Source organism: Chrysoperla carnea, chromosome 1 (assembly GCF_905475395.1).
Source record: "Chrysoperla carnea chromosome 1, inChrCarn1.1, whole genome shotgun sequence".
Taxonomy (NCBI): domain Eukaryota; kingdom Metazoa; phylum Arthropoda; class Insecta; order Neuroptera; family Chrysopidae; genus Chrysoperla; species Chrysoperla carnea.
Window position 1 is genome coordinate 56,763,760 of NC_058337.1, and position 72,089 is coordinate 56,835,848.

At 29.7% G+C, this 72,089-nt stretch overlaps 3 protein-coding genes across 3 annotated transcripts; all 3 read left to right on the forward strand.

The window, feature by feature from the left end:
- Positions 1–6,464: 6,464 nt before the first annotated feature.
- On the forward strand, positions 6,465–8,711 carry LOC123301956 (juvenile hormone esterase-like). The gene is made up of 6 exons (XM_044884845.1): positions 6,465–6,549; positions 6,610–6,783; positions 6,841–6,966; positions 7,030–7,581; positions 7,639–7,959; positions 8,156–8,711. Exons 1-6 carry the CDS (start codon positions 6,526–6,528, stop codon positions 8,612–8,614), a joined length of 1,656 nt encoding a protein of 551 aa, XP_044740780.1. The 5' UTR covers positions 6,465–6,525; the 3' UTR covers positions 8,615–8,711.
- A 1,308-nt stretch (positions 8,712–10,019) lies between these two features.
- LOC123301973 (juvenile hormone esterase-like) lies at positions 10,020–12,418 on the forward strand. The gene is made up of 6 exons (XM_044884846.1): positions 10,020–10,072; positions 10,257–10,430; positions 10,490–10,615; positions 10,673–11,221; positions 11,278–11,598; positions 11,835–12,418. The coding sequence occupies exons 1-6, from the start codon at positions 10,046–10,048 to the stop codon at positions 12,291–12,293; spliced, it is 1,656 nt and encodes a 551-aa protein (XP_044740781.1). The 5' UTR covers positions 10,020–10,045; the 3' UTR covers positions 12,294–12,418.
- Positions 12,419–13,447: 1,029 nt separating this feature from the next.
- On the forward strand, positions 13,448–17,580 carry LOC123305967 (esterase E4-like). The gene is made up of 7 exons (XM_044887814.1): positions 13,448–13,486; positions 13,548–13,721; positions 13,779–13,904; positions 13,965–14,513; positions 14,624–14,944; positions 15,876–16,310; positions 17,557–17,580. Exons 1-7 carry the CDS (start codon positions 13,460–13,462, stop codon positions 17,578–17,580), a joined length of 1,656 nt encoding a protein of 551 aa, XP_044743749.1. The 5' UTR covers positions 13,448–13,459.
- Positions 17,581–72,089: the final 54,509 nt, after the last annotated feature.

Here is a 72,089-nt window from a genome sequence, read left to right on the forward strand (position 1 = left end):
CAAACCTTATACCAGTGACTATAGGGTTTCTTGATTTTAAATAGACTGCCGTCACTTCTAGCCCAAAGTTAGCCAAGAATCCAGATAAGGGAGACGTTCGAATATAATTTCTAGAATTCTCTAGCCTTAGATAGCCCGCTTTTATATCTCGGATATATAGAATGAATCCCAAAATATATATAACATTTAAAAAAACGAGTGTTTTTTAGACCACACGATTGAAGGAAAACTTTCTTTATTAAAATAGCATATATGCAAATTATTTAATTTTAATTTTTGTATCTAGGCGAACTAAATTTGGTGTAAATACATGTTACAAATAGAAGAAATAATATTTAGAACATTATTGAGTAATCAAAAAATAAAGAAATTTATTTACATGATGTGGTTTCGAACGCTAGTATAGGATATCCAGTGTTCTGCCACTAAGCTACTGAGTCTGTGTGTAATAAATATATAATATTTAATATACTTATAGTATGACATTGATGTTGAAACGTAACTCTCTCTCTCTATTTCTATCTTCACTAACTTAAATCTCCCTCTCAATTTGATCACACTTTTTGTAACCATCCCACATCTTTGTAACAAGCTCACATTTTCGTAACATTCTGATCATACATTATCCAGTTTACTCCCCAAGCCAAGCGTACCTAACGAAGTTTTACTTCAACAGAAGACAACTCCAGTGACAATCATAGTACTAAGATATTTGTGCCGTTGGGCGAAGGGAGCATGAAAAAGTGTGCTTCAACTCGGTGGGCTTTGATAAAGATAGTTAATAAAATTAATTAAAAAATATCTACTTTAATTACAATGAATGAAGAACCCAATACATATGCAGTATATTTGTTTTATATGTAAATGAGATTATAACAGAGTCGACTACTGTATTTAAACTAGGAAAAGAAAAAGACTAACACATCTTTTTAAGTCTACAAGCAGCTACTACAACAGTTCTTTTGAATGCGTTTTAAACTTTCTTATAATATGAACTACTATAGTACCTACTACCTACAACTACTCCTAGTAGAAGCTTCACAGCATCTTCATATTATACTGAAGCGGCGAAGTTCAGTTTTCTTGTAAAACATTCTGTGTAATATATATACCGCGTGTTTCATTTAATAAGCTCATACTGTGGAACGTAAATTTCTCAATATTTGGGTGCAAATTAGAGTCAAAAAAAAGTGTTTAATTTAATTTTTCTACGTTTGTTTTCAAAATTACGAATAAAATTTCTTGATTTAAATAACCCACCAAAACGTTATTTGTAAATATTTTTTAGGCATATTTTACTAAAATTTGTTGATACCATGATCACATTATGTTTTTTATTTACTAAAGTTCTTAATCCTTTGTCACTATTTTAAGCCAAATCTACTTTAGTAAATCTTATACTCATAATTAGGGTGTATGCGGCCGAACCGAAATAATACAGGTAATCCTGCAGTTCGTTACTCTTGTCCATAATGTACTAAATTACAGGCGTTATTTTTTTTATTTAAATAGGCTCAGTTTCACATACTGAATGTAAATGAACAAAATCCTTACAAAAAAGGGCGGAAGTGCCTCCATTTTTAGGAAAACACTTTTGGTCTATAAAAATGGTAATAACCTTAAATGTAAATAATCAAATTTCCTATCTGTTTTGTACAATTTTTGTTTATCATTTACCGTTTATGACTTATGCGAATATTTACTGATTAACTTCATCTCTTCTAATATTTTTTTAAACTGTATAATGCTAAGAACTTAACTTTTAAATTTATAAATTTTTAAAATTTTCTTTTCTAAAATTAATATTAATAAAAATTTAACGCGTTCAATGTTGCAACCACCGCGTTCTTGGTTAATAAAAAGAGGTATGCATAATGTAATGTTGAAAATTCAATAAGTATATAAACAAATAGCAATGTAGTGACATAATTGGCAATGAATCAATTGCCTTCTTACCTGCAAAAATAGGGACTACCCGTTGAAACTTTTTTTAAGGTAAAAAAGATAAGAAATAAATAATCTACAATAGAGAGGTTATTTTTGACGTAAAGTGTACGATTACGGAGATAAAGGCCAAAACGGTTTTTCTCAGAATAATGACACACTTCCGTCCTGTTTTTTGTAAGAATTTTGTGCTCTTACATTTAGTACGAGATACTGAAAAATTTTCTGTAAGCTGTATTAAAAATTAAATTGTATTGGCTTAACCGTCCTTTGACTCTTATATTATTTATTTGTTACTTTGTCACAAAATTCAGCCAATCCAAAAGGTTTTCAATCACATATCAGCTAACTAAATTTGAGTTTTTTTTAAATCATGTACGTACACATCATCGTTATTATAATAATATTATTCATACTGTCTGCCAAACGACGTTTTCTTCAAAAGCCAGTGATTTTATTGGTATAATTGTTAGAAATCCTTCATCGTAGGTCACAAAATTTAAGGTAACAAATACATAAATTGAACTAAATATATTTTATCCCTTTTTAAAGAATTCAAAAATAACTTACCGATTTTTTTTCTTGTTAACGAATTTGTAAGAAAATTGGAAACTTACCTAAAACAAAAATTACAAATTACTTAATATACCTAATATACAATTTTATTCTAACTTTAAAATGTTTCAAGAATGACATTTACAGTTTCCACCAAGGAGATATTAGGCATCGTACATATTGATGCAGATAAAGAAGGTAATTTTAATATCAAATCCTGTAGTTAAATCTAATTTTGATGCATATTTCTTAATATTAAACGCCTGTCACCTGCGTTAGTAAAGTTATAAACTTGTAAACAGCTTTTGTCATGAATTAATGTATGGATATGTAGTTTTATAATTAAATTATATAGTCAATCCATAGTAGAGGTAATATCATTGAAGCTAAATTTTATAAAGCGAAAAAAAAAACTATTTGATTATCCAAAAGTTTTATAAGCATAATATTTTTTTTCAAGTGTGGAAGACTATTCTGCAGCTGTACTAAAATAAAATGACAGAGGCGTACTTTCTAACTTCTAACTACATTTTCAAGCATTATAGAACAGTTTATTTGTATGGAAATTTTTGCTATAATAGTTGAAATTAAACTACGTTCTTCAAAAACGCACTTAGTATTATTGTATCACAAATATTTCTTGTTACTTCACATCTATCAAACACTTCTTTCTCGAATTAGTGAAAGCAATAAAAGCGTTGCATAGAGAACGTGAGGAATATCATAGATCGGATGTTTATTTCCTCATAACAATAACATGTTGGTTATGTGTTATACGAATAAATTTAGCTACTGACGATGATATTGCAGCTGAAATATCGATATTTAGCGAAATGTAAGGCTGTTCTAGGCTGTTAATTGTATTTTTTAAATAGAATTTCTTAATATACAATTTTATTTCAAGTATCTTGGTATTTCATTCAATAATTAACACTAATGTAAAAATGTTGATAATTTTGAGACGTATCTAATATAAAGATTTCACGAGACATATGCGTTAGCACAGGTTCAATCTTGATTTGCTAATAATGGATTTCATAGTCGTAAGTTTACGAAATAATTTTAAAATGAATGATCTAGGAATTAATTGTGCCATTTCAAATGAAGCATCCTGTAAATCTATGTATGCATTAGTAAACTTAAGAAAAAAACACTCACAAGAGGCGCACAACGAAGAAAGTAGCATGTATATAATATTTTATGTTTTAAGATATAGTTGATGTGTTTACGTAGAAAATTCATTTATACACAATGTAAACTTTTGTATTTATAATAAACTCACTCACAATATAGCTACCTGGTGGTATGTCTGTCTATCAGGAAATAGCATAAGAAGGAGGACATGTAAAAACTTAATGATGTTCTCAATACCTGGGTATACCTAAAAAGATGACGTATTATATTACAGGGCTAAAACTTTTTAGTAAACAAAATATAATTTTCTTATCAAACAAATCTCTTGTCTGCCCATAATATATCCTTCGTATGAAAAAGGGTTAGAGATTGTTTTAATGAAGAGAGGATAATTAACTTAGTTATATAGAGTAAACCTAGGTGTTCAATGTTAAATATAAGGTAAAATTGTTTATTTCAACGTGAAACCAACGGCCTTGGACGTATTAAAAGAAAAATTTCTTTCGCTTACATCCATCGAAAAAGTTCCTTGCGTGTCATCCTGAAGTTATCATAGCCTCGAAAAACTTTCATGATTACCGTTCGAATTTCAATCTTTCAAATGAATCAGTTTAAGTATTATTTTCTTTAAAATTCTGTTTTACATGTGTGTATTGTGTATAAACACTAATTTTTTCAAAAGTTTCCACCGTTGTTATATTTCGAAAAACGGAAAAGAAAATAAAAAAACATTTACTGTCTCATTTTTAAAGCGAATGAAAATGTAGTATTTAGTTGTTTTATATGCTTTCATGGTCAAAAAGTGGTCAGTTTTGTTTTTCAAATAACATATATTCTCTCATTTTAAGGCGAATAAAAATGTAGTATTTAGTTGTTTTATACGCTTTCAAGGTCAAACTGTGGTCTGTTTTATTTTTCAAATAGAACTTTATATTTTTTGTAGTGTATTCTACATTCTGCCGCAAAAAAAATTTTTGTTTAGAAATTTTTATTTTCGACACCTGATTTCAGGAATTTTCAAGTAAAAAAGTTTCCATTGAAGAAATTTTTACCTTTTAAATTTCCACGATAGTTTTTTATCTTTATCACAATATGGCGCCTTGTGGTCGCAATATTGACCTTTCATTACAGCCATATCTTCAGTTACTTGAAATCTTCAGTTACTCAAGATTAAGACAAATCGTTCACATAAGGAACGCACATGCATACATACATTGGAACACACATGCATACATATATACATACATATATAGACTGGTAAGCACATTAACACTCTTGTACGTCATGCAGTCGGGTAAAAAAAAGCAACTATGATTATTTGCGTAATGAAAAATTTATACAATAAAGCTCCTTCTCCTAGAATGGGTAAAATAGAGTTACAATAAAAATAGAATATAAATATAAAAGAATCACAATAGAGAACTTTTTTAGAGAGGGTTTTTTTCGCTAAGGGCACACTTTCGACTTATAAACTAATAGCGGTCCGAAAAAATGACAAAACTTACAATCGTGCTAGCTTCGATGCTATTGCATAAAACGTATTTTTATGCGCATAACGTTCCAATATAGACTCATACCTTTAAAATGAGTACCTTCAAGTACAAAAATATTATTTATTGGTTAATCTACGGACGTTTCAAACCATGCGCTGCGCGCCGACCTAATACGGAATCATTTTTGTTTACAATTTTAACCACATCTCCGGTTCTATTGGTCGTATCAAGACGAATAAAAACATTTTCAATAACTTAGGAGCTATGGCCGAATAAATAATTAATTTCTTTATAACAAATTCGCCTCCTCACTACTCTGAGCGATGAGCAAGTTCGGATGAAAGCATGGAAATTCGGATTATAATTCTATTATAATTCTGCACGTTAATCAATCATTTCTCCGTGCGGTGGCTTTGTTAACACGATGAGTTGATGTCACTAAGTTTGAATTTATAATTTAAAAAACCCATTTCCAATTGTAAAATTACATGAAAATCAAATTTAAAAAATTTCTTGAAATTAATATTGACTAAAAAGTAAAAACATAACGATAATATAATATAGTTACATTTATTGTTATTTTAGGAGTCGGTGTCAGTCAAGGAAACAAATGTCACAGGACAGTTTGCTACAATAACTTGGGTGACACTGATTCCAAAAATAACAATAAATGTAACTGCATTATATTATCGATATTTTTTACTTTTAAGTGCATATTAATTCGTTTTGAAAAAGTTTTTTTTTTTTGCAGTCGGTTTTTTTTTTCGGATATTGAGTTATTCGTCCATTTGTCGAGCACATACATAATGCAAATTTAAGTCTTTTATCTTTTTCTCATGGATTCCAAGGTCAGAACTGGACCAAATTGAAATGGAACCACACGGGAAGCATCATCTTTCAAATAAAAAAAGCATCTAACTTGCATGGAAAAGAGTTATGTTAACATTTTTGCATAGTAAAACGGAACAGAATCTATATTGAAAAAAACTAAATGTGAAGAGAGATAATTGAAGTTATTTAACTAAACCTTCTATTCCCAGCTATATTTTTTTGACATCCTTTTTACAACGAGTAGATGAAATGCTAACAATAAGCAAAAGTAATTAATATGAAGACGGTTTGATTCTGATCTACGACTTCCAACAACGGTACACGGTAGGCACTGAACTTTCATTGCTAAGCTATTTAATGGCCAAACATTTTTTTTTTGCAAATTTGCAAAGAAGCAAATGCTTCTTATAACAAGTATTAATGAGCAACTCTATTAGAATTAAATAACAAATTTAATAACCGGTATTAAGAAATTATAACAATTATCAATGAAGGTCAAAAATCGAAAAAATTAAATACTTAAACACAATGAATCGCTTAAGCTGACGTTGTTCATCTCACATCCACAATGATTCTTTTTCTAACAACGATTGTAAGATAAAATAAAGCATTGATTGTTGTCGGTTTAATTTACTTTAAACTTTATTTGTAGTGTTTAATTGTAGGTATCAATGCGTTTCCAAAACTGGACGGTGAAAGTGTAATTGCCGAAACAAAACAAGGGAAATTACGAGGGCGTATTGATTTAAATTATTGGAATGAACCGTTTTTCACATTTGAAGGAGTGCCATATGCCAAACCTCCGGTTGGTGAATTACGATTTAAGGTATGAAGATTAATAATATGTTTTACAAATCAAATTCTAAGTTTTCTATCTTTTAAGGCACCTCAACCTCCGTTGCCATGGAAGGAAGAAATTCGTGATGCCGTAAAACCGGGACCACCGTGCGTTCAATTCATTGGTGAAGGGTCTGAAGATTGTTTGCTTTTGAATATCCATTCGAAAATGGTTTGGTCATTTGTCTTCCATTAAACACAAAATATTTCATTTCATATTTCACTTTGCTTCTAGACAAAAGAAAAACAAATTTCTAAAGAATTACGACCAGTCATGGTTTGGATACATGGTGGTGCCTTTAAAGCTGGATCAATAAGCAACAATTTATATGGACCCGAATTTTTAGTTCATGAAAATATCGTTTTAGTTAAAATTCAATACCGGTTAAATGTTTTAGGATTTTTAAGTTTGACGGATGATGAGGGTGGAGTATCGGGTAATGCTGGCCTAAAAGATCAGGTAATGGCTTTGAAATGGGTGCAAAAAAATATTGAAAATTTTGGTGGAGATCCAAATAGAGTTACAATTTTTGGGCAAAGTGCTGGAGGTGCTTCAACACATTTATTGAATCTTTCCCCAATGACCAAAGGATTATTTCATCGAGTAATATCACAGAGCGGTTGTGGATTAAATGAGTGGTTGTCAAGCAAAATTACCCCAAAACAAAATTATTATGAACTGTTTGGATGTAATAGCACTGACTCTAATCTTATATTGGAATGTCTACAAAGAGTCACTCCAGTAGAGAAATTAATTAAAATGGAAAACGAATTACTAGAAAAAACGGTAAAATGTGGGAAAAAATTTTATTCAGAGCATTTCAAAATAATAATTTCCTTCTAGGATGAAGGATTTTTGGTCGTAATTGAAAATTCTACAAAAGAAGAACAATTTTTGCCTTCGAGTGTTGAAAAACTTATCAAAGATGGAAGTTTTAATCAAATTCCATTCATGGCAGGATATGTTCCACAAGAAGGAGCTACACTCTATTATTTACAATATGAAGTTGAAAATGGTAATAATCCTTTAAAAGAAAATTTTATACCAGAAAATATTGTTACATATTTGAGTCCAGAAGAAGAAAAAAATTTGAATGAAAAAATTAGGCAGTTTTATTTTAAAAATCGAAATAGTACAGATGAAATTTTGTATGGTTACTTAAACGTAAGTACAAGTTTTATTGCCGCTACCAATATAAAGTTAGTATTTATGTTAAAGGTTGAAATTTTCGCTGTCACTTCTTCTTTATTAACATATTCGACTATGTGGATTTTGATCGTAAAAAAGCTTAACGGAAACGATGATTCCAAACAGCTTTTTTCTCCAATGTTTTGAATTGTTTGTTTAATTTTAATTTCAGTACTTAACAGATTCTGCAATAATTGAAAGATTGTATACAGCTACTAAGTGGCATGCATTAAAATCTACGGCACCCGTGTACTATTATAAATTTAACTATGATACAAGTTTAAATTTACGTCTTAAAATGTTTCCACAAAATTATGTCACTCATGATGATGAACTTAAATATTTATTTACCAATATAAAAACACCAAAAAATTTATCTGATACATCAATTGAAATGCAAGGAATAAAACGAATGATTAAAATTTGGGCTAGATTTGCTGAGACCGGTAACCCAAATCCACTAGATTTTGATGATGAAAAATATACCAATGATGCAGTTGAATGGAAGCCAGTGACATCAGATAAATTTAGTTACTTAGCCATTCAACCAACTTTTGAATTGGAAGAAAATCCTGAAGAAGAACGCATGCAATTTTGGGAAAGCGTTTGGGCAGACTTGAAGATGAATTAAAAATTATTTATTTCTATGTATTTTAGTTAGAAAACATGATTATTACAAAGACTGTCGCTAATAATCAATAAATTATATTGTAAATTTTCTAAATAAATACCGAAACACAAAGAACGTATATTTATAATTTAATATATTGAGTGCCCACTGTCCCTGAAAAGTTGGAGTACTACCGCGTATAGTACGCCTTAAATAAGTGTTCAAGTGTTCATGAGGTTCAAATTTTGAAACAAAATTTTTTAATGTTTGATAACAAAGTTCATATGCATATAAATGCCTAGGATTATGTAGGATTACTTTCTAATTAACTGGTTATAATTAATAAATAAGTACACGATTTTGCTAAAATTTGGGACGCAGGCACTGTTTTGGTTAATAGAAATTCATTGGTTTAGATTGTGGGAGATCTATGTATTAAACCGATCGAAACTTTTTCATCAATGATAGTTAAAAAATTCACTAAAATCCGTAAAATGGAAGTTTTATAAATAAAACAATTAATCCATAGCGTTTTGCCAGTTTCAAAGATATTTGCAAAGTTTTTTTGAAAACCCTGAGAACCTCTTTTAAGCGGCAACCGATTTTGTATCGAATTGTAATGAATACCTATAATAAATTTCGTTACGGTATAGGACCTTACAATTAGTAACTGTACTAATTGTAGTTATTAGACACCTTATATTAGGAAAGACTAAAAGTGGGGAAAACCACTAATAACAGACAGCCAGTTAACAAAACAAACAATCAATTTTTTTGGATTATAATTACCAATTATTTTGTATCGCAATTTAAAAAATAAATTTAAAAAAAAAAAAACAAGTGAAAACAAACAATTATCTTAGTTAATTGTTGAAATACCATGTATAGACAGTTTTGATGACGCAATCGTTTGTTTTTTGACGTCACATAAATAAAAACATACTATAAAATTTGCACCGAATTACCGCCCTCGTGGGTAAACAGTGATGTTTACAAAAAAATAAACAAAAGTTGTTTATTTTTTTATAAGGAACCTTTTTTATATTTAAACTTTTGTTCTATCTCTAACGGTTTACAGGATGGGTCCTACGGATCCAAGATCCAATTAACCTATGTTGCTCATTTACGAACTTTTTGAATCCTGAGTACGCTATAAAAATTTCATTTTGATATCTCTTTTCGTTTTTGAGTTATCGTGTTGATAGACAGGCAACCGGGAATTGACTAATTAGGTGATTCTACGTACACCTATGCCAACAATTTTGTCATTGTACCAATATTTTTAAGCGTTACAAACTTGGGACTAAACTTAATATACTGTGTATATTTCATATATACATGGTATAAAAATTATAACATTAATTATCAATGAAGGTTGAAAATCGAAAAAAATTAGATCTTAAATAAACAAAATGAATTGGTAAAACTAACATTGTGTGTCTCTCAGCCAAAATGATTGTGTTGGTAACAATAGCAATTGTATGTGTTGATAGAGTTCTATCAAACCAAAGTGGTACCAAGCAAGAGAGAGTGTATGATGTATATATATGTGCATTCGTATCTACACTCTCTTTTGTTCAGTGCCACTTTGGTTTGATAGAACTCTGACAACAGTTTAGAATGTTATTTAATTGTCTTGATTTAAATCTTTGTTTGTTTGAAGTGTTTATTTGAAAATATTAATGCGATCCCAAAATTGGACGGTAAAACTGTCATTGCTGAAACAGAACAAGGGAAATTACGTGGTCGTATAGATTTTAATTATTGGAATGAACCATTTTTCAGTTTCGAAGGAGTTCAATTTGCTCAACCACCACTTGGTGACCTGCGATTTAAGGTATTACGATTACTAATGACTCTTCCAATTAAATTCCAAGTTATTATTTGTGTTCTAAGGCACCACAATCTCCTTTACCATGGAAGGAAGAAATTCGTGATGCAACAAAGCCGGGACCTCCTTGCGTACAATTTAATGGCGAAGGATCTGAGGATTGCTTAATTTTGAATATTCATTCGAAAATGGTTTGTTTTTAGTTTACCTAGCATTTTCACTATCTAATAAGCTTTAATTCATTATAGACAAACGAACAAGAAGTTTCTAAGGAATTACGCCCAGTAATGGTTTGGATACATGGTGGAGCTTTCAAATGGGGATCTATGTCCAATGATCTATACGGACCTGAATTTTTAGTTCATGAAAACATTGTTTTAGTAAAAATTCAATATCGGTTAAATGTTTTTGGATTTTTAAGTTTAGAGGACGATGATGCCGGAGTATCGGGTAATGCTGGTCTTAAAGATCAAGTTATGGCCTTAAAATGGGTACAAAAAAATATCGAAAATTTTGGTGGTGACCCAAGTAAAGTTACAATTTTTGGAGAAAGTGCTGGAGGAGCCTCAACACATCTATTAAATTTGTCCCCTATGACCAAAGGATTATTTCATCGTGCGATTTCACAAAGTGGCTGTGGATTAAATCCATGGGTATCTAGCAAAGAAATTCCTAGACAAAATTATTTTGAAATGATCGGATGTAATAAAAATGATTCTAAAGGCATATTAGAGTGCTTACAGAAAGTTCCTGCAGCTAAATTAATTAAAATAGAAAACGAATTACTACGAAAAACGGTAAAATGTCCGAAAATTGATTCCCTAAGAATTTTACAAATGTAATTTATTTTTAGAAAGAGAACTTTTTGGTAGTAATTGAAAATTCTACAAAAGAAGAACAATTTTTGCCTGCGAGTGTTGAAAAACTAATCAAAGACGGAAATTTTAATCAAATTCCATTCATGGCGGGATATGTACCACAAGAGGCAGCTTTGTTGTATTATTATGGATTTGGCACTAAGAATGGAAGTGATCTTTTAAAAGAAAATCTTATTCCAGAAAATAGTAATTTAGATTTGAATCTAGACGAAGCAAAAAAATTGAATGACAAGATAAAGCATTTGTATTTTAAAAGTAAAAATATTACAGAAGAAATTTTGGAAGGTTATCTAAACGTAAGTACATAAATTTGTTTGTAGCTATCAAAATCAAAATTAATTAAACCTTCATTTTTAAAATTCGATTATGTTTATCTCATGATTCAAGAAATAATAAAAGTTTACTCAAAAGTATAATATTTTTACAAATTGACAAATAATCCTAAATTTCTGGAATTATAGCCAATAAAGATTATATTTTTTAAATACCAACTTCATTTGTTTGAATTTGTTTGTCTTAATTTTAATTTCAGTATCTAACAGATTATCTAATTACGGAAAGATTGTATACAGCTACTAAGTGGCATGCATTAAAATCTACGGCACCTGTGTACTATTATAAATTTAACTATGATACAAGTTTAAATTTACGTCTTAAAATGTTTCCGCAAAATTATGTCACTCATGAAGATGAACTTAAATATTTATTTACCAATATAAATACACCAAAAAATTTATCTGATACATCAATTGAAATGCAAGGAATAAAAAGAATGATTAAAATTTGGGCTAGATTTGCTCAGACGGGTAATCCAAATCCGCTTGTTTTTGAAAATGAAAAAACTACTGCTGATACAGTGGAATGGAAACCAGTTACAAGAGACAAATTTAACTATCTAATTATTCAACCAAATTTCGAATTGGCAGAAAATCCTGAAAAAGAACGTATGAAGTTTTGGGAAGACTCTTGGACAGATTTGAAGATGAATTGAAAATTATTATGTATTTCTTTAAATAAATATAATTGTAAATGAAGATTGTTTTACTAATTAAGACGAGTTTGCTTTTTATCTGTTTGCTTTGTTTTTTGTAATAAATCACTTAATTGTGTCCCAAATTTTGTTTTTCTGTATGAAAATATCTAGTTTGCGTTTTCAATAACAACAATTACATTTGGGATAATGGCTATTAGGTTATTATTTCAGGCATTTTTCAAGCATCCGATCGGAAAATAAATACTGTAACGGGAGCCATATTTCTTCCAAAATAAAACAATGGCTGCGTTAAATATTTTCCACTATCTTTTTTTGAACGTTCTTTGTTTTTGGTGAATGTTAGCGAAAGTGACAACATTACCAAGTGTATTTTTCTACGAATGTACCGACAGTATTTTGAGGAACTCGAAATTAGAATCGCCATAGCACATTTAAAAACTTTCTTTTTTTAGACTTTATACCTCCAAAATGTTTATCACTAAGAAAATAAACAAACTTTCGAGTAGACTTAGCAGAATGGTTGTTAAATAATTTTAAAAATGTTTTTAAGTTTCTAAACTTCATATATAATTTAGTGATAACATTTATGGCCGTTTCAACCCTCAGTACAAATTAACGGAGGGTGATAAATAATTTTAGCGATATATTCCAAAATAATATAGTAGAATCTTTGAAATGAGCTACTGTGGTTCTAAATTAGATGATTTTTCGTAGAGATGTAATGCAGCAATTTAAAATTTTGTGCTTTTTAATTTTTTCTTTAGTACTTCTGATGAGTATACATACAGACAACAAATTCACTAATTTACTGTCGTAACCTGAAAAAGGATGTACCCCTAAAAAGAATTCTATTCAATTATAGACTCTATGTCACTATATTATACAGAGGTATAGAATCTAAAATAAAATCTAACCCTTTTTAGGGTTAGACTCTTTTATCAAGAGCATACTTATCCAAATTGGTGCAAAATAGTATTTTTTCAATTTAAATAATAAGTAACACCTATTTACACACATCATATTATTCACAGTAGGTATGTGATCTGAATAATGAAATAATAACAACAATTAAGAAACGAAGGTCGGTAATTCAGTTACAAATTATTATAAATTAATAGCAGTAACTCAAAATTCATACAGTAATTAGGCACCGTTCATCGACAATGATTCTCTTAATAACAATCACGATTGTATGACAAATGTTTTAGATTGTTATCGCTTCAATTAAATTTTTTAATATTTTTTTTTTAGTGTTCTATTGAAATCACTAATGCGTTTCCAAAATTTGATGGTGATTATGTAGTTGCTGAAACAGATCAAGGAAAATTACGGGGTCGTATTGATATGAATTATTGGAATGAACCATTTTTCAGTTTTGAAGCAGTACCATATGCTCAGCCTCCAATTGGGAAACTACGATTTAAAGTATAAGCTATTATCTTTTTATGTTCACCAAAAACTGTTAAGTAATTTCATTTTAAGGCACCCCAACCTCCGTTGCCATGGGAAGACGACATCCGTGATGCTGTAGAACCAGGACCTGCCTGTGTTCAATTCAATGGTCAAGGATCTGAAGACTGTTTAATTTTGAGTATTCATTCCAAAATGGTCAGTCAAAAAATTTATTTTTATATGTTCGTAAAATAATAGTTGGAATTAATTCTTCAGGAAAATGAAAAACTAATTTCGGGAGCTTTACGACCAGTAATGGTTTGGATTCATGGCGGATCTTTTAAATTTGGATCAATTTCCAATAATTTATATGGACCTGAATTTTTAGTACATGAAAATATTGTTTTGGTCAAAATTCAATACCGTATGAATATTTTAGGGTTTTTAAGTTTGCAGAATGAGGACGTTGGAGTGTCCGGTAACGCTGGGTTAAAAGATCAGGTAATGGCTTTAAAATGGGTACAAAAAAATATTGAAAATTTCGGCGGTGATCCTAATCAAGTGACAATATTTGGAGAAAGCGCTGGTGGTGCTTCAACACATTTATTATACTTATCACCAATGGCCAAAGGATTATTCCACCGTGTGATTGCACAAAGTGGTTGTGGTTTGGATCCATGGGTATTTAGCAAAGTTGTTCCACAAAAAAACTTTTTTGAAATGGTTGATTGTGGCAAAGATGACCTCAAAGACGTTTTGGAATGCTTGGAAAAAGTTCCAGCTGATCAACTAGTTAAAAAGCAAAGAGAACTGAAATTCAAAACGGTTAGAAAAATTAATTTCAATAAATATTACTCAAGCACAATTTTTGTTTTTATAATGATTTTCTAAAATTACAATAATTTTCTAAAATTACTACCAATTCTATTTTTTAGAAACAAGACTTTTTGGTTGTAATTGAAAATTCGATGACAGAGGAAACATTTTTATCCGAAAATGTTGAGGCAATGATTAAACAAGGGAATTTTAATCAAATACCGTTTTTAGCTGGCTATGTTCCACAAGAGGGTGCATTCTTATATGACAAGGGACTAGGAATGAAAAAAGGGAACAATCCTCTCAAGGAAAATTTAATACCAAAGATCGTTAATATCGATTTAAATTCAGATGAAGCGAAAAAATTGAATGATAAAATAAAAGGTTTTTATTTCAAAAATCGTAACAGTACAGAGGAAATTATGGACGGTTACATAGCTGTAAGTACGGTAACGCTAATCTTCTAACTAGTATTTCTTATGAGATTAAAGTGATGTTAGTGTCTTATGGTTAGAAATAATTGCACATGTATTTTACAAGCATGTTGCATAAGGATTAAATAACACTGTTTCTATGTCTTTTCATTAAGGCCCAAAATAAAAATCTACATTGGTTGGTTAGATTTTTCTTCTAATTTAGTTTACTATAAGTGTAATTAGAAAAATACCTAAATCCATGATATTAAATAATTGTGATGGGGATTAATCAGGAACTTGGACAGTGAATAAAAATAAATGTTAAATTGTCAAATGTTGCAACGTTTTGTTGTTATTTACAACTTCATCAGGCACTTAGTGTAAAAAAAACAGTATTATAATATAACAACATGTAAAAAGAATTAAAAAAAATATATAATCAATACAAATCAATATTCTTACATTTGAGGTTAACATTCACGTAAAAAATAAAAATAAACTAGTTAGAGAAACTTCATCGTTAAAAAAAATTATAATTAAAGTAAAACAACTTAAAATAAACCCATTAAAAGAAAATTTGGATCACATAATTGTAGTAACAATGAACTACTTGATTCCTAAAAACAGTGTTATTTGAATCAGCTGTCAAATAAAAATAAATAATTACTATGATAGTTAGTTCAAAATCAATCAACCAATTTGGTAGAATTTGTTCAAAACCAAAGTGGCACCGAACAAAAAAGAGTGCAGATATGAGTGCACATAAAAATACACATCATACTACTGTTTTTGTACACAGATTGCCTGAATGCCAGAAGTTGTAAATAACAACGAAACGTTGCAACAGTTGCCTATTTAACATTTGTTTTTATTCACTGAACAAGTTTCATTATTTCACTGATAAATCAACATCACAATAAATTATAAGTGTAATGTATTCTGATTTTTATTTCAGTACTTATCAGATTATGCAATAACTGAAAGATTGTACACTGTTACTAAGTGGCATGCATTAAAATCTACGGCACCCGTTTACTATTATAAATTTAATTATGACACAAGTTTAAATTTACGTGTGAAAATATTTCCACAAAATTATGTCACTCATGCGGACGATCTTGCTTATTTATTCACAAAAAATAGAACGCCAAAAAAATTATCTGAAACTTCCATTGAAATGCAAGGCATAAAAAGAATGATCAAAATGTGGGCTCAATTTGCTAAGACGGGTAATCCAAATCCACTACAATTTGAAGATGAGCAGTATACTGGTCATGTAGAATGGAAACCAGTGACTGCTGATAATTTTTACTATTTAATCATTCAACCAAGTTTGGAACTGGCTGAGAATCCTGAAGAAGAACGAATGAAATTTTGGGAAAATTTATGGGCTGATTTAAATTTATAATAGAAATTATTTATATAAGATATTTTATAAATAATAAATCAATACGCTCTGCATATTGCACTGAGTTGGCTATTATTTTGTTTGATTTAAGAAACCTTGAACCTGTAACCTGTAGAAGAATAAATCTAAGCATACGAATTTTCCAAAAATCTTATACGAGATGTATTTATCGTTTTTTTTGAGTGGAATTTAGAATTATAATTCTGGCACAACAAGAGCATGAATATTCAAATGACCAACAAAAAAAATCTATTTGAAAATATAGTTTTACTTTTGAAATTTTTTGACATACAATTAAAAACTTAAAAACAATATGATTACGATTCCGTGGAAATAAAAATAACAATCATTAAAATTTTTTTTAATGGAATCATAATGCGCTGCTTATCACGTTATGCGTCAAAATTGTCGACGCGTACCGATGTTAATAAGAACAACAGGATGTTTAACGAGGATGTAGGTTTCTTTAAAAAAAAAACTCTAGAAATCGGGTATATGTAGCTAGGAAACTCAATAAATATTCATTTACAAACAAAATATCGCGCCTAAAATACATCTATACCAGGTTAGCCACTGAGATCGGTTTTTATAAAATATATATTTGACAAAGCAACACGTATATACTCTTCATTTTGTATATTGAATGTAAATACGATTGAAGGCAAAGAAATTAGCTTACTCCGTTAGATTCCGAGGTGAAACGGTGTTGAAGTCACGATGAGAAATGCACACAATTCAATCAGCTAAAATTTTTATTTGAACTTTTTTTTATTTGATGCTTGGTTTGATTGTAATTTATAAAAAAAAAAAAAACTGGTTAAAATCACCAAATACCCGCCTAAAAAGGGAGAGTCTCCTCCCTGAGAGAGCAATTTTTTGGTACGAGGTTTTTACTACCTAATAAACAACTGTGGAAAATTTCGAAGATGCAAGACTTTTTTCCATATGACTATGTTTTTTTTTTTTAAATTTAATTTTGTTATGCTAATTTTATTTTGTAAATTATTTCGTTGATATTTGGGCAATTTAAAAAATAAAATACCTGCTCTTGTTGTATTACATTCTTTTCTCGGTATACCCTTTTCGCTCTATTAATTTATTTAAAAATGAACGAAGGTCATTTAAATTTTTTTAATTTTAAATTATTTATTTAAAAAAAATTAATTATTTCGTGCAATTAAATAACAATATTTAAAAAATTTTTTTTAAATTTTTTTATACTATTTAGATATTAGAAAGTAGTCGAAATTGAGTGTGTTTCAAAACAATGAGCGCATCATTTTAACTTCAAATTTATGATGATAGTTTCTGTATCGTATAAGGTGTACCATAAGTCACGAAGAATCTTTGGCAAACCAATTCGTCAAGTCAAAATTAGTCTAAAAGTCCTCCCGAAGTAATTTTATATTTTGATTTTCAGAATTTCTAGAATGGCCTTAGGAAACTTGAAATTTTTGAAATAATCAAAGTTGTAGAAAATAAATTTTATTTCAATTTACCATTTCAACATTTTGTCTCTCCGTTAAATATTTACAGATGTATTAACGTATAAAGTTAAAAAGTACACAATTTGAAATAAATCAACAAATTTTGTACTATGAAACATTGAATGTAAATTTTTCTGACAATATTAGACTTGAAAAAAAACTGCGTGGATGATAAATTAAAGTAAAATTGATTTTCAACAGCATTTCTTCAAAAATTTTATTTTAGCTAACATTAATCGAGATATTATCAAAATGATAAACGATAATTAACTAAGCCCGATCTCGTTAATGGTATATATGGCATCGAAAAATTTGTAAGGATTTTTGGACTAATTTGCTGACATTATCCAAAATTGGTCGTTTGATTTTGATACAAACTGATATAAAATTTTGGTATGTATTGATATCCTGTGTAAAAGTTTCCAGCAAATTTTATACTATTTTCAGGAAAATTTACATGAAGAAGAGGTTTAAATAAATAAACTTGCCTTTCATACACTACCTCCGAATTATTGCAATAGAAACCTATGAACCGTCAAGCTATTAATTCTTTTACAAACTGGTCCGGAGATTATCTGACCAATTTATACCCGAATTGGTAATAAAAATTTCCTTAATTGTCGAGAACAATCCAAAACAGCAATTATACTTTTTACTATTCTGCCTACTCAACCTCGACTAGTATAAAGTTTGATTCAACGGAAATACAATATTATTTATTTCTTTTCAATTCAGTAATATACTTACATCAATTATTTTCAATTAATGTACAAAGAGTTTGTAAAAAGTTGGAGGCCAAAATAACTTTATTTAAAAAAAAAAGAGTAACAGTTGTTATAAAAAAAGCTTGAATAATTGATTTTATCATTATTAGTTGGTCATGTGATCGTCAATTTTGATGGATGCTGTGTTAAACAAAAATGGTGAACATCTAGGAACTGCTTTATATATTAAAATATAACTCTGAATATCAGTCATACAGATCTTAAGTTTTCATGCAATAAATGTTCACAAAGTTCACAATTTTATTTTGAAAAAATATTTAATATGCAAAATTTACAAACAAAAAAAAGAATGCAAAAGAAAACAGCCAAGAGTGTAAGTAAGTCTCGACTTTATTAAAAAGTGTTAAATAATGAAAAATAGTGATGAAACTTTCTCTAAACAAACCAACAAAGCTGTATGTATGAAGGGTGATGAAAATATGATAGAAAGGAGTAAAAGAGTGTTTGAACAGGTTGAGAGGGTGGGAGAAATATTTCAAGTAGTGGTAGTTGTATAAAACTATATATATAATAAATACAAAAACAAAATGGTGGCTTTAAAATAAGTGTATTTTATTTATTTATTCATGATTGCTTATGCTTGTGTACCTCGCTTGCTGTTGCTTTTCGCTACTGAAAGTAGAAGAGATTTCTAGAGGTGTAAATGTGATTTAGTTACAAAACCATCAAAACGTCTCTAGGTATCTTTTATACATAATATATACAGAGTGGTGCACCAAAAATGTTATGCTTTGATTTTAGTCATATTCAACCTTTGTAGTGTTCCGTTATCAAAAATGACACCCCTATAATTTCGCTATGCCATCGCCTGTTTTTGTGCCAAAAATCAAATGTGTTAAAAATCTTAGATTTCTTGCATCTTTGACATTTGTTGCTCAATTTTGATAAATATACAGCGGTATAGAAATTTGAAGAAAAATGTCGATAGTAGTGTACTCAATCGAGGAGCACTTTTGCTTTGCGACAAAACTTTGTCGATTGTAGTATTCGATAAACACTTTCAAAGAGAATTATGATATATTAGTTAGAGGCGATGCGGAGCTTACAATTAGTTGAATAGTTTCGTGAAATATTCACTTAAGGAGGAAAGTGTTTTGAAATTTTCTATCGCATCTTAAAAGACCCATTCAACCATACATAACACGAGAATGATGTTGCTTCTTTCTGTTTTATCTTTGTGATTTGTCGGGGTTATAATTATATAATTATGTATATTATGGAATTAAAATGAGAAACAGTAATAGATACTTACTGGCAATATAGAACCAGCTGCACAAAAAGCGAAACTTTATTCTTATTTCAAAAATGAATATAGTGTATTGATTTCTATTGCAATGCTATTTTTTTAAATGAAAGTACATAAGCATGTAATCATACTTGGCCCTTTTTCAACATAGACCTTTTATAAAGTGGATCAAATGTTTATATGTGGAGTTTAATGCGTGACAATTAACAGTGGCGGATTTAACCATGGACAACATGGGCTACTGCCCAGGGTGGTACAATTTTGGGAACGACAGATTCTGGAGAAATAACACATACATGCATGTCACATAACTTATATTCCTGTATAATACATACTATACAATTTGTGCCTAATTTGCGACCTCACGGGTAGACAATAATGTTTACGAAAAAATGTTTCAAACAAAAGTTGTTAATTTTTTTATACGGAACATTTCCTACCCTTAAACTTTTGTTCTATCTCTTACGATTTACAAGATGGGTCCTCCAAACCCAAGACCCAATTGACCTATGTTGCTCATCTACGAACTCGACCTGACTTTATGTCCTGACCACGCTAGAAAAATTTCAGCTTGATATCTTATTTCTTGAATTATCTTGTTCATAGACGGACAGACAGACAATCGGAAATGAACTAATTAGATGATTTTGTGAACATCTATAGTAAATTTTGTTCGTAACAAAATATTTTAAGCGTTACAAACTTAGGACTGAGCTTAGTATATTTATTAAATATATACATGATGTAATAATGAAAAAATTACGCAGATATCCCTTATATATAAACTCCTTATATATAAGTATATATATATATATATACGCTTTAAAATATTGATGTTACGAACAAAATTTACTATAGATGTTCACAAAATCATCTAATATATATATATATATATATATATATATATTTCGATTTCGATTTTTTTTTTCAAATATGTTATATTTTTCTTTTATCAGTTAAGCTTACTTATGTTCGCGATAATAAATTTCGAAAAGTGCGCGATTTTTTTCCTAAACGAGCTGATCAACTTGCTGCCATCTGTGAACTACCTTACTTATGTATTGTGTGCTATCTGTGTACCAAGTTATCAACAATATCCTTCTATATTTGTTTACTTCCCGGAAAATTAATAAAAATTTTCAATTCTTAAAGCTATAACAATACAGTTGCCTACTTTCTCAATAAAAACATACATCATCTATCTCCCGCATAAATGAGTGGTGATCGGAAAAAAAATTGTGTGGTTCTGAATAAAGAAAACGAGTCGCCGAAAAGTCCCAAAGGGGAAAAAAGTAATGGCAAAAGGAAGAAAACTAGACACATTTTTCCACAAAAAACCAGACAAGAGTCGCTCTTCTACTACTAAGGAAATTCGACTGGGTAGTCGAATACGAAGTTAACTGGTATATATGAATTATTTCCTACAGGTTAGTCTAAACATATCCGATTGAATTAATAAAAAAATTTGCTTGGTAAGAGGGCGGAATTTTTTGTTTGCCCAGGGCAGCTGTATATATCACTATGTGAGTATCGCTGTGAACGCCATACTGTGTACTGTACTGGCGTCCAAACCAATGTAGTATGGACGTTAGGCCATATTGCTGGATAGTCCAATTCAATACTCTAGTATTGCGTACGCCAACATAGATACTATGATATCGTTCTCTATACCATACCAAAATTGTCATAAACGGTCATGCATTTTTTACCGTGTATGCATTAAAAGCTAATACTATTAATAAAACTGTCTACAAAATTCTCGCCAGGTAAAAAAACTTAGGAACCCTTGAAAAGTCGCGCTGTTTGTTAGTTAATGTAGCTACATATTTTCGTTAATGTAGACCATACTGATAAAATTAAAACACATCATAAAATATATACAGAAGAAAGATGTCTCATTTTAGAAAGAAACAAATAACAGGAGGTAGGTAACGTAACACCAAATATAAAAGCTTCAGTATTTCTTCACTCATTTCACTATTCTGTTGTTGTAGTAAAGTAGTAAACAGATTCAAAAAGATGGCAAACAGAAACGTAACTCAACTCTTACTATTTATATTGTAAATTTGTGTATCATGTTTCATCAAAGTGTTCTTCTTTAACTTATCCCAACCGTAACAAACTCGGCATGATACGGTACGTACCGTACGGTAAACTATTTGATATTATACTGCGCTAGCATTATGCGTACTATAGTGGACGAAACTGGTTGAGAAAATAACGATACTATAACGATACTATAGTGTTTTATTTCATGGATTAACTACACTTCATTTTAAAAATCTTGTCTGACAAACTCCGACCACCTGTACATGTTTCAAAAACATTCGATTATTCGTTCGGAAACTATCGTTCTCTTACATACCGGTTATTTTTAACATGAAGATTATTTTTGGGTTGTGAAGATTACAAACCAAAGAATATCATTATTGTTAGAAAGTTAAAAAATAGCGGAAAATTGCTCTACATTTTTGAAAAAAATCTTAATTTAAACTGAATCAGAAATAGTTCTAGTAAGATTTACAACGAATATTTTCTGTTCAAAACAATATTCAAAAATTTATTAGAACTCTTAAAAATGCTTATATAGTCAAAATGTTGATGTTAAGGTACGGTACGATATGGTGCAAAATATTTTATGAGTTTAATATGACTCTTTTTGTTGATGGCTAAACGTTTAAAAGTATCATAAATGATTCGAAAGTAAGAAAAGCTAATACCAAATGTATTAAAAAAAAAAAAAAACAAAGCTTCGAGGACTTATTCAACTTATTCAAAAAATGTGACCGACTTAGATACATTTTATTTTGATTATGAAATCTTTACATTTGTTTCAAATTCTTGTACACTTAATAATACAAGTCCAGTATATAATATGAAAAATAAAATAGCCATAAATATAAATATACACATTTATTTAGGTGTTACTTTTTTAATCGACTGTTAGCTTTGATCTGTCCAGAAGAATTACTTAAAGGTGTAATTAAAATTACTGTTATTAAAAAAATTATTTTATCTTAAACAAATCAAAAGACTGCAAAAAATATATAATGCCTACGCTTGATATTATTACATGAAATTGTAAATAGTTTCATGCACATTTATAATAATAAAATATTGAAATTGTATACAGATAGAAAACTATAAAGCTTATTCGTAGAGAGACGACAGCATACAAGTTTTCCGAAGACGATATGATGATATTAAAGATATCTCATGGGAACATCTTCATATCAACTAAATACGGTATACACTCATGGACAAAGAAATGGCACTATTTTTCAATAAGTTGGATGCAATTTAAATTAATAAATGAATAAAAATTGCTTATTCGCTACACTACTGATTGATTCGCTAGACAGTTACGAGCCACATATATTTACAGCAGAATTCATTTAATAACTCTGCTTTGCTAATAAGTACACTCACACATAAAACCAATTAAAGGTAATGATACAAAATTCCAAGTTTATAATAGTTAATTTTTACGAATATACGATTTAATTTCCAACCAAACTTTTGTCCCTTGACATTTTTGTAAACTGTAGGGTACAAATATGAAAAATATTCGCTTTGAGTAAACTACTATCATTCGAGCTTAATAGATTAGATAAATACAAAGCTAGCGTTCATTTTTTGGACTTATTTAAAAGAAGTCAAAATTTATGCAAAAGAGTAGTGCGTCAATAGTTCGGTAGCACTGAATAGGGCTTTAAAACATAGCCACGATTTAGGAGAACGGGGCCAGGAAAATGTATAATTCCGCCATCAGCCTAAAACTCCGAAGAAATGAACTGTAATTTTTCAAAAAGCACTTTTTTGGTGTGTTATGCGCAATATTTTTTTGCATTTGTTTTTCATTTATGTTAGAATACCTACTTACCTAATTAGACACTTCTTAATGGAGGGTAGCCCAACTACACAAATTTTTGCTTCAAATAATTTTTAAAAAAATGAACTCTGACTGCATTCTCACAAAGTATTAACTTGATAAATATTTAATTTTTGAACATAATCTAATTTTTCAAGCATCAGATAAAAGTTTGAGAATGTTATAAGCTATTTTGAGTTTCAGTTTCTTTGTCGACGAGTATATGTATATCGAAAAATGAAAGCAACAGCGCAGCGGTACGTACATATTAGGTCCATACAAAAACTAATGCTTGCTATACGATCTTACAAGCAGACAAGAATCATTTCGATATTGTTAGGTTTTTTATATTATATTTTCGAAATAAACGAAACTAGCGTAGGTTGTTGTCGTATATATTTCGTTCAATATTTTACATATTTACAGAATGCTCGAGAACAACTATACTATGCAATTTTGGTAAATATGCCATAACAGTCATAAAAAAGATATAAGTATTAGCACAAATAAAATTAAAGAGCAAAATTCTTGAAAAAAAGCAAATTTTCAGCAAATCCGTCCAGGTTAAAATGGGAACAACTTCAAAAGGCAGCAAGGAGTAAATTAATGTACCAATTCGAATTAGTCTTCAAATTTTCAGTAAAAACTTCAATCTAGTAAATATTATCATTTACACCAAAACATATCTTTCCAATTAAGAATGTCAATCAAATCAAAATTATTCTTTGTTAATGTTGCACCAATACGCGATCTTTTAGATTTAAACATATACTAGCTTGGTAAAATATGTTCTAGTTTAAGGCAGTAGTCAACCCCAGTAGCTCGTTGGTTATAGTGAGTGGATCCAAAAATAAATAATTTAATTAATAGTTGTGATGGGCTGGTGTAGTGTATGGTTTGTGCATGAAGAAGATGCACTCAGCCTCTCCAAATAATTGAGGAGTTGATAAACTAAATCGGAAAAGGTGATAAAACACATATTGGTATCTCAATGGGATCTATAATCTAAGTGTGTCCTTCGTAAACAGTCAACATAACCTGACTTAACCTAACCTAAGGCAGTATATTTGTAAACATACGTTATTGTACGATGTAATAAAATATTGAGATGATGGTAAGCATAACCGTCTCTTTGGTGATTAATATAAAATATTTTGTTCGTCAATGAAAAGAGATATGCTATCAAAATCGAAATTTGTTTCATGGGTTAAATGTATTTCTAGCATTAATATATGTTTTTTTTGGAGCCAGGATTCTTGTCAATTTGTTAAAACAATAATTTTAAAAATATTTTTTGTGTATTCGTTGCATACAGAATATTTTTTAAAACGCTCGTATAAATATTTAAAATTTCCATATCTTTAAATAATAAAATAAATTTGGGTTTTCACACAATGATTTCATCATTTCTTTAATATTGCATATATATCTGTAAATAAACAATATCATTATTTAAATTTCAGGCAAAATTATAAACAAAGTCACATATTATGTAAAAACTAAAATAATATGAAAACTCAACTATAAGAATACGACAAAGAAGTCACAATTGGCCGCTGAGTTCGGTTCTGCAAGTGACGACTATGCTTACATACAATATCTCAGTATTAAGTTCAGTATCGGTAAAGATGTCGTATTCACACCGTGTGTGAGTTTTAGTGGAGACGTTTCCATGGAAACGATACACTACTTTAATTATAGAATTGTATGGATGAATATATAATTGTATGGATTGCATTTATGACTTACATTGAAAACTTAATATTATTATAAATTTAAATAAATAATTATAATAATTTACATTTGAAAAATAATATTTGTGTAATCTTATTTCTTATTTTCACAATTTTTAATGCAATAAGTTTAATTAATAAGTGTTTTTCAATAATTTTATTTTGACATTTACTATAACATTAACATGTCAAGAATTGTAAATTAGTCATTACTGCCTCCTTTAACGCCAAAATTTTTCACTGGAAGCGCTGGCATCGATTTTATTGTCACTACCATGACTACGCACACAACAAAGACAGCCAACGCAGGTACATAGCTATCATATTAGTATTTTTTCCTAGAATTTACTGTAAAAGACACACTACATTAAAGGCAAGTATATTTTACTTTAGCCAAGAAAAATTAAATTTTTATTTACTTATTAGGTACTCTATCTTGCATTATTTACTTCATTCAATGAGCTCATATCCCCGATGAGAAAAAATAATCGATGGTGAATAGAGTTTAATATTAGGCTAATCAAAAACTTTTCTCCGTGTGCAGACAAAACCCCATACAATAATTCAAGTTACATGACTTTGTTATGAAGTATAAAAATATATAAAAATGGATTTCGTATTACGAGTGTATGTATAAAGAGTGTATCAAGGTATGTGTTCAAGACTGCAAATAAAACAACCAAGAATTTAAAACATAAAACGTGTTATGTTAGAAACGTCGACTAATATTACCAGCAGATAGAACATACCGTTTATAACACACACAAAAAACAAAATAAGTCTTGTAATATAGACTTGTATGTATTATATGTACGTACGGATGCAATTCTTGTGTAGAAGATATTTCATTCAATTTTAAAGCTCGCTAACAGTTCTTGTGATTACTGTTATAGTCACATCGTGGGTAGTTCGATATAGCAATTCACAGCTCACTCTCACACTGCAGTTTTTTATTTATTTAAAAGCACGCATTCAGAGAGTACAATATTGTTGAGTAGATAAACCACGTAATAAATTTTTAAGAACAATTTTTTGGTAATAAAAAAGTGTTGAATGAATGATATAATTAAGGACTATTACAAAGTGGTCCATAAATAAAATAAAATGTTGACTGTGTTAAAGGAAATCTTCAGTCATTTAAATGCTATTGGCACGGCGTAATTTGATTGAAGTCGTTTTTCGAACATTCTCAGTAAGCAGAAATTATTAGAAAAACTTTTATTTCAACGCATCTAAATACGGACTTGTTATAAGATCTCCCTCGCGCCTGCTCATCCATCGTCTGTCTTAAAATCTACTGGGCGTAGGTACTGGAAGAAAAAGAAAATTCATTGAAATTTCATACGTTATTTGAATTAGATAATTGATGAATTTGTTGAAAAAGAACTTATGAGGAAATAAAATCATGGGAAATACACACCAAAACACGCTCTTTGAGTTCAAACCTCCAATTTACTCGGTGAATATTTATGTTTGGAAATAAAAAAGGCAGTTTTTTCATGCGTCGGATTAGATAAAATATTAAAAATGACATAAGTAAAATTGATCGTTCGCTGCTGAAAGTGGCGTAGATTGGTATTTATCATTGTCATGTGAAAAGAAATTAGGTTGTAGTTTATTTTTCTCGTTGTTATACCCTGCACATATGAAATATATATACAGGTAAACTAAGTTTAGTCCCAAGTTTGTAACGCTTAAAAATATTGATGCTACGAACAAAATTTTGATATAGGTGTTTCTTAATCACTTAAATAATTCATTTCTGGTTGTTTCATTTTTGATTTATCGTGTCAGTCCGTAAACACGAAAAGTGATATAACACAGAAATTTTTGATACTCCTTCCATAACACTCGAAGGAACTGTTTTACACAGCTAAAATGTATGTACAGTTTTTAATTTTTTTAAGTGTAAAATAGTATTATTTCATTGAGTATATCAAAAATGATTACCATGAATTGTTTTTCATTTACTATTTTAAATTTTTACAGAAATCTTTAATTTTTGGCTCAAAATGATGATGGAGCAGTAAAATCTCAAATGAAATTTAATTATTTTAATTTAAAAAAAATATTTTTTTATAAATTATAGCTTATGTGTTATTTTGATGCATTGGTTATATTGTTGTACAGTTACATTAAAATCCATTCGGTAATTTTTGCGTGAAAGCGTTACAAACAAACACACATCCTTACTTTCACATTTATAATATATAGGGAAACGGATAGGGATAATGCAAGCACAGACATTCAACACTTTCTATACAGGGTATTTCAACAAATAACTTAGCTAATTGTTTGGTTTTCACGTGTTTTTAACTATGTTTGACAATACAAATTTGACAATGAAACCATTTTGACTAATTTCGACGTGACATTTGTACGTATTTAGTGTCACAAAAAATGCACGGAGTACATATATTATTATAAAATGTATTTCGTGCATTTTTTGTGGCACTGAGATACGTATTCGTATAGTATGTTTGTTCCTTACGTTGATTAATCAAAAATCACAAAATTATTGTTTTTTGGTTATAGTACACTAGAATAAAGTGTTACATAACATTCAATTTGACAATTTGATAATTTTTCTATTTGTGGTTCATATATACGAGGGGCTATATAAGATATCACTACATATTATAAAACAAAGTCGCTTTTTCTGTCCCTATGTCCCTATGTCCCTTTGTACGCTTAAATCTTTGAAACTACGCAACGGATTTTGATGCGGTTTTTTTTAATAGATAGAGTGATTCAAGAGGAAGGTTTTTATGTATAATACATCCATATTATAGTAGAGTAAGGGGTTGAAATAGGGGTTGAAAGGGATATGCTTCTAAAACTAAAAAAGTTGTGCATCGATTAAGCTCAAATATTGACACGATATACAACCAGCTTCAAAGATCTATTGTTTTTATCTACTTTTAACCTTCGGAGGGTAGAAAGGTGTAGCGAGAAAGTGGGAAGGAATTATCGAATATTTACAAATATACCTAAGTGGGGTATCAAATAAAAGAGCATGACGTGTACATTACAAAACTGTTATCCCACGCAAGGAAATGTGGAGGGAGGGGTGCAAGTGGGGATGTTGCCCAACAAAGCGAGTAGTTCACATCTAGTTGGACTATAGATGTCTGTTTCTAAATACAAGGCGTCATGCTGCCCATCAAGGTTTGGTCCTTGTTATTATAATGGTAAATCCATAGAAATGACAGTAAAACCATGATGACTGATGAGCACCATGACAGCTTGTATTTAGGAACAGTCACATATAATTTTTTAATAATAATAGCTTTGTTACTAAATTTCCTATTGCTTATATTTAATACAAACAATTTCAAATGAAAAAAAATTTAATAGAAAAAATATCTATACGAGGGAAGCGATCTTATAACGCCGAAAAAATCCGAATAAAAACTTCTTATATCAAGTTAACAATAAAAGTTTATTTTATCAATAAAAGCGTCTTACTGAAATTACTTCAGTACATAATTATAACCTTGAAATAATATTTTTAATTTTGAAGATGACTTGGTGTTTGTTGTGTCTGCTTTTACCTGTGGCAATAATTTTTCAATTGTTTCGAAACAGAATTTATCGTTTTATCTCGCCATACAAAACTTCGATGATGAAAAAAAAGAGTTTCTCAACCTCTTTGAAACGCAGTTTATATTCAACCCCCAAATATTCTATTGACAGGTTGTCGTTTATCTTATTTCCTTCGTTCAATAATAAATCGAAAGTCATGCCAACTACTACTTTTCTACACCCAAAAAGACACACACACATACACATTTCCTCTCTTTTTCTGTATATAATATCGAAACTTCGAATATTTTCATTTTTGATGGTATACAACATATATATAAATTTTTTTTGAAAAAAAAAAACTGTAATAAATTCTATATATTTCGAATTGTGAATTTTTTTGTTAAAATGAAATTTATTAGTTCTGAAATCGGAAACACAAACCAATACATCTCCTACGTATTCACTATCATGAATTTTCCGTAAATCGAAAATTATAAGCTTATATTTTTCTCAACTGCTAAGAGAGAGATGCCAGCCAATCGAATTATTTATGATTTTATTGAAATATTGAAAATAGAATAAATATTTATTTACTTTTAAAAGTAAACAAATTTATTATATAAACCAGATAAACTCCATACGTGGTGGAAGGTAAATATTATATCAAACCCTGCCAGATAAGTATTTTCAGAAAAATAAGCAGGCATTGTATTAACCAAGATACTGAAACTGGTAATACAAATTTTATAAAATTGCCAAATTTAACTGGTTCCAGAACTGGACAAAAAATTGAAAAGAAAAGATAATTGGCCATGTTTGATTGCTTTAAGGGCAATTAATTTCAATATAACATCTACCTATACATCCAATACGTATTAACTTAAAGTTTATACGCGGTGAAAGGTAAATATTATACCAAACCCTGCCTAATATGTGCTTTGTGCTGAAAAAAAAATTAAAAATAAAAGGTGATTGGTTACGTTTAGAGGGCAATTAATTACAATATTTATAATCTAAGGAAGACCCGGGGGCCTTCTCAGCAAACCACGTGTCGGGTCATCATACGAAACCTTACTCAGTCATAATAAATTCCTGCTAAAAGGTAATTATCAAATAAAAAACAAATACTTTCCTTTCATTCAATATCCAAACTTTTTTTGTATAAAAATGTACTGCTTATAATGTAATAATTCTAACTACTTTAGCTATTTTTCTGTAATTAATTTATTGTGGGACTGCCTTTTTGTTTGTGATATTTTTTACGCATGCCCACGAAATATGAAAAGAGTTAGGTAGTCATTGAAGACAAATAGCCAATAGTGCCATCAACGCAGGCATAAGTTTTAAACTACCTACTAATAATGATTTTTTTTAAAAATTATTTAAAATTTTTTAAAATTTTTTTAAGGAGTAAAGTTTGCTATTTGACTCGATTCTAATTAAAGAAAAAATTATAATTTTCGCAGAACGCACAATGAAAATTTAATTTTTAGAGAACCATTTCTTTTTGACTTTGTTAAATAAAGCTATTCTTAAAGTGTGCTTTCTAACAAATGTCAAAAATATTAATATTTAAATGTTTTTTTAGTCACAAGACAGAGTGTTTGTTATTTAGATAATCCAATGCTTTCTCGCAAAAAAGGGAATCAGAAACTAAATACAATACAGATTGCTTTGTGTTTCAGAGATCAGTATTTATTTATTATACCCAATGTACAATTTTTAGAAATTGCATTTGGCTGTAGTGAAACTCTACCCAAACGTACGTACACATAAAAAAAAAAGGTATTTGAGTGTAAATTTTTTGAGTACCTTTTTTTTTTGTTAACAAATCAATATATCTCGGAATTTAAATCGAAGCGAATTGTATACCATCATACAGTTTCAAGGGTAAACGACGAATCAAATTTATCATATGATACGGTTTTTTTTTTCAAATCTCTTTCATATGATAACTGTGAAAAGTATTCAAAGTATCTACCATTATCCGTTAAATGGAAAATCAATTTTCGTGTGTAGTTTTTATAGTCAATAACCGCACTATCAATGCGGTCAAAGCTAGTTTATAAAAACTTCAGATATTTTATTTGCTTACACAAAACTGATTAGAAAAGCCAAAATCGGTTATTTCGTGTTTAAAAAATCCATATGTATGATAATCTGTAAATATTGAATGTCCTAAAAACATAAATAACTTTTCAGTATGTAACCCTTTAGTAATAAGAAAATTGAAAAACAAGCTGTTTGTGTAAGTGCTATCCTTATAATAATCATAATAATAATAATAATAATTATTATAATGGGGTTTAACCTCCGTTTCTCTGACATATACGCCTATAACAGAGGCCACCCACATCATTATTTGGTAATCTTTATTTATTTAACTTCATACATATTTACAATTACATTTTGATGTGGGTGGATTCGGTTACTACGTTCTTATCCAAGCGACGACAATGTGATCAATTCTGCACCTCCATTAGTTATAATTGTTCACTTGTTCACACTGCCGCTGCCTGGATTCGAACCCGCAACCTATCCTTATGATTCATACATTCAATATGATGATATAGCTTTCCCAACCTGTTTAAAAGATTGCAATATTAATTAATACATTGCAACAGAGATACCCTAGAAGTGAAATACGCGCTATGCAAAACAAGAGCGGGTACTGAGATCAATATCCCCGCCACTGAAAAAAAATTTTTTTTATTTTTATACGATTTTATAAAATTAATTAACGTATCTATGTAAATAGTTTTACATAAAAAGTAACCAGTCGTGTTTTACAATTTTACTACTTACCTAAATTCCCACAGAAAAATTTCAAGTTTAATATTCCTCCACCCTCCAATTTCTACGCGCAGCTTCTGGAAATCTTTAACACATCTTGATGTTGTTACAAAAAGAATGGCAAAAATCAGAGATCCTGCTTACCTTTCATTCAAGGGAAATTTTGAAGTGGACGAAAAAATAACCGAAAACAAACACACACACACACACAAACACATACACGCAAGATAAAAAAATTAAAACGGCTAATAAAATGAGATGAATATTAAACCTAATGAAAATATTTAAATTTGCAAAAGAGTGCTTTTTGAAAGAAAAGATTGTGTTAGTATTATACACATTGAAGTAAAAGCTGTCTATTAGTGTATATCTTGGAAATTACGAATGATTTGCACTAGAGATGTTCTTTATAATATTAAGTGAAAGGAGAAAATGTGTTGAATTATGAAAAAAACGGCAGTGACAACTTACGTGTATTCTGATCTTTCTTTCTGATCAGGAAGATTCTTGTATTTCGATAGAAAATGCGAACGTTCTTTAAATAATAAAGGTGGGCGCTTTAAAAATATATGTAATATATGTAATGTATCTAATATCTAAAGAATTTTCTCTATTTCAGAATGTTTATGTTGCATTCCATTAGCTTTCAGTTCTAAGATGTGATTGTGAATAAATTTTTGTTTTTTTTTTTCAAGACAAAAACAAACTTTGTGCTAGGGCCATTTTCTTGCAGAAGTAGTTGCTACGAATAAAATTCACAGACACTCAATAGAAATATTTTTATACATATTAGATATCCGGTTGAAGTTGAATTCAACAAACACATATCTAAAGTGAGCTGGTTACCATTATCTAGTATCTATTGCTTTTTCACAAATCCCTTTACGATATTCGATCTGATCATATTTGAAAATAAAATAACTTTTACTGTTTTTTTACCCTAGAATATTCGAGTATGAATGAATATTCATGTAATATAATATTGTATATTTTTCGATTTATATTTGTCGACCAATCATAGAATGTTTTCTGTGGTCACTAGTCGGATTTGTATAAAGTTGATGAGTGCACATGCATATTATTATAATCATAATAACACATACATAAACTTTCCCCATCTCCACATTTAAAATGTATGCATATACAGCGTGGTCCAGAGCTAACTATTCATAAAAACTTTTCCTATTAATCTAATGCAAATTAGGAAATGAGAATTGCAATATTAAACAACTATTTGGATAGAACCCCATCGAAATCCATTGAAATTGCTTAAGGCTGTTATTTTATTATTCTTTCGCTTCTTGCATTTTAAGAAACAATCGCTTGCACTCTTTGTGTAGAGCACACCTTGGTATCAACGGCAGTTTATTAATGATAAATCAAAAAATATTCTTAAATACACCAACATAGGAATTTGGTTCTAATAAAAAATACTGAGTGGGAAGGCATCTTTCCTTCGCAAATAATTGACTAAGCCCTTTAAGTTCATTTATAAATTAACTTAAGTTTCCAAACTTTAAACATAGGAGGCCAATTTAAATTGGAAAGATTACATTTTTTTAACAATCGAACATTTTCCGAACAAATGCTACTTAAAAAGCAACTCTCAGTTTGACTGAAAGAAAGTTTATCAGCTACAAAAAATAGTTAAGGTATAAATTGCCCGAAACAATGAAGGTATCCATCTGTGTTAATGACAATGACCTTAAGATAAATTAAATCATGCGTAATTTTTTAAATCGCATTTCCTCCAGAAGTATCTATTTATTTTGCAAAAATTTTTCAAATAAAATGCCAGTGCTCTTTTATCTCTTATCGTTTAGAAAATTGAGTCGATTGAACCAACTAGTAAATGGTCCGAAGATCCAGTTCGAATTAGGTGTCCGAATAATATCTCTTTGTGAGGTGAAAAACATCATAAGAAAAAAATTGTTACGAAACATCCAAAATATTAGGTCCAATTGGTTTTTAATCAAATATTGGATCAAAACCACACAATAATAGATAATTTTGTCAATATTAAATTTGCATCAAATACGATGTGTTATTACGAATTTGTATGGACGCTCACCCGCATAAAATTAAGGCTCACATTTTTTTATCTGATTGACTTTTTCTACAGGCTCATACGAACAGTTTTCGACTGGTCCCGTAAAAATCCGAATTGTATCAGCAAACCTCAGTCTCTAAAGCTGTAGAAGCTGAAAATTTCCTCAACTAGTATTAGACAATGTGAAATAAAGCCGCGAATCGTCATCCATGTAGCAGAATCTTTTATGCCAATAAGGATGATAAAAATTGTATGATACACTCTGTACGTATAATGTATAATAGCATATACAAATAAATGTATATGTACCGGGTGGTGATTTCATTGAGGTTAATGTATTTAATCAAATGACAAGAAAATCTACAGTAATTTATTGAGGGCAAATGGGTTTTTGTGTGAGTGAGTGGAGTGGACACAATATGGATATATAGTTTATGCAAACTCATGTTATGACGACACACAATGTTGTGTTGAATATACTTTGTAAATTGGCACATTTATTCAATAAATTAGCACAGTTTGTTTGCTATTATAGTTTTATAAAAAAATTCAAAACAATTTTTATAACCAAGCATGAAAAGCAAAAAAAATCGTGATAATACCGAGTTATTAACGCGAAAGTTAATCAATAACCGGAATAATTCTGAATTAATAAAAATTTTCCTTATACAGAAGTGTGATATTCATTTGACATTTGCCTACAAAATTTCTGTTGAGGATTAATTTGATAAATCTACATAAAGAACAGTATTCGGTACACAATTAATTCGGTGACAAAGGATCACAAATTACATTGTTATAAAAGTTTACTAAGTTCAGTCCCAAGTTTGTAACGCTTAAAATATTCATGCTGCGAACAAAATTTTGATATAGATGTTCAAAAAATCACCAAATTAGTTCATTTCCGATTGTCTGTCTGTCCGTCCGTAAACGTCCGTAGAGTGAGGTTGAATTATAAAAAATTTGTTTTTTGTTTGAAACTATTTTATTAACTCTTGACGGCTCAAATAAGTACAAAACCTTGATGATCTTTTTCTCCAAAATTACAAGAGATAAGCAGTTGAAACTTGCAGGTAGATTTAACTAGTTGTTTTGTCTTGTGAAAGATTCTTGAAAAACGCAAAAAAATTTTAGAAAATACTTTCGAAAATTTTGGAAAACCAACACAAATAGCGCCATAATTGTGTTGTTTTTTTAAATTTTTCTAATTTATTAAAAATAATGCAAGCACTGACATTCAACACTTTCCATACAGGATTTCACAGTTAACTCAAACAAGTTTTTGTTTAATTTCAACTGATGTCGGCTCGTACTATAAATATGGTTTGAGTGAATGCCAAAAATTTTTTTAAAATTTATATTTTATTTACAAGGGAAATTTACAAAATTAAAAAAACCCCCGACAAATGCGATTGTTCCTTGTAAACCGTCTTTTGGAAACTTCGCTATAAGATGTTCTAAAATAAGGCGGTTCGACCGTTTAGGGACTACGCTGCCACTGAGAAACATACAGACGCACAGATAAACACTTTAAACTTATATCACTCCTTCTTAAATCATTATCAAATTGATAGTCAAGGACATCAGATGAGATGAAAAGGATACTTAGAGAGATTTTTTGGGACAAATTATTGGAAATATTTTAATTGAAATTGAAATATTTGAGTTTGTTCTTTTGAATTATTGTTTTGAACTACCTAATTATTTTAACATTTCACTTTTCCAAATGAATTGAGCTAGGTTTATTTGACCATTCATTTCCATAGTAATTATTTATATGTTCATGTCTTTTCCAAACTGAATCGATTTTGAAGATCATCGCCAATTTTTTTATTTTTTCGGAAACGGGCTCGCAATTGAATCATAGCTCTTGAACACTCTTCGTTAAATTACCTTTCAAAAGAAAATAAAAAATCTTAAAATTAGTTCATCCTTTTAGGCGCTACGATGCCACAGAGAGACAAACACACAGACACACACACACACATAGCGGTCAAACTTAACACCCCTTTTTTAAATTCGGGGGCTAAAAACACAAAAGGTGGTAGTAATTGAAAAAATTGACTGATTTCAATGGAAGCCCTCCCTCCAAATTTTATGTTGATATTTGACGTCAAGCAGCTTCATTCGAGATCGTGTAGCTTCCTAATTGAATCTTTGAACTAAGATCTGACCAGTCTGCATTCTGCCTACAAAGATAAATTTCTTTGTGAAGAAAAAATGTTATTTAAATTTTAATGGCATAACATCATTTAATTTGTTTGCAACAAATAAACCATGTGGTTTTCTCTTGTTTGAACATTCAGTTGCAGCCAGCAGCACAGCAACACATAATAATATACAGTAAACAGACGCGACGAGAATAAGCGTTGCATAGCGGTGCATCTCACATCTCTTTGACAGTGCAATTAATATAACTTTACATTACGTAGACAAATAGCTCACACAAACTCACAGACTCACTGACTGACTGACTGACATTTAAACAAATAGTTTGTTGCACAGACAGTCATTAATGTCCAAGCGACGACGGCTCGTTTATTCATAATAATGATTTTTTCGAAATTTATATTTCCTCGTTCGAACTATTGATTTTAGAAGTACCGAACCGACAAACAGAATATAAAATTTTATTACTAATATTTTAAGTGAAAAATAAAAGATAAAACAACTAACAGAGTTAAATACTTAATGTCCAATATACCTAAGAATTGAAATATATTAAGCTTCTAATAATAAATTTCACGACTAATGGTTGTTTAAAAAAAATTTTCTTTCTGTTTCTTAAGATTCTAGAAATACTTATAAACTTTTGACTTTTTACATATCGATCGGTTTTCGTCATTATCGTAGCCTGTAGCAAAGACTCACAAAACTTCAGCACGTCATCTTAATTTTCTGGTAAGTGGGAACGTTTGTAAAAACAGACAAATGAACATGCTTTATGATAGATAGTTCGTACATAATTTTGGTAAAATTCAGCTCATTTCATGTAATATTTGAAGAAATTTTTTCAAAATTCCACCATCAGTACAAAAGCCATAGCTCCATTTCTTTGGGCAATTCGCTAAAAATTGATGTCTGTCTGAATTAATCAGTTCCCAAATTATTATTATTATTCTGTTAAAGATAAAATATGATTATTATTTACTGTTAGTTATTTATATTAGAAACAATTTTTGAGTATTTTACCCTTAATAATTTCGATATTAACTTAAGGTTGGGTGAGGTAGTTTATAGAAAAATATTATGTAGTCATTTCGTTATACTTTTAGCGAAGTAATAATTTTATGTAAAAGAAAAATTTTAAAATTCTGTATCAATAAACATGTTATTTAATTATAAAGAAAAATTTGTGTGATGTCAAAAAAAATGTAGGAAAATAAATTGAGGTAATTTAAGTCAGTTTCGTATAGTAATTTAAAAGTGTATTAAAATGTATAATTTGTGGAAATGATATTCGTTAGTAGTGTACGTATCCGTTAACAGTTGGTAGGTAGTAAGTAGTCGTTGTGTAGGCATGTGCTCACCCAAATGGTAACAGTGGGGCTACCTTTGTATACAGCAATAACAAAAATATTAATAGCAGTTATACTGGAAAATTTCAATCAATCAATTTTATAATGTGTAGCACAGAGAACGAAATGAATTTTTATTGTAATTTTAAATTGTATGTTTTTTAGCGAATTACCGAAGGAAATAGAGCTTTATTGCTTTTGTACTGACGATCCTACCTAATAGATGTCAAAAATGGGCATCGTTAAATCGTTAAATATATATATATATATATATATATATATATATATATATATTTATATATATATATATATATATATATATATATATATATATATACATTTATGTGTCTGTGCACTTTATAGCGGGCGCAATTTAAGTCCGATTTAAATAAAATAGGTATTTGATGGTATCAAGAAAGGTTTTGGTATTTGAAAGGTCAAGTTCCTTAATGAGAATAAGCGACCGATAAACAAGGGGTGAGGGGATGCCCAAACTACAAAATCTCGAATCTTTTTTTTTGTAATTAGGTTTTCAGGTCTACGTTGAAGGTTTTTATAAATAATTTTTAATATTTCTTTTGTTGGTTGGAAAAAATTGGTTGTACAAACTAGTCATAGGTATTTCAGTTCTATAGTGAGCATATTAAAATGAGAATTTAAATTACAATGAATTATTGGAAAGAAAATTTAGGTTCTCAATGATATTATTTACATTATAAGGTATCGCAAAAGGCATTGCCTTACTACCCTACATGATTAATTGAAGAGACATGCACAGTGAATTACAAGGTAACTATATCTATAAAAATAGCAATTAGTGTAGAGAGTGCTTTTTGCGATAGTTGATAATGTTTAAAATATCATTAAGAACTTAAATTTTTCTTTCTGATTTACAACAAACTATTTTGAAATAACTACACGGGTGAATGTTTTTAGAATCAAAATATAGAATAATATTTTTGTTCAAATGGTATGCAAGAACCTATATACCACCTATAACGCTAACGCCGCACATGTTTACCTGACTGATACAAGCATCAAGTTAATGCCACCACAACCAAACACGTTCGCTTGTCACACAAACTAATGAAGATTGAATGACAGAAAATAGGCCTCCACAACCAGCCCATTCTCTTTCCACTTCGTGTATTTGTGTGTGAAGCTATACACACACACACATTGAAGCTCTCTGCTAAAGCTAGAGAAGTTTCTAGTTTGTTTTGTTTTTATTGTCATTTATATAGAATTGTGTATATATTATATTCATCTCTGTCTTACCTATTAGTAAGTATGTTGTCATTGTTAAATAATGTGCAATGTCTCATTTTAACATGCTATTAAATTTTTATGCACATTAGTTTTATAAAACTGCAGGAACTTAACCATAAAACACAGGCGGTTAGTTTAAGGAGGGTGGTGTTTTTCTCCTCATACCTCTCATATGCTTATGTGAGTATAATATAAGAAGTACCTGGGGTATGAGGAACACGGTTATTATTACGAGTTTATGTATGTCTACACACACCAGTTTTTTATCCAGAAAATAAAAGGTATGGCTGGGTAACCTATACAAGAAAAACCTACACTATTACATAGAAAAGCATTCTTTCATTATATACCCCTCCTTAAGCTCGTACTTCATATTCGCCTAAAACTAACAAATAGAATCAATGCTAGTAGTTCACTAATTCCACTGAAATTGACTGGGATAATATGAAAATGGAGTTTCTTAATACTTCTTTACTTTCGGTTATCTAAATATAATGAGCCTTGCAGACCTTAAACCAGCCTCTCCAAGAACACCTTTGCAGTTTCAACACAGTCATATGTCATTCAGAAAAGCTGGTGTAAGCTCTGCAAGAAAGGTCAGCTGTGGTGCTGCATAAGTCTAAGTTTAATTTGTAGACTTCATAAAGTTCGCTGTCCTACAACCATCCTAATGCATGGTTGCATGCCTAATACATAATGCCTACAATGGTAGGTACTCAAACGCCTGATAAATGGGGGGGGGGGGTAAATGTCATAATTATCTTTATTTTTTAAAATGTATTTTTGAAATTACATTTCCAGGCATAAAAATTGTCTGTAGTCATTTAAAAACGAAAAGCAAAAGGGTTCCTCCAAATTTAAATTTGGGTTTGCTGAGTCGCAAACCCAAAAAAACAATTTAGTCGGTTCTAACAACATATAGAATGAAAAGGTTACGTTACAGAAAAATATTGGAATTCGGTTCGCAAATGGCCAACTAACGTAAAGGGTTTGTAAAGTGGAAATCAAATTTTACGGCATATTATTCACGCAATTCACTCGCAAATTTCTCGTCATTTGTTGTGAAAAACTGAAATATTTTTCAACTTCTTTTATGAAAACAAAAATGAAGCACTCAAATCTGTCACTATCTGTAGTCTAATGTCACAACTACTTATAATTTCTGTGAAGTGGTTGTATTATCATAGTTTCGCAATATATTATACATTTGGAAGAAATTCTTTTTATTTGGAAATTATGGATAAGAATAAAGATTATTTGTAATTCAAATATTAAAACAATTCGATAATTATAATAATGATTTAAGTTGAAAAACCAAATTATTTAAAGTCATTTTTATGGTTTCGCACGTCTTGAGCACGTTTATAGAATTATATTCAAAAAGGCGTATTAGGGAAAAATTATTTCTGTGTTTGAGTTCAGTGGAAAATATAATTTAAATTGAAGTACTTAAAAATATGAGAATATTTATTTTCAACATACATACATACACAAAGATGTGAAAAATCTCGAGTTTCATAAACATGAATTCAAATTTTTATGAATTATATTGTTTAAAGTATAGAGCCAAGTGGTAAGAGAAATATTGGGGAATACTCTCTACCAAAGCAACTATATATACTGTTTTTCTAGCTCACCTCTATAAAGTTAAAACTCTATGTGAAAGCGAGGAGCTTGTTGGTTTTGTCTGAATGATGTTATATTTTCATTTTTTTTAATATAATATTTTTGTACAAATAAAAATACTATTATTTTTTTTGTTTATTTTTGTTGTACAGAATCCAAGCACATAGCTCGTAGCTAAAGCTAGTAGTTTCGTAAATGTGTTTGGAGTATAATAAATAAAATATGTCAGATATAATAATTTTCGAGTGTAACAAATAAATAAAAATTTTTTAATTAAATTAAAAGAGGCTTTAGTTTTTGTTGTTGTTTTTTTAATTTAACCAAAACCGACGAATGTAGACATTGTGTATACACACGAAGTGTCTCTGGTCAACTGTACATGATTTCATAAAAAATCTGGCGTAAACGTCTGAATATTTCTATGAATACTGCCCCAAATCTATGTAAAATTTTATAAGTATTTACTGCATTTACACAGTCATTTTAATTTAAAATTCCTGTTTTATCTAACATATTTTTAACTTTTACCGTAGGGTAAAAATGCTTTTCTATTTTATTCTCAATTTTAAATCACTTGAAAGTTATTTATAAAGAGAAGAAAAATGTAGTTTTCAAGAACATATGGTAAAAATAAACTAGAGTTTCTAATACTTTTTATTTTATCATTTTTAAAGATATCGAATTCGAATACATCTATTGATCTAATCACGTAGCCAGGAATAATTAAACCGAAAATGCACTAGCAACGGCAAGACCAAATTCAAGAGTTAAACACCAAGACATGGTCAAGACCTCGACCATGTCCATGTATGTAAGAATCATCCAATACGAAGATCAAACTGCCAGACTCTTGCGAGGATTGGAAACATGCTTTAGTAACCTAAAGAAGGTTTGGTAATTTCACTTACATTTTGTTTATCTTTGGCCTTGTGCAAACAATCAAAACTTTATGGAACTCTACTAGAAACCCTTAAATGGAATCAAAATAGAAGTTAGAAATTTTGTTTACTTTAATAAGCTTTGAATTTCAAAATTTGTTTAAGAAGATCTCACTACCAAACACGTTTCTAACCGTTTGATTAAAAAAAATTTTTTTTCTGGCTGGTAACCTTTTCGAGATATAGATACGATGATAAAGCTTCGAACTAAAAAGTAAAACATATAATAAACAAAATTTGCTATTTTTCGATTTGAAATTCATTTTACAGAAATAAGAAAAAGTTCGTATAAACAGTTAGCCAAAGACGTTTCATTTTTGACATAAACGACGATAAAGCTTTGACCTGAGATTTATATAAACTTTTTACATGAACTTTATTTCTTAGAAAAGAATATCCGATACAATTCAAAAAAAGGCCTTTATAATATTTTTCATTATTTTTGTTCTTAACTTTATCATCGTTTATCCGTATAAAAGAAGTCTTTGACTATATGAACTTTATTCTTAATTTTTGGGAAAGAAACTACGCCTTTAATTTATTTACACTGTTAATGGGACACCCTGTTTAGAAATTTTAGAAGAGAAACAATGTAATATAAGTAAATTTTTTATTTTAATTCAGTCATTTTTACTTATTATATTTGCTCGTTTCAAAAGATAGCCACCAGCCAAAAAAATATTTTTTATACGTACTTACATCTAGTGTAATATAGACATGAATTATATATTCTTTATTTAAATTATATTATGCCTACATTTTCCCACGCAAATTTTTAGTTTATAAATTTGTTTGCGTAACGTTATCACGCAATTACGTATTCATAAGATATCTACCAAATAAAACTTTTTTAATGTAGTTACTGATTTCAAATGAGCTGGAGTCTTAAAAACAATAGACTAATTTAATTGTTTAAATACCTTGTCTAGACAGTGTTGAATATCAGTGTTGGCATTTGTATAAAGAAGTTTTTAAAACAAACACAGTCGGATACAAAAATGGCAGAAGACTTTTCGTCAAAAAAATTTGACCTCTATCAGGATTAATAATCGTGTCCGGTACTTTTCACACACTCTGTCAGGTGCGCCATCTTTAATGTCAGCATGTAAGCATTGAATAACTTTAAAGGCTTTTTAAGATAAACAATCAATTTCTGTATATGTATTAGGTATTTTTATTTAATGCAACATCAATCAAGTGGCAGATATGTTGGCCTAAACAAAATGTACCCTGCTACGTTTTGGCTTTAACAATCACTGTGTGGTCATGCAATGGCATTAAATGGATTTTGTTTGGATTCTCCGTTCTTCAAATGCCGAAAATTTGCTTAATAATAATAATGACCTCGTCGGTCATAAAAATTAGTTTGCAAAAATAAGATTCGATATCTAACATTCAAGCGACTGTTTGATGACGAAACGACACTTTTGGTCGCCGATAATGAACGGCATGTTGACGATCTCCCACTTTCATAGGTTAGGTTAGGTTAGAGTGGTTGTTAGGTTAGTAGTGATCAGGGGTGGGACACACTTAGACCATAGGGTTCGTTGTGATATCGAAAGAGGGTTGGCCCCTCCCCGGCCACTACTCCATGAACCATTGGAACTATTTAGGAACAGCAGGAGTACGTCAAGGGACTTCAGGTCGGAGAGAACGTCAAAGAAAGGCTTGCTCAAGTGAGTCCACTTCCTCGCGGCAAGAACTGGGCAGTGACAGGGAAGACGAGACATAGTTTCTTCATCTCCTCATTGTGACAGATCCTGCAGTAGTCATGATACATTGTCAGGACCTGGCGTTCTGCGTGTCTGTCACCTAGCTAGTGTCCTGTAGTAGCCGCCACAATTTCGTTAAAAGAGGCCCTTTGAAGTAATATAAGATGTTCGGAACCCCTACGAGAGTACTCAGACCATATCTGTCTTGTAGTACCACAAGTACGTTCCTTCTTTCATCTAAGATTGACCGTTTTTAAGATATCTTCTTTGAGGAGCAGCTTGCAGTCCGTGGAACTCCAAGATGTTTATTGATGCTTGTATCCGGCAGCATTGTGCCATTTCTAGCAAGCTCGTCGGCTTCACATTTTCCCGGAATATCCCTCACTATCCCATGCTCAACTCTATTTAACCCAAAACAATGAATAGTTTCAGAAGGTACCTGTTTGTCACGATATTTTCGACGATATGCATGTTGAGTTTACCTTAGTTTATGTTACGAACACAATTTAACGTCTATTTTCAATATACAGCGCCACTTTTTTGAGAGTTGTTCTGGTGCGAAACGATTAATGGTTAAAATTGTACTGAATTAACGTTTCAAAAACGTTTCTATCACCTCTATCCGTTGACAAATGTCAAATTTATTCAATGTTTATATACAGACATAAAATATGACACCCAGTATATCAAGAAAATTGTGTAGTATTTTAGTAATTTTTATAAAAATAAAAATTATGTTTAAATTATTTGGTAATTAAATCGTTTAATTAATATCAGCAGTGTCATCAGTGAATAAAATATGCATACAAGTTTTGTGTGTGTAATATACAAAGATATTTTATATATTAGATCATGCACACACACAGATCACTTTGTATAATAGTGCATATTATAGTGCAATGAACAGTTTGACAGACAGTCATTTTAGTTAAAATCTCTTTAAAATTGTTATGTTATTTACTTGTTTTTTGTATAATCTAAGTTATTATAAATAAGTTTCTTCTATTTATTCATAGAATGTCATGTTCCATTTTTGAGGACTAGCGTCTTATCTCATGCTTTGCCTAGCCTGCAAAGGCCAATATTCTTCGATTCTCTGAATCACTGAGATTCTCCAAATTACAGGTGGGCAGGCTTTGACTTTGTTGTGCTCTGAATGACTTTTAGCAAAAGAGGTATGTTCTGAAGTGAGATGGATGTTACTCATTGAGAGTATCTGCTTCTAGCTTGAGAGCTGAGATGCTCGCTAGTGTAGAGTAAGCATTACCCAGCACTGATTTAAATCTACCTATTATTTTATTTAAGCATACAAAATGTGCACACGGGTTCTTTAACGCCTTGTATAACGCTCTTTGACATCATCCAGATGAGATATCAAAGCATGCCGCATCAGATAAAATACACAGACAAAGGGATAGACATTAGGTTGATAGCTAGTACACGTGGTGCGATTGTCACTTTATGATTCTCTGATGACTTAAACACAACAGTAAAACCGCATTTCATTCTGTTGCTTGTATACTGAACACATAAAAGCATATAGCAGACAATGCAACGCAATCATGTTTATAAAGTTAATTTTATTCAATTTATTATTAATAAACAGAATGATGTGGATGATCTCTGTTGACTTTGTTTTGTATATAATATGTTAATTTTAGAAATATTATAAGGAGGGTATGGTATTTTGATATACAATTCACAAGAGTTATGATTAAAACATTGTTTTGTTTTGAAATTTCAATTCTTAGATTAACCCGCTCTAACTACTAGATAAAAGTATAACTAACTCCTGCCTTATATTATGACTATTTAACATTATAAGTTTTCTTCCCCCTTTTATTTGTGAGCTGTTGATGCGTAGACAAAGCCTGTCACCATTGATTATTCGACTTACTAGCATAGAAATCGTTTACAAAGCCAATTGAGCTCAATTAGGTGATTTTGGTAGTTTAAGGTGGTTTAATAGTAATGAAATTCTGATAAGCTATTTGAAAGAAGGAAAAAAAGCAAAAAATTAGGAAGCGCAAAAATTTTCACAAACGTTGCTGGCTTTACCTAAATATATTAATAAAATAAATAATTAACTTTTGGCTTTTTATACCATGTATTCACACCGTGCGCGAGTTTCGTTTCCATGACAACGATACACTACTTTAATTATAGAATTTTATGGATGCATATATAATTGTGAGTATTGCAATTATGACTTACATTGAAAAATTAATATTTTTGTCTAACAAATAAATAATTATGATAATTTATATTTGAAAAATAATATTTGTGAAATTTGATTTCTTATTTTCACAATTTTTAATGCATTAAGTTTATTTAATTAGTATTTTTCAATTATTTTAATTTGACATTTTCTATAACATTAACATGTAAAGAACTGCAAATTAGTCATAACAGTGTTCTTTATTGGCAAAACTTTTCACTGGAAGCGCTGGCATCGATTTAATTGTTCCTACCATGACTACGAACACAACCTTATATGAAATATATATAGTATATTAAGTTTATTCCCAAGTTTGTTACGCTTAAAAATATTGATGCTATGAAAAAAATTTGGGTATTGGTGTTCATATATCATCTAATTAGTCCATTTCCGGTTCTCTGTCTGTCTGTCTGTCGTCTGTCTGTCCGTCTGCCATCACGATTACTCAAAAACAAAAAGAGACATCAAGCTGAAATTTTTATAGCGTGCTGAAATTAGGTCAAGTTCGTAAATGAGCAACATAGGTCAATTGGGTCTTGGGTTCGTAGAACCCATCTTGTACACCGTTAGAGATAGAACAAAAGTTTAAAAAAATGTTCATTATAAAAAAATAAATAACTTTTGTTTGAAATATTTTTCCGTAAACATCATTGTTTACCCGTGAGAGCGCAAATTATGCGCCAATTGTATAGTATATATGTTATGGCTGTATCAGTTATATTTGTGTGCCATGTATGTATGGTAATGTGACAGTGGTCAACACTGTCTTTGCATGGAATTTCAACAATTGACTCTGTCATTGTTTGTTTTCACTTGTTTTTAAACAGGTTACCAAAAGCCAGAGCTTAATTTTTTTTTATATATATTTATTTGTTTTTTTCTTCTTTCAATTATCTCAACATGATTTCAGCAATTTTATTTCAGCAATGTCTCCTACAAATTATACGGAATTTGAGATACATTTTTCGGCAGTTACGATTATAGTATATTTTAAATTATTAGTTAAAGGAAAACACCAAAATCACGCATCCAAGTGTGATGAAGAAAAGTTTTTTTTTTTTTTTTTGCATTGCGGATATTTTGTCACTTTACCTAGAAGTTATTTATATTGCTAGCATGTATGTACTGTTATATTATGTATACAAAAGCTCGTTTAATGATTAGTATATATTTTTAAGTCGTATTTCCTCCGAAAGCAAACGATTTTCGAAAAAAATGTATTAATTACAAAATGTTTGGTTTGTTATGAGGATCAACACTAAATTTGATTTGTTATTCTATCTCTTACATTTTAGGATCTAAAAAGACAATTAGCGCAACCCGAAGAACTAGGTCTAATCTTTTATTTAAGTTATTTTTTTATTGCTTAATTACAAAACGAGTTATTGAAAATCAAATTATGAATTCAGAAAATTTTTATCAATTTAATAAAGCCGTATATAGTTTAGGATCTCCGGATCGAAAAGCTTCAAAGTACCCTTCCCGCCAGAATTTATTTCTTTTAGTAGTTTATTGTCTAGGTTATTAAAACCTAAAACTTATAATCTAAAAATTAAGGAATAAATCTAGATGTACAAATACTCGTAAAGAATATTTCAGTATTTTATCACCGGTAGCACCACAATACATTAACTTTCACGACCATCTTTATAAAAGCACAATAATAGTACTCATATGTGTATGTAGCCATGTTTTAATGTCATTTTATCATGTTAAGCTTTAAAACCTTGAATGAACTTTTTTACTTTGTACATTGTACTTGTATACACAGATTACGGCTACAATGTTCATATGTTGTACAATAGGGTAAGATGTAGTGCCTTTTTTGTCAATGTTGTTTTGTTTTCGTATGAATTAAAAATTATTTATTTTTCGAAAAAAGGAAAAATTTGGATTATTTTGGCTATATTTACAAGCTGAACATTACATAGTTATTATTCTCAACGTAAATCATTGGTTAATTATTGATGATAAAGTTGTTGTTACATATTCCAAACGTTAAAGCATGACGTTAAATTTTGAGGAAATAAAATTTCAAATACTTAAAGTAATGGCCTTGAATCAAATGTCTTGAATGTAAATTTTATACATGGTTGCATGTATGCATTAAATTTTACACTTCCGTTCTTCTACTTTATGAATTTCCAAGTATAGGTGAACAAAACCGGCCAACAAATGTTGGAAATAGCTGGGTGTTCATAGTAGTAAATTCTTGTAAGAGAAACGTGTAAGGTTTCAATCACACACCCTTACATGATGTTCTTCCCTAGAATGAACTGTAATGCCCACTTAGTGAAAAGAGCACCTTCAGGTACAATCGTTGGTGTTGTCTTAGTACATTAGAGAGTGAACCTTGGTACATTATGATATTTTACCACGGTTACACATCATGTGCCATCGTTCACACGTTTTTATCGATAGTTGTTTAATATTTAAATTCTCAAAAAAAAAAAAAAAAAATTATGATATTTTAATGCATTGCTTTAAAAGACATATAAATGTAAATTTATTCTAGCTACTATATCTTCCCCTCTAAAGTTCAAATGCATTATGTTTTAATGAAAACAATATGTGTGATGACTGTTGGTAGGTAACTAATAATATTCTGTTCACTCTAAATATGAACTTTAATGTCAACTATTCATTTATTCATTACCATATTTAAATAACATTTACTTATATACTCACTATCAACATTTATTTAAGACTATTTATCAACCCTATAACGTTTCTTATGATAAGTAAAATCATTACAAGCCGAGGGACTTCTTTTCTGCCCTGTGGAAAAATTTGAAATCTTAGTGGTCTGCCGACTAATTTTACTTATCGTTATATTTACAGATGAAAATATTTGCTTGTTTTGCTTGTCATACTTTATATCCTGATTTGTAGTCGTCGGGGTTTTAGTTTTCTTAACTTTAAAATAAATAAATTTAAGTGCTTTATATAGACATCCGTTTATTTTTAAGTGCTTTATTTTGATATATTTATTCTTATAATAAGATAACTGACTTATAGATTAATAAATGTATAATTAATTTTAACAATAGTTTTGATGTATAACTTTTAATTTAAATGAGACAAAACGATGGAAATAAATTTCTTCCAAAATTATATTTCGATAACAGTAGCTACAAGTTTGCAGACGTGACTTTGGTCAAATATGTCGACTATATGAAATCTGCATGAAATTGACTTCAGTTCTGAATATTATTGATTCCGAAGACTGCCGTAATTATCCTTATCTGCCTCACTTAATATTTATACTTGAAATATATGTTTTCGAATCTTCTACTTCGTATGTTAATTCCATTTTCTTTGTTAATTCTATAAGATATCATTTATAAGAGCTACTTAAAGAACCAACCCAACTAACTGTTTTCTATTATTAATGAACGTAAGTAACAATATAATATATACGATTACTTTACTCAATTAATGATGCCACACAATTAATGGATAAATTCAAAGTAGGATCTCTATTTAATGTTTAGGTTGGACATCATCTCTATAATGTAAGGTAGTTATGTACGAAGGAACTAACTACTCTTGCTAGAGGTGTACGAGCTAGCTGTAGACGTAGAGGTAATCGTTGTATTATTTAGATAAGATACATAAATGTACCTAACCTAATGTTAATCCATATTCCTGTGGTGTTATTTATTGGTAACAGTGCATAATAGATTAAATGATAGATTAAGGGTTACTACATGTTATACAAACTGTAACTAACCTACAAATGTACAAGGTGTGTACAGAAAAATAAAGGAAATAAAAGTATGTCCCGTGGGGTACAGTCAAATACGAACGCACTGAAACAATCGTAAGTTTGGTATGTTTTTCTAAAAGGAATCACATAGGAATCATATTTATTAAGTAATAAAGACGTTATTTTAGTGAAGTGTTAATTTTTCATTTTATGAATTTATTATTGTAAAAATGATTTTTATTATTTAGGTTTCGATTTGTATCAAAGTTCACGAGTGACATTTTGCATAGTAAAATATATCAAACCTTATATACATATGAAAAAATTCGCCCCTTATTGGAAGCTAGCATCCTAATTTCAAAATGTTTAATTTGCTAATTATATTTAAAAACGACAAGGAAAAAAATTTATTTTTAATATATTGGCAAGTACCATAAAAATATACTGGAAAGTACCATAAAAAATATATTGGCAAGTACCATAAAAATAGATTTTCTTAACGTTTGGATTATAGTGATTTGGTATATTTAAATTTATTTTTTGTCCATCTTTTGTTATTATCATAAAAATTTTCTCTAACTTTTCACGGTGTCTTACGTTTACAATCAAAGTAAAAAGCAGTTTGCATCAAAAGGACTGAAAATCTCAAAAGAGAGAGATTACATTCTTTCAGAAACACTTTGTAGAAATACATATTAGATGGAATTCTTCCTAGAATTATACAGAAATTGCACACTGTCTTATAGAATGATTTAAAATACCTTCCCTGCATTGTATCAAAGTCGAGTGATTTAGTGTGCACATATTATAACGCCAAATAAGACACAATTACAAATAGTATCGAGAAAATATAAGTGATAGACATATAGGTTAGATCAAAAAATGTCAATTTATATCGTTATTTTTAAGTTAGCATTCCAAAATTGATATCAATTTATTTAATTTAATGAATTTTTTTCATTAGGAAGGTCGTTGTTACTTTGGACGTAAAGCAGCATTTGTTTTTTGCGCATATTTATCGTTTATGGAATCCAAACACAGCCAACTAAATTACATTCGGAAACAAGTTCTCAGTAAAGGTAGCCCTCCGGTAGTATTGGGTTAAACCAAAGGGCGTGACAATTGAAGAGAGGAAAGTAGGCTTTGGAATTTCTTATGAAAATCTAGTCATGATGAAAATCCAATCTCTGATGAAATCAGGGACGTACTTGTGGTAATACAATACGGATATGGTCTGAGTATAATCGTAGTTATTTATAGGATCTCATATCGCTTCCTTCCAAGGGCTTTTATCAACAAAATTGTTGAGGCAATTACAAGACACTGGCTAGGCGGTAGGCACGTTGAACGCCTGGATCTTGACAGTGTTACACGGTATTGTAGAAGCTGTCACTGTGGAAGGGGGAAATTTGAAGTCGGTTGACATCAAAGCACTCCTGCTGTTCTTAAACAGCAAACTAATAAATGATACATATTTGGTTATATTTGATTTGTAAGGTTTGTTCCTTTAATGAACTTTCAGCAATTTCATGGTGTTTTCGAAGGTGTCGCTTAGGATGTCCTTGATGTGGAGTACTATGTAGTTTGCTTTGATTGGTGTTCTTTAGCAAATTGTCAAGATGTGTTCTACGACGATGAGTTCATTACAAATCAAGCATAAGTGATTGTGGCCCCTTGATAACATGTGTGTTATTATTCGAATTCAAATGGATAATTTTCTCCTACCCATGGTTTATTTTATGAAATATATTATATTAAAAAAAATTTGTTTTAATCAATCTTATAATTCTGCAATCTATAATAACAGGGTAACATTATTAGTTTGGCTAGGAGATACAGAAAAATAGTATACAACCCAAGGCCAGAATGTTGGATGCCCTGGAGTGTATGATAACAAAGTCTCGGATTCACCCCCTTTTTATCACACACGCAGGAAATCCAAATTTCTGGCCTAGGGTCGTAGTTTACTATTACTCTACAGGCAAAAGTAGTCAAAATCGAATTTCGTTCTTTCGTCCGTAATTGAAATCATCCTGAATATTTCTACACTACATTGCGTATGTGCACTACTGTTGTGTATGTAATTTCTATATCTGTTACGGTTCTACAACGCAACTGGCAGGTGTCTTATTTGTGGTAAAAGTAACCACTTAAATAGATAAGAATAATGTGTTTCCTTCGAATTTCTATTTCATTCTGGCATAAATAAATTATAATTAGAAATATATGAGATAGTATGTAGCCTAACTACCACTACTGTTTCAGTTCGTGACTAATGTGATATTTTATGCTATGCATAGCGAGGAGCTATGTGTGTATGTACTATATTATTGTAGCTATTTCACTTGTGACTATGTATGTGGGTGGAGGTGATATCTGTGAACTATGCATCTCTCTATTTATTTTAATTAAAATAAATAGCTAAGAGCTTAAATTCGTGTTTTCTATGCAGGATAAACTGAAATCAACACACAGAACTTGGAACCCAGAACTTGGATATCTTTTTTGTTAGAAAAATTCATAAAATCAACTTCTTGATTATCAAAATTTTCAGTATCCTAATATTAACAGTAAAATTAAAAAAGATTTACTTTTATTACAACAACCCCCATACATCCCTTGAGTCATTAAAACAAGGGATTTATAAAAGCACTGAAATATTCAACAAACCATGACTGAAACAACTGCTATGGACTACAGATTCGACAACTTTTTGTGAAATGCAACGAATATAATGTAGGCGGCTACGGTATGATAAAAAAATTAAAAATCTATCGAGATGTGATCGAACTGTGGATACCTTGAAAATTATTTCATCCGGTCAAGATGACATCATCTAGTAACAAGCGCAGATGCTACGGGAAGAAAAATATTAACCAGTAATTATTAATGATTATTAATGTCAAGCAATAATAAAGGTTCAGAGGAATATTTAATTGTAGGAAAAAATATTCTTTCCGAATTATTAAAATGCAGAGAATGATATAAGAGAAGTTGGAGATGTGGGTCATGGTGACTTATCTCAGCCTCCTCAAGAGCTATAACAAGTGCCAATGAATTAGTTACACATTGAGCTTTGTGCAAGTATTTTATATTTATGATTTACAGACTAATTTTAATAAATCTTTTACACTATATTATGATAAAAATAAATATATTGCAGGCTTTTAAAATAAAATACCACCATGTATTTTAATAAAATGTTATTGAATGATGGTATAAGTTCGCTGGTATGTGAAGGTGTTCGTCTATTTTTATATCTTACACATACCATAGCCATATCTGTCTCTTTGTTTTTATCTAGAATACAAAAATTGTAGTTACTAATTGTAAGACGGACAGTCATTTAAATTAATGATTTGCTATTTCATAAAATAAAATAAAAAAATTATCAACACAAAAAATCTGGAAATGTTTTCCATTTGAAATGCATAACTTTTATTATTAATAAGTTTTACTAAAGAACTATTTAATATGTTAACTGTCACGATAGATAAAATTAATTATTTTTTCAAGTATATGATTGTAATCGGTGTAATAATAAAGATTGATTATATAATTAATGCACCTGAAAATGTGTAATTAGTTGAAGCGGCTCGTCAAAACTCGGGCATACTGAAACCATGATCGTATTATGCAACTTAAATTAAGTGCGTTTTAGAAAAATATTGTTAAAAGTAAATACTTTTCAGATTACAGCGTGTTAAATCTAAGATGGATGTTCTATAGATATCATTGAAACATACTTACAATAAAAAAACACTGTAGCTTAATTTTAAAACATTAATTTTTATCGTTACGTTTAAATCAACGTTCGGAATTTTAACGTGGATGGGTCCTTTGCTATTTTAAATGGAAAAAAATAAGAGAAACTTTATTGAAGCAACGCAATGTTAGCATTGTTGAAATAGTAAATTATTATCGACATTTGCAAGATGTAACGGCAATCAAATTAGGAGCTCATGTGTATTCTACAACAAACGTATCATGTATCAAGAGCTGTGATGGTGTTAGCTTTTCTTCACCCTTATATGAATTTTAGTACAGATATTATACACAAAATTCAAGAATAAACTCTTAGAATTTGAAGTATATTTAGTGAGAGCTTGCATGAAATTTTGTCAGTCATTTCTACTCAAAAAAATAAAATCATTTAAAACAAACCTCTGGTGCGTAGACGTAGGTAGCAACCGGGATTATTGGAAACAACCGGGATTGGTAGCAACCAGGAAGTATTGATTGGTAGCAACCGGAAAGTATCAAACATAGTGCTTACTTGAAACGAATCCTTGTTCATAATGCAAATTGTGTAGTAGAAATAAATAAACTCACCTGTAAAAGAAAGAGAAGAAAACGTAAAATAAAATTAATAAATTTCCATTTAGGATAAAATATGAACGTACAAGCCAAACAAAACAATAATTTTACATAAACGTATTAATTATCATACAGGACGATACATTTAAATGTTAGAGTACGTAGGAGAGAGAATAGATATAATGGTACAAGTGGTACACACTTAAATGTTTACGAGTGTAGAGGACAGGATACAGGACATACATACCTCTCTCAACGTATCCTACAGGACATAAAGATATGTGTAGGTATATACATATATTTAAACAAACAGAAGCAGATATAACCCATATTTACACACATACATACATACATACATACGCATATAACTCATTGGGTTAAAAAAGATATTTAAAAGCATAGAATTAAACTTCAAAATTTATTATTTGATCGCAGTGACTGGGTCAAATGTGACTACAAAATATTATGTTGAATGGATTATATTTTATTTTAGAGTCAAAACTTATAACTTCCGACTGGGCTTATATGTATTTTTTATTTCTACAGAGTGGACATAAAAAAATGTCGGATAAAAAACAATAATAAAAGTATTATTCTAAAAGTAGAATAAGAGTTAATATTTCATTATCCACTTTTAACTTCTATACGCATTTTCGCTAAAAGTGATTACATTCTCTCCCTTCTTAATTTTTGGGGCATTATGTTTAAGAGTACCTATGTTAATTTTGACTAGGTATGAAATAAAATTTTTGTCCATAGTAGACAAAAAAGGTTCCAAACATTTTCTCTGAAGCTATAAAAAGAGAAAAAAAATTGAAATTAGTATGCGGCTTTGAGAAGTTGGTCTATAGTGTCTTATTTCATACCAACATCATTTAAGGAGATGTAAGGGTGAATTTCAATATCTCAAAACAAAAATATTAATTCATTTTTCAGCTCTTCATATAATCGGTTTGGGTTGATATGAAATTAGGCATAATATACCAATACCTTGAACTTCCCCACCAAACGAGCATCTTCTATTTCCAATAGTTTCGGAAATTTCAGTATATTAAAATGTATGAAAATATTATATGGGTGATATTAAGTGGGTGAAAGGAATGAAATTGTATCTCTTCTTAAAATATTCTTCCTCCAAAATTTTATATCGAAAAAACAAGAAAATGGTTTTGAATGGTTATGCACCTTTATACGTTTTTTTCCGAGGAAAGGAATATGAAAAATGGGAATAGAAGTATTAGTATATCGATTTGCAGTGTTTTTATTTAAATATGATGTTTCTCTTTTCTTTCCATTTATATCTCCCAGACAACTTTCACATGTGTACTTTGATCTTTAAGGTCAATGGTGAGGATCTCGGAAAAGCTGCTTGTTACTTTCAACGGCCTTTCAACTCTTTGAAGAAATATGAACCCCAAAATATTTTTAATAATACTTGAACAAATTTTTAGCTGCAATCCTTCTAGATAAAAATATTTTTGAAGATGAGTGTGTGAGAAGTTAAGTGGGCCACGCGCTCAGTAAATGAAGTGCGATTTTAATTGTGTGCTTAAGTCAAAAAATGCATTCTGTAAGGATAGATTCAATCTCAACAAACTTGGTGATAGATAAGATATGGAAAATACATCTATCAGATCATGAAAGAAATTCGTATGTAAAATGAATCTAATCGACGTTACTATTAACAATAAAGATTGCAAGACTAAAAAAAAATTGATAAATGTCTTTGTAAAATCCTTTTTAAAATAATTGTAAAGGTAAGATAGCATTAATGCCCTTTTTTATGTACGTTCAACTTTGTATTGATGTATGCGTGAATGTTATGAGAGTTAAGTTAAAATGGTATTTTGAAGAAATCCCAACAGTTGATGAATAAGCGATGTCAGAATTCCGATTCATTTTTAAAATGTAAATGCGTTTTTTTACATCTTTTGTCACCCCATTAGCTCAGTTGGTTAAGGCGTAACCATTTCCGTCCGCGCTATGCTTAGTGTAGTGTGTTCGATTCCCGCCGTCGCAACAAAATTAATTTAATAAATAGTTGTGATGGGCTGGTTTACTGCATGGTATATGCATGAAGGAGGTGCACTCAGCCTCTGAAATTAAGGAGCTGATAAATGAAATTATCACTGGAAAGGCAAAAAAGGTGGAACATATATGGTATCACACTGGGATCTATAACCTAAGTGTGTCCTTCGGGGACAGCCAATATAATCTAACCTAACCTACTTCTTTTTTATTCCTTTCTCAAATTAAATGATTTACTCCTCATTTTCAAGCTTATCATGCTGTTTTCTGACGAAAAATTGACACACGATTTGTAAGTTTATATACATATTTCGAGTGTAACAGTTTATATACATGTTGGTCTAATATGGAAGACAGCATTATAAGAAGTAACGACAGATATTTAAAAACTATTGAACTATTTTTAAAACATGTTCTCCTAATACTTATTTAAGGAAAATATTTGCATTTTTCACCACTTTTCCTCTAAATTTTTTGTTGTTTTTAGACAGCGGTGTCCGCGGTGCGAAATTCTACATGTGTAGGCTAGTGTTAATTAATACAAATTTTGCAATTCACCATCAACAAGAAATTTAATTTAAATATAAAGAAACAAAAAAAAAATTTTTTTTTCGGGCTAATATGATTGAAAACCCTGTACTTATGCGGTTTAGATAAGAATGATGGTGAACTTCGAATGTTTTTAAAATGAGTATATGAGATCACAGAAGCAAGTTTAAAAGCAAACAAACCATACATATATACATGTATTCACACATACATTGAGCAACGAATACACACAGAAGAGATAGATAAAAATAATTGAATTGGATGTTAGAACAAGTTAATCTCCACAAAAAGTGTTTTGTCTGTGTACAACAAAATTTTATTTTTATACTTTATTTGCTTTTTCTGTTAAGGTTTTTATTTTTATTTTTCTAAATACTTTTATTTATGTTGAATAAAAAAAAAACACGAGTTTAAAATAAAAGCATATCGTTACTGGAAAATGCAAATAAATTTATTATGTAGCGACAAAATAAGATTAAAAAGTGAAAAACAGAAGAGGAGGCCATGGGTGGTCAAACATTATATTATTTAAATGCATTGGATTCATCATTCTTATACGGCTTTATTAAGTATATGAACTATATGATTAAATGCAGTCTAAAAAATTTAACTAGACACTTGTAACACAGTATTCTGTCCGAATACTCTCTGTTCGCATGGTCGGTAAAAAAAATCGATTCTTTGAAGTTGAAGCCATCATAATAAAAACTAAAAAAAAAACGGACTCAGTTAACGAACCTGTTCAAATATTCATGGGATTTGAAAATGGATAAAATACAAGGCAAGAAGTAAGGTAATTTTCCTTATAATTAGTAGAATAATATAACATATAGATCGACATTAAGGAGGGTTTGTTTCGGGTACATGTTTAGTGTTTTAGGGCCAATACACACACAAACACACACATAAGGGCCAAAGAACAACTATAACATATTTAAGTAAACATGCTTAAAACATAGATGTCATTACGGTTAAGAAGTATCAAGGGATAAATGAAATGTTAGAATATTATAACCATACATACAAAGACAAGAGTACATAGTAAGGCAAGACACTTACAGAGGATCTCAGAAAAACAACTTGTTATTTTCAATCACGACTTTGTTTTCTATATTGTTGAAGAATACCGTGTTTGTGTGTCAGACGAAGCTGCGTCCATCGGACCCCAGGAAAAACCCATCGAACAATATTTTAATGAAATGAGTATAAAGATAATAAAGGATATAGAAATACCAATGAGAAAACGTGAAGCGGCGTTGTTTCACAAACAGCAGACCAGATAATTAAATACAACCTATTTTCTACAAAATGTAAATGGAATTAAGTTTTAAAGTAGAACGTAAAATAAGTAGGTATACCCCTTATTCGCTCCTACTATACGTAAAAATAAAAGCCCTTAATTTTATTTCAAATTCAAAATGATTCTTGTAGCCTGACCAGTGCTTCAAGATCTTACATAAAGAATGAGCAATGAAAGGTATTGGAAGGTATGATCCAAATAAAAGATGATCAATTCTGAGGAGAAATTCTAACTCAGACCTTAAAGATCTTTACTTTCAAAGTTTCTTAAAACTTAACCCTAACTACATTTCGCGACCAAGCCTAATAGCTCAGTCGGTTACGACGGTGGGTTCAATTCCCACCGTCACAAAAAAAATTAATTTAATTAGTAGTTGCGATGGGCTGGTTTAGTGCATGGTACATGCATGAAGGAGGTGCACTCAGACTCTAAAATAATTGAGGAGCTGTATATATTGTATCACAACGGGCTTCATATCCTAAGTGTGTTAAGTGTGTCCGTAGATAGCCAATATAATCTAACCTAACCTAACCTTACCAGCACTTCGTGAGCCAAAAAGACTCACACATGCAGCATTTATTTTATTTGTGTAGTGATTAAGTGATTTAAATACGCAGGTATACTACCTCTGTAAATTAAATTCGCTTTTATATATCTTTTATTTCTAAGATTTGTGACTTATTTACTACCGAGGAAAATATAAATAATACGAGGTATTTCCTCTTTATTTTATAAACAATATAATTATAATCAATTACAAAAATTTTCATCAAAATATTCTCAAATATGAGGACAATGAGCTTTAAAACAGGCGTGATTGATTATGACCTCATGATGAATAGTGGGGGTTATAAAGTAGCAATGTATTTCTAGAGTGAATGTCCGTCCATAACTGGTATTTTAAATTGAAAAGTTATTCTTTATAAAATAATTAATAACTATGGTTGGAAACATTTTTTCGTAAAGTTTAGCGGAAGTTATATATAAAAATCTATCTGTATTTATTAGACAGATTAAGTGTTTTTTGAAAGTGAATTCTAGGTTTAATATATAAGTGGAAGAAAGGGTATCTACATAAAGTTTTGAGAAATTACTCGTATATTAAATATTCATTTGTATAGGTACCTATGTAGGTGAAAGTAATCAATGTTTTGTATTTATCGTAAAATATTTCTAGGTAAAATTAAAAGTTAATATTTTTATTCTTATTACAACATTGCAATATTTGGCGTAAAAAGTTTCTACTGAGAATCACAAATTTTAATTATAGGCAAGTGCAGGGGAGAGCACCTATAATCGTACGATTTAACTACAAAGAGTGTGTGTTTATCTGATTTACTTCTTTAAAAATGTCTTTGCATCAAAATATATGAAGTTTTTACCGCCTAAAGGTCAATGAATGTTTGCTGGACCATTTTAACTTTAAAAACATAGTCTGCCGCGCTTCACTTCTTCTGCCTCCCCTTGTCACTCATTCTGTTCAAAATTTCATGTGTTTTAATTTTTGATGCGGAATCCCAAGTTTTTAGAAAAAAATAAATAAATAGCTTACGTTATTTGAGGCCAATGTAGCATTTTATAGGCGAAATAATTTTTAAAATCGGTGGTGGATTCGAAAATGACGGACTTTGATACACACTTTGATTTCCATACCCCTCTCATAGTCGGGGAGTGGGATATTTTTTAATAGTTTTTCTGCAATTTGGGCGGTGACGAATCCAACAAATCAGAGATGAGTGAAATCAATTTTTTCAAATACAACATCATTTTATTTTGGTTCTTCGAAGTATTTTCAAATATCACTCTTATTGAAAGACCCTATATATACTAAAACACATTCTGAAAATTATTCAAGGTTATAAGGAACTCCCACCATTAAACTACTGAATGGGTTTTAATGTTTTAGATTCTTCAAAATATTGCGAATGGGTTGACGTGGTCAATCCCATAAAAAGATACGGTTTATAAAAGCTAATAGCCCTCAGGAAACCAACATCTATTTAAAATGGGAAAAATATACTTTTTCCTTTATTTGAGAATGCAAAAGGTAAAAAGGTACCCAGGTGCCTCATCACTCACAAAAGGGTTAATAATAAATTGGGAATGAAATGCATTGAATTTTCTCTTTAATAAAATGTCTTCTCTTGGCATTCCATTATTCTTACTTTAATACTTTAATAAAATTATTTTTCGTTATATTTTTCATTGACAGCGTGTCAAACTTCTGGAGCTTTTGAATGGTCTATTTTACATCTCCATAATTCAATAAAAAAAAATTCGATTAAATAAATTACACCCAATACAAAAATACCAATATTCAGGTGTATTATTGATTCGTAAATACATGCGACAAAATAAAAAATAAAACGTGAAACGAATATTTTATGTAAAAACTTTCTTTATTTTGACAAAAAACTACCATGCAATATTTTGGAGAGAAGAACTTTTTTTTTTGAAAAATACATTTAGCATTAATGTTTTGACCTTTCTATATGAACTTAGTAACAACTATTACTCTATAAATTCTGTTTAACTCGACAACTATATTTCACTGATAAAAACTTTTATAAACTAAAACCATCTCTACGTTGAATCCCACCACAACTAAACTAAATCCATCCCTTATATGACACCCCCATACCCCTTTATAATACCTCGTTCATTATACATACTGAACGTCATGTGTATGTAAATCAATTTAACTATGTCGTTTTGGTTTTGTCTGGTGGTACATCAACAGTATAAAATAAAAAATAAAACATTTTGCTTAGAAAAACATTGTGATATATATATATTTTTTAAACCAAAGTTTTATAAATCAATTTTTATTTTAAATTTATTTGCTCATAAAAAGTTTTTTGTTTATCAGGTGAATAATTTACTATACTTTCAAAATAAACTTTTTCCAAATATAACAAATTAGTAATTACGAAAATTAATTGATATGAATTCTATATGTTACGTAAATAGATAAGTACCATTTGATGAATTTATATTGCAAATTTCGCGTTTTGAATTCACGATTAGACTTTTTTTTTTGCATTATACAGGGTGTTCCAGACCACTCGTCCAGGCTAGTTATTCTGAAGAGTTTAAAAAATAAAACTGAAACGAAAAAACACACATCCAATATTTTTGAAACTCTATCCAACCATTCAAAAAACACACCCCATTCCTAGCCCCCTGTTAGGGGTAGGGGTTGCAACTAGAAAAAAACAGATGGATATTAATAATAATCAGCCTGGACGGGTGGTCTGTAACACCGTGTATATTAAGAGAGAGTCAGTGACAATACATTAGTTAAAAACAGACGGTCATTTACCATCGTCAAATATGAAATTTGTTTTGACTTAAATAGTACGATAATGTTTGTGTATTCTCTATACACAAACATACAAATACAGTAGATATAATGTGGCTAAGCTTTTGGAACGAAACTCCTTAACGCGGCTTGCTATGGTGAGCAAAATGACAGAGATCGTCCCGTAACATTGTGAATATGCTTTTTGTATGTGTGTGCATTATCCATGGAGACCACTGTAGTATGTTCACCTACTTTATATTATTTCTATTTATTATAGTACACGAATTTTGCATTTTGGTACTATTTACATCAAAACATAGTTATACATATGCATAGTTTTGGATGTGATTGGCACAAAAATGGCAAAATTCGCGTACTATAATTATGTGCGTCTGGGATCACTGCCTACTTGACAATAACCAAATAATCTTTTACTATTCTGTTAGCTGTCAAACGAACTTTAATTTATAAACGTTAATTATTTATTAATTATAATAACTACTTAGTTAATAAATTTATTTAGGTGAGCAATCCAAAATAGATTACCGATATGTATTTATTTAACGATAACATTTATTTCATTTCCATTTGTTACAGCCTCGTAAGGAACTTCGTACCTAATGGGGGTCTCACGACCACAAACTTTTTTTATCACTTCAGGTTGAGAATTCTCACATTAAACAAAGAGGCAGATACCCATTAATGACGTTATACGTGGGTATCGCCATAGAGATTACGTATAAAACTTTGTTTTGCTTAAAGGAGATGGTCCATCTTTCATTGATTGATCTTTAATTCACGATTTTTTCAGCCGGTATGTTACATATGTTTCATGTCACATGTTCAGTAGGTTCATATTTTTACAAGCATTACCCCTTCACGATAAAAAAGAGACAGAAGCGGGACCCACGATTTTTAACTGTTAAATAAAAGTTTTAGACATAAATTTTATAATGAATGTATTATATAATTTAATAACTGATTAAGTTATCGTGTGTGCTTATACTGTAACAAATATCCCGTTAAATTACGTTTTAATAACGGGCTACATTTATTATTACAGCTTCTATGTTCACACAGTGTTGACAAATTATATACAACGAATGCTTTAATTACAAAGCATTCGGTGTTGTTTGTGTTATTTCATTATTAATAAAGGTCTAACTTGCAACAGAGGCATGCTATACTAAAAGCATTGTACAATTATACATCTTTATGGTATATGAAGTAGTATTTTATTCGAATATGAATTAATTCATTTGGATTGTAATTAGTAGAGTTTTTTATATGAGTGAATGAAAGTAGCTTTCAATTAAAAACTGCTTTCTTTTTATTTTATTTTTTTTAAAGTACATAAACAATTTATTTAAGTTGAATTAGAGTCTTATCTATATTATAAAATGAATCATTTGCTTGTATGTTTTTTTGAGTTTTATTTAGGTGATTGTAAGCCTACAGTATTGTAAAAAAGTTTTGGTTTATTGCACGGTGTATACATATAAACCAAATACATGCTTTGTAGTCAAGTAATGAGCTATTTTTAGCTTTACACTACCACACAACTACAAAAATAGATAATATATTGTGTGCAAGTGATGCATATAAATTTGATAATATAGATATCGCTCTTCAATCATCAATACTCTAAGTATAGTCGTCTTTGCAACCTTATATTTTTATGGTATAATTATAAACTACAAGATTGTCTAAATAGTTTAGATAATTTTCTCTCTCTCTCTCTCTCTCTCTCTCTCTCTCTCTCTCTCTCTCTCTCTCTCTCTCTCTCTCTCTCTCTCATCTTTTGATATTGAAATACCCAATTGGAAAGCATAACCTATATGAATCATCATTTTTTCAGTCAACTTTGAACGATAAAATAATATTAAAAAGCCCTATGACCTAGGAATTCTTTGTGATTTTTGGAAACTTTGTTAATCAAAAAATGTATTTATAAAGTTTTATTAAAATCCCGAGTATTGTTCAATCCTTGCATATCTCCTTAAACTAAATACGATTCAATTTTTATTTTATGCTCTGATGATATCTGGATAAAACATTATCAGTAAGAAAAATTTTACATTGTGCGCCCTTTCAAGTTCAACAACAAAGCGACAATTAAACAAAACAAAGTTTTTTTATCTATTCTAATGTTTGTTTGAGCATAGTTACAAATAGAGCTTTCTGAGATTGAATATGGTTGTAACAATTGTTCGAATAGCTCTGTAATAGAATTGTGATTGCTTGCAAGCCTTCGGTATTATGAAATAAAAAGGCTGATATGATCTATATTACTGTCCCTATCCATATCCCTATGTATTATAAATGTGAAAGTAAGAATGTTTGTTTGGTTGTTTCTTTGTGTGTTTGAATAATGATAAATTAAAGTTTTCTGTAACACAATTCATGGAATTTATTTCTAGATACAACTCAGGGCCACTTTTTCTGATACACTCAATGAATCAATCCTATAAAACATTACATATATTTTGCCTATGTTAAAAAGCCTACCCCTATTTCGAGTGTTATGGATGGGAGATAAGTAAAAGCAAGAGAGATGGAGGCTTAAAACGCGGTGTCCTTAACTTTTAAGTCCAGGAAGCTAGTATAATTCATATATAAGATAATATCGACTATGATTTTGAATTTGATAGTTAAAAAGTTTCGAGATGTACCTTAGGAAGATATTCTAGATGGAGGTTGCGGACATATTTTATATTTGGAAGATCTTTTGAAAGAAAGAGTCTTTTTAATCCGAATGTTTCCATTTTTCTGTATAGTGTCGGAAAAAGTAAAGAGTCGATTGAAGTATTTAAAATATTTGACTTACTGAATGGCCTTGACTTTATTGCAGACAAATCAACTTCACAAAAAATAATATAATATATATTCACAATTTATTATCTTTTTTTGTTTTGACATAACATAAATATTTTATTTAGCAACATTTAGCTTGAAACTTCTACTAATATAAAATGAATTGAGATAATGACCGTACAAAGTTTAGAAATATAAAAAGTGCATTCGACAAAAAATATCTAAATGTTCTAAAACTATCATCATTAAATTCATTGATTATTTATTTAAAATGTAGCTATAGTTCGCAGAATATGTTTAAAACATTTATATACACGGACTTAAACTAGAATTGATATCATATTGAGGGGGAAGCTTTTATTATTATTTCTGTATTAGATTTAGGCTTTTAGCTGGATTCAGGCTTAGGCACGTGAGGCAATTGCTTAGGGCATTTACCAAGAGAATGATTTTATTACATTTCCCTGCACCCGAATTCAGATTAAAAAGAGCCCTGCCTTTATTCTTTATAGTTTATTTGGTATTTCAGGAAACGCCAATTGCTCTTAGTTTGCAGTGCACCAATTCAGTCGTTTATCAACTGAAACTGCGCTTTACAGGTTCGATAACTCACCTCGCCATAAATTAAATTTTTAACAAATTCGTCAAAAAAATGTGAAATTCCTGATAAATTTATATTGAACTTTAAATTAAGCGTTCTTGCACTTTAGAACTACAAATATTCATTTCAAGATATAAATAATTCGTAGCGCAAGAGCTCCGTTCGCTAAACAAATTACCTCAGAGATTGAAAAAAATAACACATTTTTCTTAAAATCGAACATGGCATTTTTAGCTTTCCAAGAATTCTTATTTATATATATAAATTTATGAGGGTCATTTTTGACATCTATTAGGTAGGATCGATGAACATCATCAGTACAAATGCAATTGCTTCATTACCTTCGACAATTTGCTAAAAATACCTCTTAGATTGTTTGAACACGCGGTATGCACATAGCATCTAGCATCATTAAACGAACATTAAACGTCATCATACCTCTTTAAGGTAGGAATTGTTGAGTATGTTTGAGCTAGCTACGAACTTTATTGTGTTGTGCCTTATGTCCTAACAACAATACAAAAAAGTTTCATTTCAGTGTGTTTGTGTGTTTTCTAGAAAAATTAATGACAGGATATTTGCAAAGCAGAATTAATGATCTTTGATCACGATATAATGACATAGAAAATAAACGAACAAGAAAAAAAATGAATTTATACTGAGAGCTATAGGGGAGTTTGTAATCATTGATGGCTGGTGATTACGTATGCAGTAACATTAGCTGTTGGTTTTTGGTTTTATTTCGGTTTATTTTTTTTATGATAAATATTTTTATTTCTATTTGACTTTTCACATGATCGAAAATGGTTGATTACTGAAGAATTATATTCCATTCGAAAAAATATTAATATCATTTCCACATGTATTTATTTACTTTAATTACTTTTTACTTAAATTCAGTTTAATTACTTTTTGAAGCGCTTTAACTTTACAACCTCTTGCTATTTTTATCTCACAAAGGTATTTCAGAGATATTAAGAAAATGTGTAGAGATATAAAACATATATTAGCATAATTGTGATCAAATTTTTAACGCTGCAAACAACAAAAATTAAAAAAAATTCTAAAATTTTTAACGCTGGATAAGTTGGGTCAATTTTTACGCAGAAGACAGGCTTTTGATCGTTTTCCCTTCACATATTTAAAACTTCGTGATCGTCTTTGGAAATATACAGTGTGTCGCATTTAAGATGAAGACACCCTCACACTCGTCATTTATAGGAATATCGATTTGAAAATTTGCACAGTAGTATAGGGGAGTGGATTACATTTTTTAATATAGTTAACAGAAACCTGAAACTTAAAAACACCTTACTACAAATTGACAATTAGGACAAATTCTTATAATTTTGCCTAGAGCTAGAGATGTTTAGAGATATCGAAAAAAATTATTAGAAAAAGTTTCTTAGAATGCCCATATACCGAGTCGCTTGACAAAATTTGCATTTTTAATCTTTTATTATTTTGGTCTTTACTCAAAGTTAATTTTTTAATTTTATGACTATGGAATATAAAAACAGGACAATAATTGATAATTAAATAGTGTTATGTATTCAAATATTTCAATAAACTTGTAATAATATTGAGTGTAGACCAAAATTAAGAAAAAATTAAAAATCTAAGCAAGTTTTTCTTATAATTTTTGCCGATATCTCTAACCATCTCTGGCGTTAGGCAAAATTTCAAGACTCTGCCCTATTTGCCAATTTGTAGTAGGCTGAGTTAAAGGTTCAGGTTTCGGTTAAATATCTTAAAAATTGTGACCCACTCCCTGTATGATTGTGCAAATTTTCAAATCGATATTCCTATAAATGACGAAAGTGTGAGGGTGTCTTCATCTTAAATGCGACACACTGTACAATACGAAAAAATGGTAAAAGCATTGGAAGTCAAGGTGGTTTATATTACATTTACTTATTAATTTAATGTGAGCTTAAAATAGGATTTCTTATGTTAAGTGGTATGAAGTCTCTCTTCTTAAATCATGGATTTTTTTAAGGTGCCTTAAAACGTTGCAAAGTACTTTAAAATATATTCGTTTTCTGAGAAACGTATTACCGATGGTTGATAAAAATTTCAGAGTACATTCGTTTTGAAAACATGCAAAAATGCTTAGGAAAATTTTGAAACTATCAAAATTTCTTAAATTTTCAAGAGATGATAAAAAATGTCGAAATGTCTCAAGTCACCAAGATATTCTTGAAAGTAATGGAAATAGCTCAGGCAACGCCGGACATTACAACTGGTGGTGTAATTAATTTTAAAATAGTCAAAAAATGTAAAAAAGAAATTGTATCAGCACTATTTTTCTAAAGAAAATGCATTAAATAACAATATTACTGACCTTCTAAAATAAAATAAAAAATAAAAACATTTTTCTAACAAATAATAATAATCTTAGAATAATTATATTACTACTATATTCAACTAAAGATAATTCTATCTTTCTCATAATTATAATAAAATTACATATCTGTTTCATTCTAAAATCTATTAAAATAATAATATTGGTATGAATCATATTTAGTTTTTTTAACTTTCTTTTCCATTTTATTTTTTCTGGAAATTCATTTTTATTCTTATTCTCACACAACTGAACTCTCTACCAAGAAGAATAAAAACATAAGACTGTATATGGTACGGACGGAGATGACGGGTATACTTCGATTTCAAAATTGAAAATAACCATCTTTCATAACAAACCTATACAGAATGCAAAATCTTAGCCTCGTATACTGTAAGTCGATTTTAACGCATTTCTCACGAAAGTAAAAATAACAATCTTAAAAGAATAACCATCGTATGAGGTTTTGTCCAGCAAGATTTTTTGTAACAAGGCAAAGTTTAAGCATTCTATAATATTCAATTCTCTTTAATTAAGATTACTAGACAAGATATTTGTCAATATTTAGTTTACGTTGTATGTATCATATTAAAAAAATCAATTATAATCGAAGAGGCCATGATGTAAATAAATATCGTATGCATGATTAAAAGTAAACAAAAACAAAAAGTAATCATTCTATATAATATGTTTATGAAAAAAATAAACTTGCGCGAACTTGCACCATTTCTTTAAAAAATGATATAGAGAAAGTATAGAGATTAAGATAGATTAAGGCAAAAGTCAAAAAAAGTAGCAAGCAGTTTTCCAGTGAAACTTTATAACTTATAATTCCAAAATCACCCTGCGTGGAAGCAAAAGGAAGGATAGATATAAAAAAAGTGACTCAGAGGCAATGATGGCAAAAAAAGTGACTCAGAGGCAATGATGGCAAAAAAAGTGACTCAGAGACAGAGGCAAAATGAAATAATTGGATTCGAAGACAAAAGTGATGAAGACGAATATGACAAAAATTTTTATTTTATTATTGCCAAATAAAAGGTACTTTTGCATCTAAATAGTCTTTTGAATCAAGTTTTAGCACAAAAATCCGTTCATTATATTTTGCCTGGAAATTTAGTATATATAATTTGGTATAATTAAACCATTGAGCAAAACAGTAATAAAATTGCCTCACTAGAATATTTTCGTTTTTATAAGACTTACTATAAGTTATCTACAGATACAGTTTCCTTAACTTTTCCATCTTGCCAATTCGTATCCTTTAATATTGCTTGTATAAGTTGTTCGATGTGGATATTCGTTTTTAACTGTGTAAGATATGTGTGTGTTTGTTTGGCAGCAGAAAGTCTTTTTTTCTATCCTCGTTTTGTGTATTTTCGTTGTATGAGACACAAGAAGAAAGGCCCTACAGAATATATAATGGAGTCAGAGTAAGAAAAAGATGAAAAAAAAAAAATGGAAAAACGAATATAGACCGTATCTTTTTTACCTTCGCTTCGTTGTGTTCATCGCATAGCATATACAGTAAAAGAATATCATAACGAGAAAAAATAAAAATAAAACATTGATTATGAAAGTATTGGATCACATAAGTTGTGGTTCGAAAGAAATTCTGAACGATACGATATCGCAGATTTGCTCGAGAATCGAGATAAACAATTTAATAACTTAAAAGAGACAAATTAAATTTAAAAATGTAAAAAATTCGGAGAGGTGTTTATTTTTTGTTCGAAATACTCAAAGAAAACGATACAATTCCGAATAATTGATCGAGCCAAACACAGCCACTTTTTCAAGGTTTGATAATTTTTTTAATATTTTTCACCAAACAGTTTGAAATTAAAAAAAACTGTAATGGGAGAATGATTTGAGCATATATCCTGGATTATTTATATATAAAATACATTATTTCTAGTTTAAAACTACAAATATAGAAATATTTATCCTAAGCTATACAGTTCCCGAAATTTCAGAGCACTTTCTAAACAAGGAGGCTTCTAGTCTCTTAACATCATATTATCATATATTGTTTTTGTTCTTTGTGGGTACTAAAATAATAAATAGCAGGTTAAATCTCGCCGATAATAACGATCGTTATTTTTAACTCAGTTGGGTAAACTATCTAAGCAGGTTAAAGAATATATTTAAAACATAGATTTTTTTGCCATTTATATGCTAGATATTGAAGTCGGTTGTTTTTCTAACGTGTACAATTAAAGTTTATCAATGATTTCTATTTATAAATGCCGTAAGAAGAGAAAATATTTTCAATATTCCTTGAAAATACCTTTACAAACCATATTCTAATTCAATGGTACTTGTTTTACAACCTACAGACAATCCAAAATAGAATTTCTTTCTTTGTAAGAAAGAATCCTTGATCGTCTTCTATATCGAGTGATTATAAAAACAAGTTTTCGATTTACTATAAAATATAAGATTAATGATATTCGATTCCTTAGTGATTTACTTTTGTTAAATTTTTTTCTAACATATAAAATTAGTGAATGCATCCTGGATATATTTATACAGGAACATTTTCTATACACAATTTATTCACTTACAGTAATTTAAAAAAGTACATGTTAATAACCAGCGATGAAATTTTTGTCTAATATTTATTCATTCGCATACACAAACTATAAACTCCAATAATTGGAACTGTGTTTCTTATCGCGTGTTTGACGGATGGGAGCTAGACAAAAAAGGTTTTTCACACCGATCAACATTTTTTTATAGTTATCTCGAAATATTAATAGCATATTCAATTGGGACATGTTGGGACGTTGGGACATTCAATAAGTGAGGTTGTCATGTCAAAAGTAATCGAATCCTGGGTGTCAACGACAACTTTCCCTCTTTTTCTTTTCAAAAATTTCGACGCTTCATTTGGATTATATTTTGTGAGATACTTTAAGAGAATGTGGCAAAAAAAGCCGTTAGAAAATAAAAAAACGCATGGAACAGAATATTAAAAACATTTTTCGATTACAACCTGGCCATCGTAACTTTGACCATCATCTTCTTTTCGATTTAACAAATGGTTTATTACTTAAAAATCCATATTTAATAAGAATTTTGGTATGATATTCGTACTACTATCCATAATCATCCATAAATGGCAAATAATGCTATATATACATATGGCCTCAACACCCAGCTAGTGAGAAAAGAAAAATTTCGGACTTTATTGAAGTCCTCAAATACTATCGCCGTAATTGCACAAAGAAAGGAATGGTGGTTTCGCTACTGTAGCTCCTCGTTTAAATGTAACACAAATGATTTGAAGGATAATGGATTCAATTAAGGAAATCAAATCATATGATCTGAATGGTGGATTCAGGCAGAAACTTGAGTATGATTCAGGTGCCAAGCACACAACTTTTAACTTTTATTGAATAATGAGTTTAATGATCAAAGTAAGTAAATTTAATTACTGAATTTAAATCGTTCCTGAAAGTTATATTGATATTTGTTATAGACAAGTAAAATCGGCATTACAGTCGGGGGACCTCGAAGAGTAACCACTTTCCACAGGACCGAAAAGAGTTCAACCGACTGTAATGACGATTTTACTTATCATAACAATTTTAGATGAAAATGCTTTCTTGTTTTCATACTATTAAGAACACGATTTTGTAAGAACGTCGGGGTTTTAGTTTTTGAACTTTATTTTATTTAAACTAGTGAAAATTGTAAGTATTCATACTACAATTAATTAAAAACTTAAAAAAAAAAAAACATTTGTTCCAAAATTTTAAGTTTTCACTTCTGTCAACTGTTCTCATAAACTGCCAACTATTCTTTTTTTATATGCTGTAATTTTTTTCTCAAATCAAACTTTTGGAGGAATAATACAAAAAATATTGCAATATGTCGTGTGCAAAAAGTAGTTTTATTTGATAAATTGGGAAATTGATACATTCGTATCTTCCACTATCTTTGAGAATAAACCACATAATATTAAAATTGTAGGTCTTCATTTTTATTCAGTTTATATTCATAACTAACTCATTATAAAAACCCTACTTTGCACGGTAGTTGTACAAACTACTATTGTGTTGTATATTTTCCTAAAGGCACATTCTATATATTTTGGTAAGAAAAGAAATAAGTAGTAGACAGAAGAAGTAAATAAACATAACAGAAGACCATTAATGTTGTCACCAAATAAATTGGTCTACATACAATATAAAAATATATATTAAATTATGAACATTAATATTATTTGTCTTTTATTATTATATTAGTTCTAAATGATTTAATTTTAGTACAATACATATACAAAAAACATACATACTCATACATAGAAGAAGAATCTACAACGTATTATAGTCGAATATTCTGTATTTGTTGTACCAAACAGTTAAAGAAGTATATTACGTATGTGTATACAGTGTGACTTTTTTGAATAGTTTTAGAACTGTATTCTTTATCGAACGTTTCTGATTTGTTTGCGGGCTAAGAAACTAAACCAAAAAAATCGTAACAAATTTTTATGTAACAAATATATATTATCTCTTTGATTACAAAGTATAAGGCAACAAAAAAACGACGCCTATTTAATAATAATTAAAGCTGTACAATTAATTGATTCTGATATTTGGTGGCTTCTGATTGATGTTCATAGATGGCGGTTTTTTAATTTTTAAAAACATGATAATAAAATTTATTTCTTTATACTTTTATAATAATAATGAAAATATGTACTTTCATTACTTGATCAACGAAAATTTGAAATAATTATCAAATACAATTTTATAAACATTCCTTCATTGTGCTAGTTATTCAAAAATACATAATTTTTATCTAACGGAACGTTATAAAAACACGTGGAAATACGTTTTAACACATTTATTGTATCGCGAAACTGTAATGTATATAGATTTTGTAATTGGAGACATCTTCATGATCAAATAGGGATCAACTAAGTCTTTGTTAATTGGATCTGCTCGTTTTTTGATGCAGGTTCTTGTTATTCGGTCAAAAAAACGATAAATTAAAAACACTCCTTCTGTGATGTTATTTGTTTTTTTACTAATAATCTAATGTTTTTTTGCATATATAATAATAAAAAAAAAAGTGGGAATTGAAAAACCAATGAAATAATATAATAGTTTTTTTTAATTGTTTTTTAAAAAATAATATAATCCAATTGAAATCAGTTCATATCCCTTCTTTAGTCTCTAATCTACTGATTATCATTGGCAACTGGTTATCGAATGATAGTCAGTGAATTTACCAATTTATCAATTTTTGTCATACCTGTAGCGCCCAAATAAGGGCCAAAATTGGTAAATAACTTTTTCCTTTGTCTTTATGAGCTTATTCTGTAGGCCCACGATCTGCAGTTAATAACAGAACGCCCTGTATATCTACATTCAACAAAAATTATTTTACTAAATAGTATTTTGGATAAAAAACCAGAGAGACAATGTATCGCGAAACTGTAATGTATATAGATTTTGTAATTGGAGACATCTTCATGATCAAATAGGGATCAACTAAGTCTTTGTTAATTGGATCTGCTCGTTTTTTGATGCAGGTTCTTGTTATTCGGTCAAAAAAACGATAAATTAAAAACACTCCTTCTGTGATGTTATTTGTTTTTTTACTAATAATCTAATGTTTTTTTGCATATATAATAATAAAAAAAAAAGTGGGAATTGAAAAACCAATGAAATAATATAATAGTTTTTTTTAATTGTTTTTTAAAAAATAATATAATTCAATTGAAATCAGTTCATATCCCTTCTTTAGTCTCTAATCTACTGATTATCATTGGCAACTGGTTATCGAATGATAGTCAGTGAATTTACCAATTTATCAATTTTTGTCATACCTGTAGCGCCCAAATAAGGGCCAAAATTGGTAAATAACTTTTTCCTTTGTCTTTATGAGCTTATTCTGTAGGCCCACGATCTGCAGTTAATAACAGAACGCCCTGTATATCTACATTCAACAAAAATTATTTTACTAAATAGTATTTTGGATAAAAAACCAGAGAGACAATTATAA

Bases quoted from the DNA above. Each gene is read 5' to 3' on its own strand.
- LOC123301956 (XM_044884845.1), top strand. From the start codon at position 6,526: ATGATTCTTTTTCTAACAACGATT. The intron at 6,550-6,609 runs GTAAGATAAAAT...CTTTATTTGTAG, and splicing joins TTCTTTTTCTAACAACGATT to TGTTTAATTGTAGGTATCAA. The intron at 7,582-7,638 runs GTAAAATGTGGG...ATTTCCTTCTAG, and splicing joins ACGAATTACTAGAAAAAACG to GATGAAGGATTTTTGGTCGT.
- LOC123301973 (XM_044884846.1), top strand. From the start codon at position 10,046: ATGATTGTGTTGGTAACAATAGCAATT. The intron at 10,073-10,256 runs GTATGTGTTGAT...GTTTGTTTGAAG, and splicing joins TGTTGGTAACAATAGCAATT to TGTTTATTTGAAAATATTAA. The intron at 10,431-10,489 runs GTATTACGATTA...TTGTGTTCTAAG, and splicing joins TTGGTGACCTGCGATTTAAG to GCACCACAATCTCCTTTACC.
- LOC123305967 (XM_044887814.1), top strand. From the start codon at position 13,460: ATGATTCTCTTAATAACAATCACGATT. The intron at 13,722-13,778 runs GTATAAGCTATT...TTTCATTTTAAG, and splicing joins TTGGGAAACTACGATTTAAA to GCACCCCAACCTCCGTTGCC. The intron at 13,905-13,964 runs GTCAGTCAAAAA...TTAATTCTTCAG, and splicing joins TGAGTATTCATTCCAAAATG to GAAAATGAAAAACTAATTTC.